This window comes from Staurois parvus, unplaced genomic scaffold, assembly GCF_062004578.1.
Source record: "Staurois parvus isolate SC_StPar_1 unplaced genomic scaffold, SC_StPar_1.0 ptg002163l, whole genome shotgun sequence".
Taxonomy (NCBI): domain Eukaryota; kingdom Metazoa; phylum Chordata; class Amphibia; order Anura; family Ranidae; genus Staurois; species Staurois parvus.
In genome coordinates this window covers 25-72113 of record NW_028319959.1, presented here as the reverse complement: position 1 = coordinate 72113, position 72089 = coordinate 25, and the positions used below count along the sequence as shown (strand labels likewise).

Here is a 72089-nt window from a genome sequence, read left to right as displayed (position 1 = left end):
TCCTCTATATAGATCTATCACTAGAGGGGTCACCGGCGGGAGGAAGGAGGTCCTGATTCCTCTATATAGATCTATCACTAGAGGGGTCACCGGCAGGAGGAAGGAGGTCCTGATTCCTCTATATAGATCTATCACTAGAGGGGTCACCGGCAGGAGGAAGGAGGTCCTGATTCCTCTATATAGATCTTTAGTTGGACCTCATTTAGAATACTGTCCAGTTCTGGAGATCTCACTTATAATGGATAGAATGAGTCCAGAGATGGACAACAAAACATGTGGAAGGTCTGAAGGATAAAACTCATCAGAGGAGACCGGAGGACTTCACATGTCCAGTCTGGAGGGAAGAAGGGAAAGCGGAGACATGACTGAAACCTTTAAATTCATGAAGGGGGTGAATAGGGTTCAGGAGGGATGGATTTTCATTATGAAGATCAGATGAAGACCCCGGGGACAGGACCTCCAACTAGAGGAGGAAAGTTCAAAACGAATCTCAGAAAGTATTATTGTACTGAAAGAGTAGTTGATGGTTGGAATAAACTCCCAGCAGAGGTAGTGAGCCAGTCAGCAGTAAGTGGATATATACATGCCGGGGACCAACATAGATCCATACTCAGAAACAGCGAGATGGTGGATGATGTGTCTGCCACAAGTCTGCCACCAATCTGCCGGCACTCTGCCACCATTCTTCCACCATTCTTCCACCACTCTGCCACCATTCTGCCATCACTCTGCCACCACTCTGCAACCATTCTGCCACCACTCTTCCCTCACTCTGCCCCCAATCTGCCACCATTCTTCCACCACTCTGCCACCACTCTGCCACCACTCTTCCACCACTCTGCCACCACTCTGCCACCACTCTGCAACCATTCTGCCACCACTCTTCCCTCACTCTGCCCCCAATCTGCCACCACTCTTCCACCATTCTTCCACCACTCTGCCACAAATCTGCCACCACTCTGCCATCATTGTCCACTCTCCGTTTATCACACCCCACATCCATCTGTTACATCTGGATAGTGAATGTCTCCATTCATTACGTTGCCTCGGTGTCTTACCTTTAATATCGGACTCAGTGCTACTTCCCGGAACTTTCTTCTGTTTTCTCTTTTTCTTCTTTCTTCTTCCCACTTTTGTTCCGTCTCTTTGATCTCTCTTCTGCTCACTCCTCTCCCCTCCTGTGGTCTCACTCCTCTCCCCTCGTCTGGTCTCACTCCTCTCCCCTCGTCTGGTCTCACTCCTCTCCCCTCGTCTGGTCTCACTCCTCTCCCCTCGTCTGGTCTCACTCCTCTCCCCTCGTCTGGTCTCACTCCTCTCCCCTCCTGTGGTCTCACTCCTCTCCCCTCCTGTGGTCTCACTCCTCTTCCCTCGTCTGGTCTCACTCCTCTTCCCTCGTCTGGTCTCACTCCTCTCCCCTCCTGTGGTCTCACTCCTCTCCCCTCGTCTGGTCTCACTCCTGTCCCCTCTTCTAGTCTCACTCCTCTCCCCACGTCTTGTCTCACTCCTCTCCCCTCCTCTGGTCTTAGTCCTCTTCCCTCGTCTGGTCTCACTCCTCTTCCGTCATCTGGTCTCTGTCCTCTGTCCTCTCCCCTGGTCTGGTCTCAGTCCTCTTCCCTAGAAGGACCATCCATATATAATCTGGTCTGGTCTAGTCTCACTCCTCTTCCCTCCTCTAGTCTCACTCCTCTTCCCTCGTCTAGTCTCAGTCTTCTTCCCTCGTCTAGTCTCAGTCTTCTTCCCTCCTCTGGTCTCAGTCCTCTTCCCTCGTCTGGTCTCACTCCTCCACCCTCCTCTGGTCTCAGTCCTCTACCCTCCTCTGGTCTCAGTTCTCTTCCCTCGTCTGGTCTCACTCCTCTACCCTCCTCTGGTCTCAGTCCTCTCCCCTCGTCTGGTCTCAGTCCTCTCCCCTCGTCTGGTCTCACTCCTCTCCTCTCTCTGTCTCTTTTCTATCTCTCAAGGCTCTCTTTCTTCACTTCTATCTCTCCTCCCCTCTTTCCTGTCTCTGCTCAGTTCTCAGTCCTCTCCCCCCTGGTCTCTCCCCCCTGGTCTCTCCCCTCTGGTCTCTCCCCCCTGGTCTCTGCCTCTCTCTGTCTCTTTCCTTGCTCCACTCTCTATCCTCCCCCCCAGGTCTCTCGCTCTTCTCCCCTCTCTCAGGATATTAAACAAACAAGCATGGAGTGGAGTGGAGGGGGGGGGGGGGAGCAGTGAGTGCAGAGACTGCCACATACACACACCTAACCAAACACTGCGCACACCTACCCCCCACACATGTGTCCCCGCTCATTCATTGGAGGAGGGGGACACAGACTGACTTCATTCATTCCAGAAAGGGTCAAATCCTGCCGCCTGAAAAACTTTCCCAAAGTCTACGTGATCGCCGTCACCTATAGAGGGGATATCCTTGTATCCATATACACTGTATGGTGACCCGTCCATACACCCGTATATACTCTCTGGCAGCTACACAGGGAAAGTCCTGATATCTGTATATATTCTTTGTCACCTATAAAAGGAAAGTCCATAAAAATTCTCCTTCATATATACTGTGACCATCCATAATCCATCGTACGTAGAAGGACCATCCATAATCCATCGTACGTAGAAGGACCATCCATAATCCATCGTACGTAGAAGGACCATCCATAATCCATCGTACGTAGAAGGACCATCCTTAATCCATCGTACATAGAAGGACCATCCATAATCCATCGTACATAGAAGGACCATCCATAATCCATCGTACATAGAAGGACCATCCATAATCCATCGTACATAGAAGGACCATCCATAATCCAGCGTACATAGAAGGACCATCCGTAATCCATCGTACATAGAAGGACCATCCATAATCCAGCGTACATAGAAGGACCATCCGTAATCCATCATACATAGAAGGACCATCCATAATCCACCGTACATAGAAGGACCATCCATAATCCACCGTACATAGAAGGACCATCCATAATCCATCGTACATAGAAGGACCATCCATAATCCACCGTACATAGAAGGACCATCCATAATCCATCGTACGTAGAAGGACCATCCATAATCCATCGTACGTAGAAGGACCATCCATAATCCATCGTACGTAGAAGGACCATCCATAATCCACCGTACATAGAAGGACCATCCATAATCCATCGTACATAGAAGGACCATCCATAATCCATCGTACGTAGAAGGACAATCCATAATCCATCGTACATAGAAGGACCATCCATAATCCAGCGTACATAGAAGGACCATCCGTAATCCATCATACATAGAAGGACCATCCATAATCCACCGTACATAGAAGGACCATCCATAATCCACCGTACATAGAAAGACCATCCATGATCCATCGTACATAGAAGGACCATCCATAATCCATCATACATAGAAAGACCATCCATAATCCATCGTACGTAGAAGGACCATCCATAATCCATCGTACGTAGAAGGACCATCCATAATCCATCGTACGTAGAAGGACCATCCTTAATCCATCGTACATAGAAGGACCATCCATAATCCATCGTACATAGAAGGACCATCCATAATCCATCGTACATAGAAGGACCATCCATAATCCATCGTACATAGAAGGACCATCCATAATCCAGCGTACATAGAAGGACCATCCGTAATCCATCGTACATAGAAGGACCATCCATAATCCAGCGTACATAGAAGGACCATCCGTAATCCATCATACATAGAAGGACCATCCATAATCCACCGTACATAGAAGGACCATCCATAATCCACCGTACATAGAAGGACCATCCATAATCCATCGTACATAGAAGGACCATCCATAATCCACCGTACATAGAAGGACCATCCATAATCCATCGTACGTAGAAGGACCATCCATAATCCATCGTACGTAGAAGGACCATCCATAATCCATCGTACGTAGAAGGACCATCCATAATCCACCGTACATAGAAGGACCATCCATAATCCATCGTACATAGAAGGACCATCCATAATCCATCGTACGTAGAAGGACAATCCATAATCCATCGTACATAGAAGGACCATCCATAATCCAGCGTACATAGAAGGACCATCCGTAATCCATCATACATAGAAGGACCATCCATAATCCACCGTACATAGAAGGACCATCCATAATCCACCGTACATAGAAAGACCATCCATGATCCATCGTACATAGAAGGACCATCCATAATCCATCATACATAGAAAGACCATCCATAATCCATCGTACGTAGAAGGACCATCCATAATCCATCGTACGTAGAAGGACCATCCATAATCCATCGTACGTAGAAGGACCATCCGTAATCCATCGTACGTAGAAGGACCATCCGTAATCCATCGTACGTAGAAGGACCATCCGTAATCCATCGTACGTAGAAGGACCATCCGTAATCCATCGTACGTAGAAGGACCATCCGTAATCCATCGTACGTAGAAGGACCATCCGTAATCCATCGTACGTAGAAGGACCATCCGTAATCCATCGTACGTAGAAGGACCATCCGTAATCCATCGTACATAGAAGGACCATCCGTAATCCATCGTACATAGAAGGACCATCCGTAATCCATCGTACATAGAAGGACCATCCGTAATCCATCGTACATAGAAGGACCATCCGTAATCCATCGTACATAGAAGGACCATCCATAATCCATCGTACATAGAAGGACCATCCATAATCCATCGTACATAGAAGGACCATCCATAATCCATCGTACATAGAAAGACCATCCATGATCCAACGTACATAGAAGGACCATCCATGATCCATCGTACATAGAAGGACCATCCATAATCCATCATACATAGAAGGACCATCCATAATCCATCATACATAGAAGGACCATCCATATATAATCCATCGTACATAGAAGGACCATCCATAATCCATCATACATAGAAGGACCATCCATAATCCATCGTACATAAAAGGACCATCCATAATCCATCATACATAGAAGGACCATCCATATATAATCCATCGTACATAGAAGGACCATCCATAATCCATCGTACATAAAAGGACCATCCATAATCCATCGTACACAGAGGAACCATCCATATATAATCCATCGTACATAGAAGGACCATCCATATATAATCCATCGTACATAAAAGAACCATCCATATATAATCCATCGTACATAGAAGAACCATCCATATATAATCCATCGTACATAGAAGGACCATCCATATATAATCCATCATACATAGAAGGACCATCCATATATAATCCATCGTACACAGAGGGACCATCCATATATAATCCATCGTACCTAGAAGGACCATCCATATATAATCCATCGTACATAGAAGGACCATCCATATATAATCCATCGTACATAGAAGGACCATCCATATATAATCCATCGTACATAGAAGAACCATCCATATATAATCCATCGTACATAGAAGGACCATCCATATATAATCCATCATACATAGAAGGACCATCCATATATAATCCATCATACATAGAAGGACCATCCAGTTGGAGGTGGAACGGGGTATTTGGTGTCAGGGTCCAGGGTAGGTTAGGAGAGGGTGAGTTGGAGGTGGAACGGGGTGTTTGGTGTCAGGGTCCAGGGTAGGTTAGGAGAGGGTGAGTTGGAGGTGAAGGGAGTGTTTGGTGTCAGGGTCCAGGGTAGGTTAGGAGAGGGTGAGTTGGAGGTGAAGGGGGTGTTTGGTGTCAGGGTCCAGGGTAGGTTAGGAGAGGGTGAGTTGGAGGTGAAGGGGGTGTTTGGTGTCAGGGTCCAGGGTAGGTTAGGAGAGGGTGAGTTGGAGGTGAAGGGGGTGTTTGGTGTCAGGGTCCAGGGTAGGTTAGGAGAGGGTGAGTTGGAGGTGAAGGGGGTGTTTGGTGTCAGGGTCCAGGGTAGGTTAGGAGAGGGTGAGTTGGAGGTGAAGGGGGTGTTTGGAGTCAGGGTCCAGGGTAGGTTAGGAGAGGGTGAGTTGGAGGTGAAGGCGGTGTTTGGTGTCAGGGTCCAGGGTAGGTTAGGAGAGGGTGAGTTGGAGGTGAAGGGGGTGTTTGGTGTCAGGGTCCAGGGTAGGTTAGGAGAGGGTGAGTTGGAGATAAAGGGGATGTTTGGTGTCAGGGTCCAGGATAGGTAAGGAGGGGGTGAGTTGAAGGTGAAGGGGGTGTTTGGTGTAAGGGTCCAGGGTAGGTTCGGAGGGGGTGAGTAGGAGGTGAAGGGGGTGTTTGGTGTCGAGGTCCAGGATAGGTAAGGAGGGGGTGAGTAGGAGGTGAAGGGGGTGTTTGGTGTCAGGGTCCAGGGTAGGTTAGGAGGGGGTGAGTAGGAGATGAAGGGGGTGTTTGGTGTCAGGGTCCAGGAAAGATAAGGAGGGGGTGAGTTGGAGGTAAAGGGGGTGTTTGGTGTCAGGGCCCAGGGTAGGTTAGGAGGGGGTAAGTTGGAGGTGAAGGGGGTGCTTGGTGTCAGGGTCCAGGGTAGGTTAGGAGGGGGGGAGTTGGAGGTGAAGGGGGTGCTTGGTGTCAGGGTCCAGGGTAGGTTAGGAGAGGGTGAGTTGGAGATAAAGGGGATGTTTGGTGTCAGGGTCCAGGATAGGTAAGGAGGGGGTGAGTTGAAGGTGAAGGGGGTGTTTGGTGTAAGGGTCCAGGGTAGGTTCGGAGGGTTGAGTAGTAGGTGAAGGGGTTGTTTGGTGTCAGGGTCCAAAGACGGTTAGGAGGGGGTAATTTGGAGGTGAAGGGGGTGTTTGGTGAAAGGGTCCAGGGTAGGTTCGGACGGGTGAGTAGGAGGAGAAGGGGTTGTTTGGTGTCAGGGTCCAAAGACGGTTAGAAGGGGGTAAACGTACATAGAAGGACCATCCATGATCCATCGTACATAGAAGGACCATCCATAATCCATCGTACATAAAAGGACCATCCATAATCCATCGTACACAGAGGGACCATCCATATATAATCCATCGTACATAGAAGGACCATCCATATATAATCCATCGTACATAGAAGGACCATCCATATATAATCCATCATACATAGAAGGACCATCCATAATCCATCGTACATAAAAGGACCATCCATAATCCATCGTACACAGAGGGACCATCCATATATAATCCATCGTACACAGAGGGACCATCCATATATAATCCATCGTACCTAGAAGGACCATCCATATATAATCCATCGTACATAGAAGGACCATCCATATATAATCCATCGTACATAGAAGGACCATCCATATATAATCCATCGTACATAGAAGGACCATCCATATATAATCCATCGTACATAGAAGGACCATCCATATATAATCCATCGTACATAGAAGGACCATCCATATATAATCCATCGTACATAAAAGAACCATCCATATATAATCCATCATACATAGAAGGACCATCCATATATAATCCATCATACATAGAAGGACCATCCATATATAATCCATCATACATAGAAGGACCATCCATAATCCATCGTACATAAAAGGACCATCCATAATCCATCGTACACAGAGGGACCATCCATAATCCATCGTACATAGAAGGACCATCCATAATCCATCGTACATAGAAGGACCATCCATAATCCATCGTACATAGAAGGACCATCCATAATCCATCGTACACAGAGGGACCATCCATATATAATCCATCGTACACAGAGGGACCATCCATATATAATCCATCGTACCTAGAAGGACCATCCATATATAATCCATCGTACATAGAAGGACCATCCATATATAATCCATCGTACATAGAAGGACCATCCATATATAATCCATCGTACATAGAAGGACCATCCATATATAATCCATCGTACATAGAAGGACCATCCATATATAATCCATCGTACATAGAAGGACCATCCATATATAATCCATCGTACATAGAAGGACCATCCATATATAATCCATCGTACATAGAAGGACCATCCATATATAATCCATCATACATAGAAGGACCATCCATATATAATCCATCGTACATAGCAGGACCATCCAGTTGGAGGTGGAACGGGGTATTTGGTGTCAGGGTCCAGGGTAGGTTAGGAGAGGGTGAGTTGGAGGTGGAACGGGGTGTTTGGTGTCAGGGTCCAGGGTAGGTTAGGAGAGGGTGAGTTGGAGGTGAAGGGAGTGTTTGGTGTCAGGGTCCAGGGTAGGTTAGGTAGGTTAGGAGAGGGTGAGTTGGAGGTGAAGGGGGTGTTTGGTGTCAGGGTCCAGGGTAGGTTAGGAGAGGGTGAGTTGGAGGTGAAGGGGGTATTTGGTGTCAGGGTCCAGGGTAGGTTAGGAGAGGGTGAGTTGGAGGTGAAGGCGGTGTTTGGTGTCAGGGTCCAGGGTAGGTTAGGAGAGGGTGAGTTGGAGGTGAAGGGGGTGTTTGGTGTCAGGGTCCAGGGTAGGTTAGCAGAGGGTGAGTTGGAGGTGGAACGGGGTGTTTGGTGTCAGGGTCCAGGGTAGGTTAGGAGAGGGTGAGTTGGAGGTGAAGGGGGTGTTTGGTGTCAGGGTCCAGGGTAGGTTAGGAGAGGGTGAGTTGGAGGTGAAGGGGGTATTTGGTGTCAGGGTCCAGGGTAGGTTAGGAGAGGGTGAGTTGGAGGTGAAGGCGGTGTTTGGTGTCAGGGTCCAGGGTAGGTTAGGAGAGGGTGAGTTGGAGGTGAAGGGGGTGTTTGGTGTCAGGGTCCAGGGTAGGTTAGGAGAGGGTGAGTTGGAGATAAAGGGGATGTTTGGTGTCAGGGTCCAGGATAGGTAAGGAGGGGGTGAGTTGAAGGTGAAGGGGGTGTTTGGTGTAAGGGTCCAGGGTAGGTTCGGAGGGGGTGAGTAGGAGGTGAAGGGGGTGTTTGGTGTCGAGGTCCAGGATAGGTAAGGAGGGGGTGAGTAGGAGGTGAAGGGGGTGTTTGGTGTCAGGGTCCAGGGTAGGTTAGGAGGGGGTGAGTAGGAGATGAAGGGGGTGTTTGGTGTCAGGGTCCAGGAAAGATAAGGAGGGGGTGAGTTGGAGGTAAAGGGGGTGTTTGGTGTCAGGGTCCAGGGTAGGTTAGGAGGGGGTAAGTTGGAGGTGAAGGGGGTGCTTGGTGTCAGGGTCCAGGGTAGGTTAGGAGGGGGTGAGTAGGAGATGAAGGGGGTGTTTGGTGTCAGGGTCCAGGGTAGGTTAGGAGGGGGTGAGTAGGAGGTGAAGGGGGTGTTTGGTGTCAGGGTCCAGGGTAGGTTAGGAGGGGGTGAGTAGGAGATGAAGGGGGTGTTTGGTGTCAGGGTCCAGGAAAGATAAGGAGGGGGTGAGTTGGAGGTAAAGGGGGTGTTTGGTGTCAGGGTCCAGGGTAGGTTAGGAGGGGGTAAGTTGGAGGTGAAGGGGGTGCTTGGTGTCAGGGTCCAGGGTAGGTTAGGAGGGGGGGAGTTGGAGGTGAAGGGGGTGCTTGGTGTCAGGGTCCAGGGTAGGTTAGGAGAGGGTGAGTTGGAGATAAAGGGGATGTTTGGTGTCAGGGTCCAGGATAGGTAAGGAGGGGGTGAGTTGAAGGTGAAGGGGGTGTTTGGTGTAAGGGTCCAGGGTAGGTTCGGAGGGTTGAGTAGTAGGTGAAGGGGTTGTTTGGTGTCAGGGTCCAAAGACGGTTAGGAGGGGGTAATTTGGAGGTGAAGGGGGTGTTTGGTGAAAGGGTCCAGGGTAGGTTCGGACGGGTGAGTAGGAGGAGAAGGGGTTGTTTGGTGTCAGGGTCCAAAGACGGTTAGAAGGGGGTAAATTGGAGGTGAAGGGGGTGTTTGGTGAAAGGGTCCAGGGTAGGTTTGGAGGGGTGAGTAGGAGGTGAAGGGGTTGTTTGGTGTCAGGGTCCAAAGATGGTTAGGAGGGGGTGAGTTGGAGGTGAAGGGGGTGTTTGGTGTCACTATCCAGGGTAGGTTAGGTGGAGAGTATGTTGGACATTTCGGGGGTGTTTGCTGACCCCAGTTCTTTGTTATGGACAGTAGCAGAGATCTGGTTTCCACCACAGACCCCATTGATCGCCATCTGTTGGTCTATCTATGGCTCTTGAAGAGTGTAAACAATTTTCACCTTTCCGTAATATGGATTTCTACATCTGGAGATTGATGTTCACCAGAAATCTGGAATCACCCAGAAAGGGACTAATGTGGAACCATCAGAACATGCATCTCCCACCTTGTTTTCAGGACTTCACCTGGCTAGATTATCATGTACCAGAGAAATACAACCCTTGCCGCATCGGCGGGGGAACGTTCACAACTATACGTGGAATTGGATGGACATCAAGTAAAAAGGGAAATTTCCTGCTTTTCTTTTTTTTTAATCCCCAAATAATGATCAGTAACTTTTATTTACCAAAAAAGAAGAACTGTATAGTAAATATCTGTGCAGTGATAATGTCCTACAATGTCCTTCCCATGTAGAGGTGAGTTGGGGTCAGGTGGACATATCCGGTATTGTACTTCCCCTGTAGAGGTGAGTTGGGGTCAGGTGGAGATGTCCTACAATGTCCTTCCCATGTAGAGGTGAGTTGGGGTCAGGTGGACATATCCGGTACTGTACTTCCCATGTAGAGGTGAGTTGGGGTCAGGTGGAGATGTCCTACAATGTACTTCCCCTGTAGAGGTGAGTTGGGGTCGGGTAGAGATGTCCTACAATGTACTTCCCCTGTAGAGGTGAGTTGGGGTCGGGTGGAGATGTCCTACAATGTACTTCCCCTGTAGAGGTGAGTTGGGGTCGGGTGGAGATGTCCTACAATGTACTTCCCTGTAGAGGTGAGTTGGGGTCGGGTGGAGATGTCCTACAATGTACTTCCCCTGTAGAGGTGAGTTGGGGTCGGGTGGAGATGTCCTACAATGTACTTCCCCTGTAGAGGTGAGTTGGGGTCGGGTGGAGATGTCCTACAATGTACTTCCCATGTAGAGGTGAGTTGGGGTCAGGTGGAGATGTCCTACAATGTACTTCCCCTGTAGAGGTGAGTTGGGGTCGGGTGGAGATGTCCTACAATGTACTTCCCGTGTAGAGGTGAGTTGGGGTCGGGTAGAGATGTCCTACAATGTCCTTCCCATGTAGAGGTGAGTTGGGGTCGGGTGGAGATGTCCTACAATGTACTTCCCGTGTAGAGGTGAGTTGGGGTCGGGTAGAGATGTCCTACAATGTCCTTCCCATGTAGAGGTGAGTTGGGGTCGGGTGGAGATGTCCTACAATGTACTTCCCCTGTAGAGGTGAGTTGGGGTCGGGTGGAGATGTCCTACAATGTACTTCCCCTGTAGAGGTGAGTTGGGGTCGGGTGGAGATGTCCTACAATGTACTTCCCCTGTAGAGGTGAGTTGGGGTCGGGTGGAGATGTCCTACAATGTCCTTCCCATGTAGAGGTGAGTTGGGGTCGGGTGGAGATGTCCTACAATGTACTTCCCCTGTAGAGGTGAGTTGGGGTCGGGTGGAGATGTCCTACAATGTCCTTCCCATGTAGAGGTGAGTTGGGGTCGGGTGGAGATGTCCTACAATGTACTTCCCCTGTAGAGGTGAGTTGGGGTCGGGTGGAGATGTCCTACAATGTACTTCCCCTGTAGAGGTGAGTTGGGGTCGGGTGGAGATGTCCTACAATGTACTTCCCGTGAGCTGATCTGTAATTTGAGGAACCCGACATTGAGGATCTGGACCTTCTCTGCTGGAACAGAAAGTGCCAGGTCCAGCTGCCGACTACCAGTGTGGCCACCAATCACAGTCATACCCAAGGCCGGAGTCACACTTGAATCTCATCAGATTTATTCTACATGGAGCCACGGATGGCTGCTTAGTATGTAAGAGGACTGGTCACCTGAAATATGTTCATCAAGATTCCCCCAGATGACGTGTCCTGCACATGACATCACTGGCAAGAAAAGCTTCTTCTTCTGTGATCTTTTGGCTTTTCCCCAAAAAAAAATTCCTAGTTATAACCAGGCCTCATCCATGATTGGTCTGTATCTATGACCTGGCCTCACCTATGATTGGTCTGTATCTATGACCTGGCCTCACCTGTGATTGGTCTGTATCTATGACCTGGCCTCACCTATGATTGGTCTGTATCTATGACCTGGCCTCACCTATGATTGGTCTGTATCTATGACCTGGCCTCACCTATGATTGGTCTGTATCTATGACCTGGCCTCATCCATGATTGGTCTGTATCTATGACCTGGCCTCACCTATGATTGGTCTGTATCTATGACCTGGCCTCATCCATGATTGGTCTGTATCTATGACCTGGCCTCACCTATGATTGGTCTGTATCTATGACCTGGCCTCATCCATGATTGGTCTGTATCTATGACCTGGCCTCATCCATGATTGGTCTGTATCTATGACCTGGCCTCATCCATGATTGGTCTGTATCTATGACCTGGCCTCATCCATGATTGGTCTGTATCTATGACCTGGCCTCATCCATGATTGGTCTGTATCTATGATCTGGCCTCACCTATGATTGGTCTGTATCTATGACCTGGCCTCATCCATGATTGGTCTGTATCTATGACCTGGCCTCACCTATGATTGGTCTGTATCTATGACCTGGCCTCACCTATGATTGATCTGTATCTATGACCTGGCCTCACCTATGATTGGTCTGTATCTATGACCTGGCCTCATCCATGATTGGTCTGTATCTATGACCTGGCCTCACCTATGATTGGTCTGTATCTATGACCTGGCCTCATCCATGATTGGTCTGTATCTATGACCTGGCCTCATCCATGATTGGTCTGTATCTATGACCTGGCCTCACCTATGATTGGTCTGTATCTATGACCTGGCCTCACCTATGATTGGTCTGTATCTTTTTTTTACACAAAATTGTCACTTAAAGGATTTACTGCTCACACATGCCATGGATATATGTGGAATGACTCCCCAAAATACATTCTGCTACTTCTCCTGAGTATGGGGGTACCACATGTGTGACGTGTTGGCAGTCTAGCCAAGTACAGGACCCCAAAATCCAATAAGCACCTTCAGGCTTTTAAAGGGTTTTATTTCCTCATTACACTTCCTGACCTATCACAGTTTCTGAGGCCCTGAAATGCCAGGATAGTACCCCCCCCCAAATGACCCCTTTCTGGAAAGTAGACACCCCAAGGAATTTGATAAGACACATGGGGAGTATTTTGTAGATCTCATTTGTTGCCACAAGTTTCTGGAAAATGAAGAAAAAAAACAAAAACATTTTTTCTATTTTTTTTTATATTTCAAAACCTTGTGAGAAAAAATGAGATCTGCAAAATACTCCCCATGCCTCTTATTAAATTCCTTGGGGTGTCTACTTTCCAGAAAGGGGTCATTTGGGGGGGGGGGGGGTGCTACCCTGGCATGTCAGGGCCTCCAAAACTGTGATAGGTAGTGAGGAAGTGGAATGAGGAAGTTACGCACCTTCAGGCTTTCAAAGTGGTCATTGGATTTCAGGCCCCTGTATGTGGCTAGGCTCCCAAAAAGTCTCACACATGTGGTACCCCCACACTCAGGAGAAGTAGCAGAATGTATTTTGGGGTGTAATTCCACATAAACCCAAAAGAAAATTTTTTATGTCATTTTCCAGAAACTTTTGGAAAAATATAAATCTTCCATGGACTCAATATGCCTCTCAGCAGATAGCTTGGGGTGTATACTTTACGAAAAGGGGTCATTTGGGGTGTTTGTACTGTCCTGGTATTTGGGGGTGTTTGTACTGTCCTAATATTTGGGGGTGTTTGTCCTGTCCTGGTATTTGGGGGTGTTTGTACTGTCCTGGTATTTGGGGGTGTTTGTACTGTCCTGGTATTTGGGGGTGTTTGTACCGTCCTGGTATTTGAGGGTGTTTGTTCTGTCCTGGTATTTGGGGGTGTTTGTACTGTCCTGGTATTTGGGGGATTTGTACTGTCCTGGTATTTGGGGGTGTTTGTACTGTCCTGGTATTTGGGGGTGTTTGTACTGTCCTGGTATTTGGGGGTGTTTGTTCTGTCCTGGTATTTGAGGGTGTTTGTTCTGTCCTGGTATTTGGGGGTGTTTGTACTGTCCTGGTATTTGGGGGTGTTTGTTCTGTCCTGGTATTTGGGGGTGTTTGTACCGTCCTGGTATTTGAGGGTGTTTGTTCTGTCCTGGTATTTGGGGGGGGTGTTTGTACTGTCCTGGTATTTGGGGGGTTTGTACTGTCCTGGTATTTGGGGTGTTTGTACTATCCTGGTATTTGGGGGGGGGGTGTACTGTCCTGGTATTTTGAGGTGTTTGTACTGTCCTGGTATTTGGGGGTGTTTGTACCGTCCTGGTATTTGGGGGTGTTTGTACTGTCCTGGTATTTGGGGGTGTTTGTACCGTCCTGGTATTTGGGGGTGTTTGTACTATCCTGGTATTTGGGGGTGTTTGTACTGTCCTGGTATTTGGGGGGGTGTACTGTCCTGGTATTTGGGGGTGTTTGTACTGTCCTAATATTTGGGGGTGTTTGTTCTGTCCTGGTATTTGGGGGTGTTTGTACTGTCCTGGTATTTGGGGGTGTTTGTTCTGTCCTGGTATTTGGGGGTGTTTGTACCGTCCTGGTATTTGAGGGTGTTTGTTCTGTCCTGGTATTTGGGGGTGTTTGTCCTGTCCTGGTATTTGGGGGTGTTTGTACTGTCCTGGTATTTTGAGGTGTTTGTACTGTCCTGGTATTTGGGGGTGTACTGTCCTGGTATTTGGGGGTGTTTGTACTACCCTGGTATTTGGGGGTGTTTGTACTGTCCTGGTATTTGGGGGTGTTTGTACTGTCCTGGTATTTGGGGGTGTTTGTACTGTCCTGGTATTTGGGGGTGTTTGTACTATCCTGGTATTTGGGGGTGTTTGTACTGTCCTGGTATTTGGAGGTGTTTGTACTATCCTGGTATTTGGGGGTGTCTGTACTGTCCTGGTATTTGGGGGTGTTTGTACTATCCTGGTTTGGAGGTGTTTGTACTGTCCTGGTATTTGGGGGTGTCTGTACCGTCCTGGTATTTGGGGGTGTTTGTACCGTCCTGGTATTTGGGGGTGTTTGTACCGTCCTGGTATTTGGGGGTGTTTGTACTATCCTGGTATTTGGGGTGTTTGTACTGTCCTGATATTTGGGGGGGTGTACTGTCCTGGTATTTGGGGGGTTGTACTGTCCTGGTATTTGGGGGTGTTTGCACCGTCCTGGTATTTGGGGGTGTTTGCACCGTCCTGGTATTTGGGGGTGTTTGTACCGTCCTGGTATTTGGGGGTGTTTGTACTGTCCTGGTATTTGGGGTGTTTGTACTGTCCTGATATTTGGGGGGGTGTACTGTCCTGGTATTTGGGGGGGTTTACTGTCCTGGTATTTGGGGGGTTGTACTATCCTGGTATTTGGGGGGTTGTACTGTCCTGGTATTTGGGGGTGTTTGTACCGTCCTGGTATTTGGGGGTGTTTGTACTGTCCTGGTATTTGGGGGTGATTGAATTATCCTGGTATTTGGGGGGGTTTGTACCGTGCTGGTATTTGGGGGTGTTTGTACTGTCCTGGTATTTGGAGGTGTTTGTACTGTCCTGGTATTTGGGGGTGTTTGTACTGTCCTGGTATTTGGGGGTGTTTGTACTATCCTGGTATTTGGGGTGTTTGTACTGTCCTGATATTTGGGGGGGTTTACTGTCCTGGTATTTGGGGGGGGTTTGTACTGTCCTGGTATTTGGGGGGTTGTACTATCCTGGTATTTGGGGGGTTGTACTGTCCTGGTATTTGGGGGTGTTTGTACCGTCCTGGTATTTGGGGGTGTTTGCACCGTCCTGGTATTTGGGGGTGTTTGTACCGTCCTGGTATTTGGGGGTGTTTGTACCGTCCTGGTATTTGGGGGTGTTTGTACTGTCCTGGTATTTGGGGGTGTCTGTACTGTCCTAGTATTTGGGGGTGATTGAATTATCCTGGTATTTGGGGGGGTTTGTACCGTCCTGGTATTTGGGGTTTTTTGTACCGTCCTGGTATTTGGGGGTGTTTGTACCGTCCTGGTATTTGGGGGTGTTTGTACCGTCCTGGTATTTGGGGTTTTTTGTACCGTCCTGGTATTTGGGGGTGTTTGTACCGTCCTGGTATTTGGGGGTGTCCTGTCCTGGTATTTTAGCACCTCAAGAAATGTGATGGGCAGTCAGAAGTACAAGCTGTACATTCCATGATCTCTCCCATAGTTTATCAGCCTCCTCCAGCTGTATTTTAGACTTTATGTGGGTGGCTGGGGTGATAAAACCATGGCTCAGCCACCTGTTTCTACCACTCCCCTTGTGCCTGTGTGGGTGCTGATTTAACAAAGGCAAGTAGACTGTGCACTTTGCAGGTGCAGTTGCACTCATTTTCCTCAGAGCTCAGTGAAGGTGGTGAAGCTTCACTTTGTAAAGTCTACCCAATCAGGTGCAACAAAATTTGAAAAACTGCATTTTGCTTGCAGGTGATTGGATGACACAAATCAGCAGATTTACTGCTTTCCCTTAGTTTTGGGGAGGATTGCAGGGTAAGCAGTCTCTGTGTCTTTGGTGGATCAGCAGCAACGTTGTAACTCACTGGCTGGAATGAATTGAGATAACATGAAAGCTCCTCTGACAAGGCTGATCAGAGAAGACAGGCGTTCAGGGGCTTGTACTACGCTGAAGGACGACACACATCAGGGCTGGACACAGAGCAGGCTGGACACAGATCAGGGCTGGACACAGAGCAGGCTGGACACGGATCAGGGCTGGACACACAGCGGGCTGGACACAGAGCGGGCTGGACACGGAGCAGGGCTGGACACAGATCAGGCTGGACACGGATCAGGGCTGGACACACAGCGGGCTGGACACGGAGCAGGGCTGGACACAGATCAGGGCTGGACACAGAGCAGGCTGGACACGGATCAGGGCTGGACACGGATCAGGGCTGGACACATGGGCTGGACATGGATCAGGGCTGGATACGGATCAGGGCTGGACACACAGCAGGCTGGACACAGAGCGGGCTGGACACGGATCAGGGCTGGACACGGAGCAGGGCTGGACACAGAGCAGGCTGGACACAGATCAGGGCTGGACACAGATCAGGACTGGACACATGGGCTGGACATGGATCAGGGCTGGACACGGATCAGGGCTGGACACAGAGCGGGCTGGACACGGATCAGGGCTGGACACGGAGCAGGCTGGACACAGATCAGGGCTGGACACAGAGCAGGCTGGACACAGATCAGGCTGGACACATGGGCTGGACACGGATCAGGGCTGGACACGGATCAGGGCTGGACACGGAGCAGGCTTGACACAGATCAGGGCTGGACACATGGGCTGGACACGGATCAGGGCTGGACACACAGCAGGCTGGACACAGATCAGGGCTGGACACATGGGCTGGACACGGATCAGGGCTGGACACACAGCAGGCTGGACACAGATCAGGGCTGGACACATGGGCTGGACACGGATCAGGGCTGGACACACATCAGGGCTGGACACACAGCAGGCTGGACACAGAGCGGGCTGGACACGGATCAGGGCTGGACACGGATCAGGGCTGGACACGGAGCAGGCTGGACACGGAGCAGGCTGGACACGGATCAGGGCTGGACACGGATCAGGGCTGGACACACAGCAGGCTGGACACGGATCAGGGCTGGACACGGATCAGGGCTGGACACGGATCAGGGCTGGACACGGAGCAGGCTGGACACGGAGCAGGCTGGACACGGATCAGGGCTGGACACGGATCAGGGCTGGACACACAGCAGGCTGGACACGGATCAGGGCTGGACACGGATCAGGGCTGGACACGGATCAGGGCTGGACACGGAGCAGGCTGGACACGGAGCAGGCTGGACACGGATCAGGGCTGGACACGGATCAGGGCTGGAAATCTAGCAGACAGTCTTGTTTTAATCTGACAACGGTCTAATAGTTACACTGAATGACATCGCTTCCTCACTCATCAATGTCAAGGGATACATGCCCCTTTAAAACTCTCAAAGTGTGAAGAACCCCTTCCCCCCCCCAGTACAGACTCCTCAGTAGAAGAACCCCCCTTCCCCCCAGTACAGCCCTTTCAGTAGTAGAGCCCCCCTGTCCCCCCAGTACAGACCCCTCAGTAGTAGAACCCCCCCCCCCCAGTATAGACCCCTCAATAGTAGAATCCCCCTCCCCTCCTTCACCCTAGTACAGACCCCTCAGTAGTAGTAGAACTCCCTTCCCCCCAGCACAGATCCCTCAGTAGTAGAACCCCCCTTCCCCCCCCCCCAGTGCTGATCCCTCAGTATATCACCCAAACTGTACTCTCTGCTCCTTGCAAGACCTCCTACTCTCTAGCTCCCTTGTCTCCTCCTCCCATGCTCATCTCCAGAACTTCTCTAGAGCCTCCCCCATCCTCTGGAACTCTCTACCCCAATTTATCAGACTATCACCTACTCTGCTCACTTTTAGGCGATCTCTGAAAACCGATCTCTTCAGGGAAGCCTATCCTGCCCTCAGCTAACAATGGGATCTTCTATTCCTCCTACCAGTCCATCCCCCACAGTTATTACCTTTTGTACCACTAGCCCCTCCCTCCTAGATTGTAAGCTCCCAGGATCAGCCCCTCCCTCCTAGATTGTAAGCTCCCAAGATCAGCCCCTCCCTCTTAGACTGTAAGCTCCCAGGATCAGCCCCTCCCTCTTAGATTGTAAACTCCCAGGATCAGCCCCTCCCTCTTAGATTGTAAGCTCCCAGGATCAGCCCCTCCCTCTTAGATTGTAAATTCCCGGGATCAGCCCCTCCCTCTTAGATTGTAAACTCCCGGGATCAGCCCCCCCCTCTTAGATTGTAAGCTCCCGGGATCAGCCCCCCCCCTCTTAGATTGTAAGCTCCCAGGATCAGCCCCTCCCTCTTAGATTGTAAACTCCCAGGATCAGCCCCTCCCTCTTAGATTGTAAGCTCCCAGGATCAGCCCCTCCCTCTTAGATTGTAAATTCCCGGGATCAGCCCCTCCCTCTTAGATTGTAAGCTCCCGGGATCAGCCCCTCCCTCTTAGATTGTAAACTCCCGGGATCAGCCCCCCCCTCTTAGATTGTAAGCTCCCGGGATCAGCCCCTCCCTCTTAGATTGTAAGCTCCCAGGATCAGCCCCTCCCTCTTAGACTGTAAGCTCCCAGGATCAGCCCCTCCCTCTTAGACTGTAAGCTCCCAGGATCAGCCCCTCCCTCTTAGACTGTAAGCTCCCAGGATCAGCCCCTCCCTCTTAGACTGTAAGCTCCCAGGATCAGCCCCTCCCTCTTAGACTGTAAGCTCCCAGGATCAGCCCCTCCCTCTTAGATTGTAAACTCCCAGGATCAGCCCCTCCCTCTTAGACTGTAAGCTCCCAGGATCAGCCCCTCCCTCTTAGACTGTAAGCTCCCAGGATCAGCCCCTCCCTCTTAGATTGAAAACTCCCAGGATCAGCCCCTCCCTCTTAGACTGTAAGCTCCCAGGATCAGGACCTCCTTTCCCTCCTGTATTGATCTGTATTGTCTCCCTGTATATTGTACAGCGCTGAGGACACTGTTGGTGCCATAAATCCTGTATAATAATAATGTAGCAGGCTCCTTGTACAAGAGGATTCAGAAGGAATCACATGTTCAGCAGTCAGTCCTTCCTCTCTCTCCCCTATTTGTAAAACCTGGGCATTCTGCCAAGTTCATGACTCATCCACTACACAGCAAAGAATGCAGGGAAGGGGAGGAAGCAGGAAGTGAAGGGGAGAGACACGAGGCTGGAGAAAAGACAGGGACATGTGGAGCCCGTCCAAGCAGAGGAGGAGGCACTACAGCACTCAGTGCGGATAGAGGGACCCTGCTGTGTGTTCAGAGTCTGGTGAGCTGTTCCCCTGGAGAGAGTAAGACACACCATTTACACTTTGCATATAGACTGGGACATCCGCACCCCACTGCTGGGATCTCACCCATCCGGGGCCCTGTGCAAGCCACAGATCCCTCTGCCTGCTTTGCCCCTCACCACCAGTGTAATTGAGACTGTCTGCCCCGGGGACTGACACATACTGGGAGATTGCATCCTGCGACTGCTCCTGGTCTGGGGGTGCTTTGTGTTGCGTTTAGACACTGAGGTTGGATCCTCAGCCCAGAAACCTAGTGAAATCTGATGTAACCCACACCAGCTGAAACTCCAAAGAAGCCTTCAGCTGCTATTTACTTCATTGTAAGGACTAAACGTGCACCAACTAGAGCTCCACCGTTACCAGGACTGAAGTGGGGGAATCTGGCTTAGTAGCTTTATTAGAGGTACCTCTTTATTGCATTCTGTTCTGACTCTGAGGTGATTTTTGGCTAACGCCCCTCAGAAGCAGAATCATACCCCGGTGTGGGTAATACATTTCATTGATAGAGTGTAAGTAAGTTTGTTTGATATCAGTTGTATTCGACTTAAAGTGCGACTCTGCCATCCGGAGACTCCTGGCTGTGAGGCCCTCTAGTGGCCGACCACATGTACTGCATTGCATAAAAGAAGAAAAGTAAGTTTGGAAGTTGAAAGGGGAACCCCCCCCCTCTGCACTGCATTTCATTCTCCATAAAATTGTTCTTGTTTCATGTCACCGTGTGTCAGCAGATTTCTTGGCGGGGTATTTGCTCTTCATTACCAGTTGTGCCAGAGGGATTGGGTTTGCTTAGGGTTGGATCTATTGAGCGCAGGACCCATAATATACTCCAGCTTGTCCCGAGGGGCAGTGCTACAATAATAATAGTTTGTAGATTCTGTAACTCACACAAAGCAATCAATAGACACTTACTGGGATTTTTTTAACCAAAAACATGGAGCCGAAGACTTCTTGGCCTAAATTTATGACAAAATTTTAGTTTTTTTGGATATTTGTTATGACTGAAATGAGAAAATATTGTTTTGTTTTTTTTTTTTAATTTTTCTTCAAAAATTTTTTTGTTTATAGCACCAAAAATAAAAAGCGCGCAGGTGATCAAATACCACCAAAAGAAAGCTCTAGTGGGAAAAAAAGGACGTAAATTTGGTTTGGGTGCAGCATTGCATGACCGCGCAATTGTCAGTGGAATTAGTGCAGCGCCGAGTAGCAAAAAGAGGCGTGGTCATTAAAGGGGTAAATCCCCTGGAGGGCAAGTGGTTAATATGTCCCCTTTACTCCTCCTCTTCATATTACTTTCCTGCGTTCCCAAAATCTCACTTCTTTACCCCTCTGCTCCACCCCAAAACTTGTACATCCCCTCCCATCTTACTTTCCTCACCCTCCTTCTCCTAACCTCTGGGGGTATCTCCCCAAACCCTGGTCCTCCACTATCTCACCCCCACACCAGGCACCCTCCTTCTCCTAACCTCTGGGGGTATCTCCCCAAACCCTGGTCCTCTACTATCTCACCCCCACACCAGGCACCCTCCTTCTCCTAACCTCTGGGGGTATCTCCCCAAACCCTGGTCCCCCACTATCTCACCCCCACACCAGGCACCCTCCTCCTTCTCCTAACCTCTGGGGATATCTCCCCAAACCCTTCTCCTCCACTATCTCACCCCCACACCAGGCACCCTCCTCCTTCTCCTAACCTCTGGGGATATCTCCCCAAACCCTGGTCCTCCACTATCTCACCCCCACACCAGGCACCCTCCTTCTCCTAACCTCTGGGAGTATCTCCCCAAACCCTGGTCCCCCACTATCTCACCCCCACACCAGGCACCCTCCTCCTTCTCCTAACCTCTGGGGATATCTCCCCAAACCCTTCTCCTCCACTATCTCACCCCCACACCAGGCACCCTCCTCCTTCTCCTAACCTCTGGGGGTATCTCCCCAAACCCTGGTCCTCCAGGATCTCACCCCCACACCAGGCACCCTCCTTCTCCTAACCTCTGGGGATATCTCCCCAAACCCTTCTCCTCCACTATCTCACCCCCGCACCAGGCACCCTCCTCCTTCTCCTAACCTCTGGGGATATCTCCCCAAACCCTGGTCCTCCACTATCTCACCCCCACACCAGGCATCCTCCTTCTCCTAACCTCTGGGGGTATCTCCCCAAACCCTGGTCCTCCACTATCTCACCCCCACACCAGGCACCCTCCTTCTTCTCCTAACCTCTGGGGATATCTCCCCAAACCCTGGTCCTCCACTATCTCACCCCCACACCAGGCACCCTCCTTCTTCTCCTAACCTCTGGGGATATCTTCCCAAACCCTGGTCCTCCACTATCTCACCCCCACACCAGTCATCCTCCTTCTCCTAACCTCTGGGGATATCTCCCCAAACCCTGGTCCTCCAGTATCTCACCCCCACACCAGGCACCCTCTTTCTTTTCCTAACCTCTGGGGATATCTCCCCAACCCTGGCCCTCCACTATCTCACCCCCACACCAGGCACCCTCCTTCTCCTAACCTCTGGGAGTATCTCCCCAAACCCTGGTCCTCCACTATCTCACCCCCACACCAGGCACCCTCCTTCTCCTAACCTCTGGGAGTATCTCCCCAAACCCTGGTCCTCCACTATCTCACCCCCACACCAGGCACCCTCCTTCTCCTAACCTCTGGGAGTATCTCCCCAAACCCTGGTCCTCCACTATCTCACCCCCACACCAGGCACCCTCCTTCTCCTAACCTCTGGGAGTATCTCCCCAAACCCTGGTCTCCCACTATCTCACCCCCACACCAGGCACCCTCCTCCTTCTCCTAACCTCTGGGGATATCTCCCCAAACCCTTCTCCTCCACTATCTCACCCCCACACCAGGCACCCTCCTCCTTCTCCTAACCTCTGGGGGTATCTCCCCAAACCCTGGTCCTCCACTATCTCACCCCCACACCAGGCACCCTCCTTCTCCTAACCTCTGGGGATATCTCCCCAAACCCTTCTCCTCCACTATCTCACCCCCGCACCAGGCACCCTCCTTCTCCTAACCTCTGGGAGTATCTCCCCAAACCCTGGTCCTCCACTATCTCACCCCCACACCAGGCACCCTCCTTCTCCTAACCTCTGGAGTATCTCCCCAAACCCTGGTCCTCCACTATCTCACCCCCACACCAGGCACCCTCCTTCTCCTAACCTCTGGGAGTATCTCCCCAAACCCTTGTCCTCCACTATCTCACCCCCACACCAGGCACCCTCCTCCTTCTCCTAACCTCTGGGGATATCTCCCCAAACCCTTCTCCTCCACTATCTCACCCCCACACCAGGCACCCTCCTCCTTCTCCTAACCTCTGGGGGTATCTCCCCAAACCCTGGTCCTCCACTATCTCACCCCCACACCAGGCACCCTCCTTCTCCTAACCTCTGGGGATATCTCCCCAAACCCTTCTCCTCCACTATCTCACCCCCGCACTAGGCACCCTCCTCCTTCTCCTAACCTCTGGGGATATCTCCCCAAACCCTGGTCCTCCAGGATCTCACCCCCTCACCAGGCACCCTCCTCCTTCTCCTAACCTCTGGGGATATCTCCCCAAACCCTGGTCCTCCACTATCTCACCCCCACACCAGGCATCCTCCTTCTCCTAACCTCTGGGGGTATCTCCCCAAACCCTGGCCCTCCACTATCTCACCCCCACACCAGGCACCCTCCTTCTTCTCCTAACCTCTGGGGATATCTCCCCAAACCCTGGTCCTCCACTATCTCACCCCCACACCAGGCATCCTCCTTCTTCTTCTAACCTCTGGGGATATCTCCCTAAACCCTGGTCCTCCACTATCTCACCCACACACCAGGAACCCTCCTTCTTCTAACCTCTGGGGATATCTCCCCAAACCCTGGTCCTCCACTATCTCATCCCCACACCAGGCATCCTCCTTCTTCTCCTAACCTCTGGGGATATCTCCCCAAACCCTGGTCCTCCACTATCTCACCCCCGCACCAGGCACCCTCCTTCTCCTAACCTCTGGGGATATCTCCCCAAACCCTGGTCCTCCAGTATCTCACCCCCACACCAGGCACCCTCCTTCTTTTCCTAACCTCTGGGGATATCTCCCCAACCCTGGCCCTCCACTATCTCACCCCCACACCAGGCATCCTCCTCCTTCTCCTAACCTCTGGGGGTATCTCCCCAAACCCTGGCCCTCCACTATCTCACCCCCACACCAGGCACCCTCCTTCTTTTCCTAACCTCTGGGGATATCTCCCCAAACCCTGGTCCTCCACTATCTCACCCCCACACCAGGCATCCTCCTTCTTCTCCTAACCTCTGGGGATATCTCCCTAAACCCTGGTCCTCCAGGATCTCACCCCCGCACCAGGCACCCTCCTTCTCCTAACCTCTGGGGATATTTCCCCAAACCCTGGTCCTCCAGTATCTCACCCCCACACCAGGCACCCTCCTTCTTTTCCTAACCTCTGGGGATATCTCCCCAATCCTGGCCCTCCACTATCTCACCCCCACAGCAGGCATCCTCCTTCTTCTTCTAACCTCTGGGGATATCTCCCCAAACCCTGGACCTCCACTATCTCACCCACACACCAGGCACCCTTCTTCTCCTAACCTCTGGGGATATCTCCCCAACCCTGGCCCTCCACTATCTCACCCCCACAGCAGGCATCCTCCTTCTTCTTCTAACCTCTGGGGATATCTCCCCAAACCCTGGACCTCCACTATCTCACCCACACACCAGGCACCCTTCTTCTCCTAACCTCTGGGGATATCTCCCCAAACCCTGGCCCTCCACTATCTCACCCACACACCAGGCACCCTCCTCCTTCTCCTAACCTCTGGGGATATCTCCCCAAACCCTGGTCCTCCACTATCTCACCCACACACCAGGCACCCTTCTTCTCCTAACCTCTGGGGATATCTCCCCAACCCTGGCCCTCCACTATCTCACCCCCACAGCAGGCATCCTCCTTCTTCTTCTAACCTCTGGGGATATCTCCCCAAACCCTGGACCTCCACTATCTCACCCACACACCAGGCACCCTTCTTCTCCTAACCTCTGGGGATATCTCCCCAAACCCTGGCCCTCCACTATCTCACCCCCACACCAGGCACCCTCCTCCTTCTCCTAACCTCTGGGGATATCTCCCCAAACCCTGGTCCTCCAGTATCTCACCCCCACACCAGGCACCCTCCTCCTTTTCCTAACCTCTGGGGATATCTCCCAAACCCTGGCCCTCCACTATCTCACCCCCGCACCAGGCACCCTCCTCCTTCCGGGAATAGCTGCAATCCCCTCAATTTAATATCAATCCCCGTGCTCCCTTTTTCATGTGCGCTCTGGAATGCCCGCTGTCTGTAATAAGCTCACCTCTGACCTTTTTGTCTCCCGCTCCCTTAACCTACCAGCAATTACAGAACCCTGGCAGCAGATTCTGCTTCTCCCTCAGCACTTTCCTATGGAGGCCTCCCCTGGACCCCTCACCCAGACCCAGTGGTCAGAAAGGTGGTGGCGTTGGTTTGCTTCTATCCCCACTGAGCACCTTTCAAGTCCTCCATAACCCTCCATCTCTATCCTTCTCTTCTTTCCAGACTCACTGCATCTGGCTGTTTTCTCCCATTTCTCTGAGGATTGCAGTGATCTATCGGCCTCCTGGACCCGTGTCCCGCTTTCTGGATGATTTCTCTGCCTGGCTACCCAACTTTCTCTCCTCTGAACTACCCGCTATCATTCTCAGAGATTTTACCATCCCCATTAATGTCAACAACCCGGCTACATCCCAACTCTTCAACCTAACCTCATCTTTTGGATTAGCACAATGTATACAGTCCACCATGGTCCTCCACTCACTCTGATGGACGCCGTCCTCCACTCACTCTGATGGACACCGTCCTCCACTCACTCTGATGGACACCATCCTCCACTCACTCTGATGGACGCCGTCCTCCACTCACTCTGATGGACGTGGTCCTCCACTCACTCTGATGCCGTCCTCCACTCACTCTGATGGACGCCGTCCTCCATTCACTCTGATGGACGCCGTCCTCCACTCACTCTGATGGACGCCGTCCTCCACTCACTCTGATGCCGTCCTCCACTCACTCTGATGGACGCCGTCCTCCACTCACTCTGATGGACACCGTCCTCCACTCACTCTGATGGACACCGTCCTCCATTCACTCTGATGGACATCGTCCTCCACTCACTCTGACGCCGTCCTCCACTCACTCTGATGGACGTGGTCCTCCACTCACTCTGATGGACGCCGTCCTCCACTCACTCTGATGGACGCCGTCCTCCACTCACTCTGATGGACACCGTCCTCCACTCACTCTGACGCCGTCCTCCACTCACTCTGATGGACGCCGTCCTCCACTCACTCTGATGGACGCCGTCCTCCACTCACTCTGATGGACGCCGTCCTCCACTCACTCTGATGGACGCCGTCCTCCACTCACTCTGATGGACGTGGTCCTCCACTCACTCTGATGCCGTCCTCCACTCACTCTGATGGACGCCGTCCTCCACTCACTCTGATGGACACCGTCCTCCACTCACTCTGATGGACACCGTCCTCCACTCACTCTGATCGACACCGTCCTCTACTCACTCTGACGCCGTCCTCCACTCACTCTGATGGACGTGGTCCTCCACTCACTCTGATGGACGCCGTCCTCCACTCACTCTGATGGACGCCATCCTCCACTCACTCTGATGGACACCGTCCTCCACTCACTCTGACGCCGTCCTCCACTCACTCTGATGGACGCCGTCCTCCACTCACTCTGATGGACGCCGTCCTCCACTCACTCTGATGGACACCGTCCTCCACTCACTCTGATGGACGCCGTCCTCCACTCACTCTGATGGACACCATTCTCCACTCACTCTGATGGACGCTGTCCTCCACTCACTCTGATGGACACCGTCCTCCACTCACTCTGACGCCGTCCTCCACTCACTCTGATGGACGCCGTCCTCCACTCACTCTGATGGACGCCGTCCTCCACTCACTCTGATGGACACCGTCCTCCACTCACTCTGATGGACGCCGTCCTCCACTCACTCTGATGGACACCATTCTCCACTCACTCTGATGGACGCTGTCCTCCACTCACTCTGATGGACACCGTCCTCCACTCACTCTGATGGACACCATTCTCCACTCACTCTGATGGACACCGTCCTCCACTCACTCTGACGCCGTCCTCCACTCACTCTGACGCCGTCCTCCACTCACTCTGATGGACGCCGTCCTCCACTCACTCTGATGGGAATACATTAGACCTTGTTTTCTCCCATCTTTGCACTCCCTACAACCTCACAAACACCCCCTTTCCTCTCTCTGATCACAATCTCATCACCTTCACAGTGTCCTCGTCTTCGAACACCTATCCCTCCAAGCAGCCAACAATTACCTGCAGAAACCTTCACAACTTGAACCCGGCTCCTTTCCACTCTGCAACTGACCTCGTCTATGACAGAATCTCTCCCCTGTCCTGCCCTGACCTGGCCACTGCTGTCTACAACAGTTCACTTTCATCCACACTGGACTCACTTACTCCTCTAACAACACGAAGCATCAGGCCCCGACCATTACATCCATGGCAGACTGACCACACCGGACATCATAAATTACATAGTCGTGTGCTGGAGCAATTGTGCCAAACAAGCCTACTTTGTCACTGTTATTAATACCTTGTCATCCAGTCCTCATCGTCTCTTCTCTACTTTTACCTCTCTACTTTCTCCACCTCCACCCAGTACCTTCACCTTCACCCAGCATCTCACTCACCTCCACCCAGTACCTTCACCTTCACCCAGCATCTCACTCACCTCCACCTCCACCCAGCACCTCACTCACCTCCACCCAGCACCTCACTCACCTCCACCTCCACCCAGCACCTCACTCACCTCCACCCAGCACCTCACTCACCTCCACCTCCACCCAGCACCTCACTCACCTCCACCTCCACCCAGCACCTCACTCACTGCAAATAATTTCAGAAACAAGTTTGATGCAATCCGTAGGGGCATCTCCACTGCACAGACATCCATCCCACTCAGCATTCCTCATACTAAACCTCCCTCAACACTTTCCTCTTCTGACCTTCTACCACCGAAGAGGTCACTAAGGTTCTCTCAGAAGCCGGTCTCACTACCTGCCCCCTGGATCCTGTCCCCTCACAACTACTATGGTCACCCTCTTCCTCCATCCTATGCTCCCTCACTCACATCTTCAATCTCTCCCTCTCTACTGGTGCCTTCCCCTCCCCTCTAAAGCATGCGCACATCACTCCCATACTTAACAAGCCCTCCCTGGACCCCACCAACCTGAACAACTGAAGACCCATCTCCCTGCTGCCATTTACCTCTAAACTCCTAGAACGCTTAGTCTACAGTCGCCTGAGCTCCTCCCACTTCACCGACAACAACCTTCTTCACCCTTCACAGTCTGGCTTTAACTCACTACACTCCACTGAGACCGCCCTACTAAACCTCACTAATGATCTACTAACTGCTAAAACCAATGGCCACTACTCCGTACTCCTCCCAACCAATGGTCACTACTCCGTACTCCTCCCAACCAATGGCCACTACTCCGTACTCCTCCCAACCAATGGTCACTACTCCGTACTCATCCCAACCAATAGCCACTACTCCGTACTCATCCCAACCAATGGCCGCTACTCCGTACTCCTCCCAACCAATGGTCACTACTCCGTACTCCTCCCAACCAATGGCCACTACTCCGTACTCCTCCCAACCAATGGTCACTACTCCGTACTCATCCCAACCAATGGCCGCTACTCCGTACTCCTCCCAACCAATGGTCACTACTCCGTACTCCTCCCAACCAATGGTCACTACTCCGTACTCATCCCAACCAATGGCCACCACTCCGTACTCCTCCCAACCAATGGCCACTACTCCGTACTCATCCCAACCAATGGGCGCTACTCCATACTAATCCCAACCAATGGCCACTACTCCGTACTCATCCCAACCAATGACCACTACTCTGTACTCATCCCAACCAATGGGCGCTACTCCATACTAATCCCAACCAATGGCCACTACTCCGTACTCATCCCAACCAATGACCACTACTCCGTACTCCTCCCAACCAATGGCCACTACTCCGTACTCCTTCCAACCAACGGCCACTACTCCGTACTCCTCCCGACCAACGGCCGCTACTCCGTACTCCTCCCGACCAACGGCCGCTACTCCGTACTCCTCCCGACCAACAGCCGCTACTCCGTACTCCTCCCGACCAACGGCCGCTACTCCGTACTCCTCCCGACCAACGGCCGCTACTCCGTACTCCTCCCGACCAACGGCCGCTACTCCGTACTCCTCCCGACCAACGGCCGCTACTCCGTACTAATCCCGACCAACGGCCGCTACTCCGTACTCCTCCCAACCAACGGCCGCTACTCCGTACTCCTCCCAACCAACGGCCGCTACTCCGTACTCCTCCCAACCAACAGCCACTACTCCTTACTCATCCCAACCAATGGCCGCTACTACGTACTCCTCCCAACCAATGGCCACTACTCCGTACTCATCCCAACCAATGGCCACTACTCCGTACTCCTCCCAACCAATGGCCACTACTCCGTACTCATCCCAACCAATGGCCGCTACTCCGTACTCATCCCAACCAATGGCCGCTACTCCGTACTCCTCCCAACCAATGGCCACTACTCCGTACTCATCCCAACCAATGGCCACTACTCCGTACTCATCCCAACCAATGGCCGCTACTCTGTACTCATCCCAACCAATGGCCACTACTCCGTACTCATCCCAACCGATGGCCACTACTCCGTACTCTTACTACTTGACCTCTCTGCGGCTTTTGATATGGTTGACCACCCCCTCCTCCTCAAAAAACTCCACTCTCTTGGCCTTAGAGACTCTCCTCTCTCCTGGTTCTCCTCCTACCTATCGCAGCGCTCCTTCAGCATTAACTATAACTCTGCCTCCTCCTCTTCACTCCCTCTTTATATAGGGGTCCTTCAAGGTTCTGTCCTTGGACCCCTTCTCTTCTCCATCTACACCTCCTCCCTTGGTCACTTGAAAAACTCCCATGGCTTTAAGTACCATCTCTATGCTGATGAAACACAAATCTATCTTTCTACCCCTCACCTCACCCCTTCAGTCTCCTCCTAACCTCACCAGTTCAGTCTCCTCCTCACCTCACCCCTTCAGTCTCCTACTCACCTCGCCCCTTCAGTCTCCTCCTCACCTCGCCCCTTCAGTCTCCTCCACACCTCGCCCCTTCAGTCTCCTCCACACCTCGCCCCTTCAGTCTCCTCCTCACCTCACCCCTTCAGTCTCCTCCTAACCTCACCAGTTCAGTCTCCTACTCACCTCGCCCCTTCAGTCTCCTACTCACCTCGCCCCTTCAGTCTCCTCCTCACCTCGCCCCTTCAGTCTCCTCCACACCTCGCCCCTTCAGTCTCCTACTCACCTCACCCCTTCAGTCTCCTCCACACCTCACCCCTTCAGTCTCCTCCTCACCTCACCCCTTCAGTCTCCTCACCTTGCCCCTTCAGTCTCCTACTCACCTCGCCCCTTCAGTCTCCTACTCACCTCGCCCCTTCAGTCTCCTACTCACCTCGCCCCTTCAGTCTCCTCCTCACCTCGCCCCTTCAGTCTCCTCCACACCTCGCCCCTTCAGTCTCCTACTCACCTCACCCCTTCAGTCTCCTCCTCACCTCGCCCCTTCAGTCTCCTACTCACCTCGCCCCTTCAGTCTCCTACTCACCTTGCCCCTTCAGTCTCCTCCACACCTCGCCCCTTCAGTCTCATCCACACCTCGCCCCTTCAGTCTCCTCACCTCACCCCTTCAGTCTCCTCCACACCTCACCCCTTCAGTCTCCTCACCTCACCCCTTCAGTCTCCTCACCTCACCCCTTCAGTCTCCTCCTCACCTCACCCCTTCAGTCTCCTCCTCACCTCACCCCTTCAGTCTCCTCACCTCGCCCCTTCAGTCTCCTCCACACCTCACCCCTTCAGTCTCCTCCTCACCTCACCCCTTCAGTCTCCTCCACACCTCACCCCTTCAGTCTCCTCCACACCTCACCCCTTCAGTCTCCTCACCTCACCCCTTCAGTCTCCTCCTCACCCCTTCAGTCTCCTCCTCACCTCACCCCTTCAGTCTCCTCCTCACCTCACCCCTTCAGTCTCCTCCACACCCCTTCAGTCTCCTCCACACCTCACCCCTTCAGTCTCCTCCTCACCTCACCCCTCCAGTCTCCTCCTCACCTCACCCCTCCAGTCTCCTCCTCACCTCGCCCCTTCAGTCTCCTCCTCACCTCACCCCTTCAGTCTCCTCCTCACCTCACCCCTTCAGTCTCCTCCTAACCTCACCAGTTCAGTCTCCTCCATACCTCACCCCTTCAGTCTCCTCCTAACCTCACCAGTTCAGTCTCCTCCTCACCTCGCCCCTTCAGTCTCCTACTCACCTCGCCCCTTCAGTCTCCTACTCACCTCGCCCCTTCAGTCTCCTCCTCACCTCGCCCCTTCAGTCTCCTCCTCACCTCACCCCTTCAGTCTCCTCCTCACCTCACCCCTTCAGTCTCCTCCTAACCTCACCAGTTCAGTCTCCTCCTCACCTCGCCCCTTCAGTCTCCTACTCACCTCGCCCCTTCAGTCTCCTACTCACCTTGCCCCTTCAGTCTCCTACTCACCTCGCCCCTTCAGTCTCCTCCTCACCTCGCCCCTTCAGTCTCCTCCACACCTCGCCCCTTCAGTCTCCTACTCACCTCGCCCCTTCAGTCTCCTACTCACCTCGCCCCTTCAGTCTCCTACTCACCTCGCCCCTTCAGTCTCCTCCACACCTCGCCCCTTCAGTCTCCTACTCACCTCACCCCTTCAGTCTCCTCCTCGCCTCGCCCCTTCAGTCTCCTACTCACCTCGCCCCTTCAGTCTCCTCCACACCTCGCCCCTTCAGTCTCCTTCACACCTCGCCCCTTCAGTCTCCTCACCTCACCCCTTCAGTCTCCTCCTCACCTCACCCCTTCAGTCTCCTCCTCACCTCACCCCTTCAGTCTCCTCACCTCGCCCCTTCAGTCTCCTCCACACCTCACCCCTTCAGTCTCCTCCTCACCTCACCCCTTCAGTCTCCTCCACACCTCACCCCTTCAGTCTCCTCCACACCTCACCCCTTCAGTCTCCTCACCTCACCCCTTCAGTCTCCTCCTCACCCCTTCAGTCTCCTCCTCACCTCACCCCTTCAGTCTCCTCACCTCACCCCTTCAGTCTCCTCCTCACCTCTCCCCTTCAGTCTCCTCCTCACCTCTCCCCTTCAGTCTCCTCCTCACCTCACCCCTTCAGTCTCCTCACCCCTTCAGTCTCCTCCTCACCTCACCCCTTCAGTCTCCTCCTCACCTCACCCCTTCAGTCTCCTCCACACCCCTTCAGTCTCCTCCACACCTCACCCCTTCAGTCTCCTCCTCACCTCACCCCTCCAGTCTCCTCCTCACCTCACCCCTCCAGTCTCCTCCTCACCTCGCCCCTTCAGTCTCCTCCTCACCTCACCCCTTCAGTCTCCTCCTCACCTCACCCCTTCAGTCTCCTCCTCACCTCACCCCTTCAGTCTCCTCCCACATTACTAACCTACTAAGTGACATACCGGCATGGATGTCACTCCACTTCCTCAAACTCAATATTTCCAAAACTGAGCTCTTAGTATTCCCCCCAGCCCGTGCCCCCTCCCCCGACTTCTCCATCAAGATCAATAATACAACCATCAGTCCCTCCCCTCATGGCAGGGTACTCAGTGTCATCCTAGACTCCCATCTGTCCTTTCAGTCCCAAATCCAATCACTGTCCAAATCATGTAGACTTCACCTCCGCAACACCTCCAACCTCCGCAACATCTCCAACCTCCGCAACATCTCCAACCTCCGCAACACCTCCAACCTCCGCAACACCTCCAACCTCCGCAACATCTCCAACCTCCGCAACATCTCCAACCTCCGCAACATCTCCAACCTCCGCAACACCTCCAACCTCCGCAACATCTCCAACCTCCGCAACACCTCCAACCTCCGCAACACCTCCAACCTCCGCAACATCTCCAACCTCCGCAACACCTCCAACCTCCGCAACATCTCCAACCTCCGCAACATCTCCAACCTCCGCAACACCTCCAACCTCCGCAACATCTCCAACCTCCGCAACATCTCCAACCTCCGCAACACCTCCAACCTCCGCAACACCTCCAACCTCCGCAACATCTCCAACCTCCGCAACACCTCCAACCTCCGCAACATCACCAACCTCCGCAACATCTCCAACCTCCGCAACATCTCCAACCTCCGCAACACCTCCAACCTCCGCAACACCTCCAACCTCCGCAACATCTCCAAGATACGGCCGTCCCTAACCCCGGAAAACACTAAGCAACTCATTCCCTCCCTGGTTATCTCTCACCTTGACTATTGTACTTCCCTCCTCATTGGCCGACCTCATCGCAGTCTATCATGAATGCTGCTGCCAGACTCATCCACCTTACTAACCGTTTTGTATCTGCTACTCCTCTCTGCCAATCCCTCCATTGGCCTCCACTCAGTGTCCTCCACCCCTCTCTGCCAATCCCTCCACTGGCCTCCACTCAGTGTCCTCCACCCCTCTCTGCCAATCCCTCCACTGGCCTCCACTCAGTGTCCTCCACCCCTCTCTGCCAATGCCTCCACTCAGTGTCCTCCACCCCTCTCTGCCAATCCCTCCACTGGCCTCCACTCAGTGTCCTCCACCCCTCTCTGCCAATCCCTCCACTGGCCTCCATTCAGTGTCCTCCACCCCTCTCTGCCAATCCCTCCACTGGCCTCCACTCAGTGTCCCCCACCCCTCTCTGCCAATCCCTCCACTGGCCTCCACTCAGTGTCCTCCACCCCTCTCTGCCAATCCCTCCACTGGCCTCCACTCAGTGTCCTCCACTCCTCTCTGCCAATCCCTCCACTGGCCTCCACTCAGTGTCCTCCACCCCTCTCTGCCAATCCCTCCACTGGCCTCCACTCAGTGTCCTCCACTCCTCTCTGCCAATCCCTCCACTGGCCTCCACTCAGTGTCCTCCACCCCTCTCTGCCAATCCCTCCACTGGCCTCCACTCAGTGTCCTCCACCCCCCTCTGCCAATCCCTCCACTGGCCTCCACTCAGTGTCCTCCACTCCTCTCTGCCAATCCCTCCACTGGCTCCCAGTTGCCCAATGGATAAAATTCAAAACATTAACAATAACATATAAAGCCATTTATAACTCCGCCCCAAATTACATCACCGATCTTGTCTCTAAGTATCACCCAAACCGTCCTCTCCGCTCCTCCCACCACCTCCTAATCTCTATCTCCCATGTTCATCTCCAGGACTTCTCCAGAGCCTCCCCCATCCTCTGGAACTCTCTACCCCAATATATCAGACTATCGCCTACTCTGCTCACTTTTAGGCGATCCTTGAAAACCGATCTCTTCAGGGAAGCCTCTCCTGCCCTCAGCTAACAATGGGATCTTCTACTCCTCCCACCAGTCCATCCCCCACAGTTATTACCTTTTGTACCACTAGCCCCTCCCTCCTAGATTGTAAACTCCCAGGATCAGCCCCTCCCTCCTAGATTGTAAGCTCCCAGGATCAGCCCCTCCCTCTTAGACTGTAAACTCCCAGGATCAGCCCCTCCCTCTTAGACTATAAACTCCCAGGATCAGCCCCTCCCTCTTAGACTGTAAACTCCCAGGATCAGCCCCTCCCTCTTAGATTGTAAACTCCCAGGATCAGCCCCTCCCTCTTAGATTGTAAACTCCCGGGATCAGCCCCTCCCTCTTAGATTGTAAACTCCCGGGATCAGCCCCTCCCTCTTAGACTGTAAACTCCCAGGATCAGCCCCTCCCTCTTAGACTGTAAGCTCCCGGGATCAGCCCCTCCCTCTTAGACTGTAAGCTCCCGGTATCAGCCCCTCCCTCTTAGATTGTAAACTCCCGGGATCAGCCCCTCCCTCTTAGACTGTAAGCTCCCGGGATCAGCCCCTCCCTCCTAGACTGTAAGCTCCCAGGATCAGCCCCTCCCTCTTAGATTGTAAGCTTCCAGGATCAGCCCCTCCCTCTTAGACTGTAAACTCCCAGGATCAGCCCCTCCCTCTTAGATTGTAAACTCCCAGGATCAGCCCCTCCCTCTTAGATTGTCAGCTCCCAGGATCAGCCCCTCCCTCTTAGACTGTAAGCTCCCGGGATCAGCCCCTCCCTCTTAGATTGTAAGCTCCCTGGATCAGCCCCTCCCTCTTAGATTGTAAACTCCCGGGATCAGCCCCTCCCTCTTAGATTGTAAACTCCCAGGATCAGGCCCCTCCCTCTTAGATTGTAAACTCCCAGGATCAGCCCCTCCCTCTTAGATTGTAAACTCCCGGGATCAGCCCCTCCCCCTTAGATTGTAAGCTCCCGGGATCAGCCCCTCCCTCTTAGATTGTAAACTCCCAGGATCAGCCCCTCCCCCTTAGATTGTAAGCTCCCTGGATCAGCCCCTCCCTCTTAGATTGTAAACTCCCAGGATCAGCCCCTCCCTCTTAGATTGTAAACTCCCAGGATCAGCCCCTCCCTCTTAGATTGTAAACTCCCGGGATCAGCCCCTCCTCTTAGATTGTAAACTCCCGGGATCAGCCCCTCCCTCTTAGATTGTAAACTCCCGGGATCAGCCCCTCCCTCTTAGATTGTCAGCTCCCGGGATCAGGCCCCTCCCTCTTAGATTGTAAACTCCCGGGATCAGGCCCCTCCCTCTTAGATTGTCAGCTCCTGGGATCAGGCCCCTCCCTCTTAGATTGTAAACTCCCGGGATCAGCCCCTCCCTCTTAGATTGTAAGCTCCTGGGATCAGCCCCTCCTATATTGATCTGTATTGTCTCCCTGTATATTGTACAGAGCTGAGCACACTGTTGGCGCCATAAATCCTGTATAATAATGATTGGTCTTTATCTATGACCGGGCCCCTATGATTGGCCAGCCTCCATGCCCTGCAGCCCCGGGGCCCCTGTTGGGTGAAGTTCATCCTCTGCACTGTGAAGAGTCAGGAGACGCTATGGAGAACAGCTGCACTCTGCTGCCATCTGCTGGTCAGAACAGCACAGCACAGCCGGACATCACTGGTCTGAAACTGCTGGTGGCCTGGCTGTCCCTGGATAGAACCCGGCCCCAGGAGAAACGATATGACGTCACCATTTCTGGTCTGTATACAGCCTGACGTAGAGGTACGGACGATGTGACGTCACCATTTCCGGTCTGTATACAGCCTGACGTAGAGGTACGGACGATGTGACGTCACCATTTCCGGTCTGTATACAGCCTGGCGTAGAGGTACGGACGATGTGACGTCACCATTTCCGGTCTGTATACAGCCTGGCGTAGAGGTACGGACGATGTGACGTCACCATTTCCGGTCTGTATACAGCCTGACGTAGAGGTACGGACGATGTGACGTCACCATTTCCGGTCTCTATAAAGCCTGACGTAGAGGTACGGACGATGTGACGTCACCATTTCCGGTCTGTATACAGCCTGACGTAGAGGTACGGACGATGTGACGTCACCATTTCCGATCTGTATAAAGCCTGACGTAGAGGTACGGACGATGTGACATCACCATTTCCGGTCTGTATACAGCCTGACGTAGAGGTACGGACGATGTGACGTCACCATTTCCGGTCTGTATAAAGCCTGACGTAGAGGTACGGACGATGTGACGTCACCATTTCCGGTCTGTATACAGCCTGACGTAGAGGTACGGACGTTGTGACGTCACCATTTCCGGTCTGTATAAAGCCTGACGTAGAGATACGGACGATGTGACGTCACCATTTCCGGTCTGTATACAGCCTGGCGTAGAGGTACGGACGATGTGACGTCACCATTTCCGGTCTGTATAAAGCCTGGCGTAGAGGTACGGACGTTGTGACGTCACCATTTCCGGTCTGTATACAGCCTGACGTAGAGGTACGGACGATGTGACGTCACCATTTCCGATCTGTATACAGCCTGACGTAGAGGTACGGACGATGTGACGTCACCATTTCCGGTCTGTATAAAGCCTGGCGTAGAGGTACGGACGTTGTGACGTCACCATTTCCGGTCTGTATAAAGCCTGACGTAGAGGTACGGACGATGTGACGTCACCATTTCCGGTCTGTATACAGCCTGGCGTAGAGGTACGGACGATGTGACGTCACCATTTCCGGTCTGTATACAGCCTGGCGTAGAGGTACGGACGATGTGACGTCACCATTTCCGGTCTGTATACAGCCTGACGTAGAGGTACGGACGATGTGACGTCACCATTTCCGGTCTGTATACAGCCTGGCGTAGAGGTACGGACGATGTGACGTCACCATTTCCGGTCTGTATAAAGCCTGACGTAGAGATACGGACGATGTGACGTCACCATTTCCGGTCTGTATAAAGCCTGACGTAGAGGTACGGACGTTGTGACGTCACCATTTCCGGTCTGTATAAAGCCTGACGTAGAGGTACGGACGATGTGACGTCACCATTTCCGGTCTGTATACAGCCTGACGTAGAGGTACAGACGATGTGACGTCACCATTTCCGGTCTGTATACAGCCTGGCGTAGAGGTACGGACGATGTGACGTCACCATTTCCGGTCTGTATAAAGCCTGACGTAGAGGTACGGACGTTGTGACGTCACCATTTCCGGTCTGTATACAGCCTGACGTAGAGTTACGGACGATGTGACGTCACCATTTCCGGTCTGTATAAAGCCTGACGTAGAGGTACGGACGATGTGACGTCACCATTTCCGGTCTGTATAAAGCCTGACGTAGAGGTACGGACGTTGTGACGTCACCATTTCCGGTCTGTATACAGCCTGACGTAGAGGTACGGACGATGTGACGTCACCATTTCCGGTCTGTATACAGCCTGACGTAGAGGTACGGACGATGTGACGTCACCATTTCCGGTCTGTATACAGCCTGACGTAGAGGTACGGACGTTGTGACGTCACCATTTCCGGTCTGTATACAGCCTGACGTAGAGGTACAGACGATGTGACGTCACCATTTCCGGTCTGTATAAAGCCTGACGTAGAGGTACGGACGTTATGACGTCACCATTTCCAGTCTGTATACAGCCTGGCGTAGAGGTACGGACGTTGTGACGTCACCATTTCCGGTCTGTATACAGCCTGACGTAGAGGTACGGACGTTATGACGTCACCATTTCCGGTCTGTATAAAGCCTGACGTAGAGGTACGGACGATGTGACGTCACCATTTCCAGTCTGTATACAGCCTGACGTAGAGGTACGGACGTTATGACGTCACCATTTCCAGTCTGTATACAGCCTGACGTAGAGGTACGGACGATGTGACGTCACCATTTCCGGTCTGTATACAGCCTGGCGTAGAGGTACAGACGATGTGACGTCACCATTTCCGGTCTGTATACAGCCTGACGTAGAGGTACGGACGATATGACGTCACCATTTGACGTCACCGGGGACACAGAGAGGGGAATCTCCCTGCCGGGGACACAGAGAGGGGACTCTCCCTACCGGGGACACAGAGTGGGGGAATCTCCCTACCGGGGACACACAGAGGGGGAATCTCCCTACCGGGGACACACAGAGGTGGAATCTCCCTACCGGGGGCACAGAGGGGGGGAATCTCCCTACCGGGGACACACAGAGGGGGAATCTCTCTAACGGGGACACACAGAGGGGGAATCTCCCTACCGGGGACACAGAGGGGGGGAATCTCCCTACCGGGGACACACAGAGGGGGAATCTCCCTACCGGGGACACACAGAGGGGGAATCTCCCTACCGGGGACACACAGAGGGGGAATCTCTCTACCGGGGACACACAGAGGGGGAATCTCCCTACCGGGGACACAGAGGGGGGGGAATCTCTCTAACGGGGACACACAGAGGGGGAATCTCCCTACCGGGGACACAGAGGGGGGGAATCTCCCTACCGGGGACACAGAGGGGGGGAATCTCCCTACCGGGGACACAGAGAGGGGGACTCTCCCTACCGGGGACACAGAGGGGGGGACTCTCCCTACCGGGGACACACAGAGGGGGACTCTCCCTACCGGGGACACAGAGAGGGGAATCTCCCTACTGGGGACACAGAGAGGGGAATCTCCCTACCGGGGACACAGAGGGGGAATCTCTCTACCGGGGACACAGAGAGGGGGGGAATCTCCCTACCGGGGACACAGAGAGGGGAATCTCCCTACTGGGGACACAGAGAGGGGAATCTCCCTACCGGGGACACAGAGGGGGAATCTCTCTACCGGGGACACAGAGAGGGGGGGAATCTCCCTACCGGGGACACAGAGGGGAATCTCCCTACCGGGGACACAGAGAGTGATGGGTATAGGTGATGAGAGGCTCTGTAAGGGAGGGGTTATAGATAGGGGAGGGGTCTGGTTTAGTAAGGGGAGGGGTTATAGATAGGGGAGGGGTCTGATGTAATAGAGGGGAGGCGTTATAGATCCGGGAGGGGTATTTGGGAGGCGTGTCTCGGTGAAATTGGTGTGACGTCATATGAAAGTATCCTCTCTTCAGGTCAATAAACTTCTTTACACTCATCCCCAATCTCCGCCCACATACTTTTCTGACCCCTCCCCCTTCCTCATGATAACACCTCCCTGACTCCTCCCTCCATCCTGAGGAGAATATACAGACCCAGCTTCCCGCGCACAGTGGGATCGGTCAGCTATTGGCTGCCACTGCTCTGACGTAAGAGGAAGCCGGAAGTGGTGGTGACACGGGGAGGTGAGAGGAGGAGGAAAGGGCGGGAATGGAGCTCCTCGTAGGGTTATCGGAGCCCCGCCCCTCCCGGTACGCACCGGGAACCTCCTCATTACTGATACAGTGCAGACACACCCCTCCCCCCCATCATCTCATCACCCCTCCCATCCCCCCCATCATCTCATCACCCCTCCCATCCCCCCCATCATCACCCCCCCCATCATCTCATCCCCCCTCCCATCATCTCATCCCCCCTCCCATCCCCCCCCCCCATCATCTCATCACCCCTCCCATCCCCCCCAATCATCACTCCTCCCATCCCCCCTCATCCACCCCCCCCATCATCTCATCCCCCCTCCCATCATCTCATCACCCCTCATCCATCCCCCATCACCCCTCCCATCCCCCCTCATCCATCCCCCCCAATCATCACCCCACAATCCTCTCATCACCCCTCCCATCATCTCATCACCCCCCCCATCCCCCTCCCATCATCTCATCACCCCCCCCATCATCTCATCACCCCCCCCATCCCCCTCCCATCATCTCATCCATCCCCCTCCCATCATCTCATCACCCCCCCCCATCCCCCTCCCATCATCTCATCCATCCCCCTCCCATCATCTCATCACCCCCCCCATACCCCTCCCATCATCTCATCACCCCTCCCATCCCCCCCAATCATCACCTCCTCTCCCATCCCCCCTCATCCATCCCCCCCAATCATCACCCCACAATCCTCCCATCCCCCCTCCCATCATCTCATCACCCCTCCCATGCCCCTCCCATCATCTCATCACCCCTCCCATGCCCCTCCCATCATCTCATCACCCCTCCCATCCCTCCTCCCATCATCTCATCCCCCTCATCCATCCCCCCTCCCATCATCTCATCACCCCTCCCATGCCCCTCCCATCATCTCATCACCCCTCCCATCATCTCATCACCCCTCCCATCCCTCCTCCCATCATCTCATCCCCCCTCATCCATCCCCCCTCCCATCATCTCATCACCCCTCCCATCCCCCCTCCCATCATCTCATCACCCCTCCCATCCCCCCTCCCATCATCTCATCACCCCTCCCATCCCTCCTCCCATCATCTCATCCCCCCTCATCCACCCCCCCCCATCATCTCATCCCCCCTCATCCATCCCCCCTCCCATCATCTCATCACCCCTCCCATCCCCCCTCCCATCATCTCATCACCCCTCCCATCTCCCTCCCCATCATCTCATCACCCCTCCCACCCCCCCTCCCATCATCTCATCCCCCCTCCCATCCATCACCCCTCATCACTTCATCCCCCCCCATCCCCCGTGCTCCTGCAGGGCTGCGGACAATCACGTGTATATATATATGTATATATGTGATTTTGTATTTCCTGGGGGGGGGGTCGAGTCCCGCCTTCCCTGCGCTGCCATTGGTGGCTACAGGTGTTGCTCACCGGGTCCCAGCCAGAGATTCCCCTCCGGCACCCAGCCATCGCTGAGGAGGACATGCTGCTTTGTATGGCTGTGTATAGCAGTGATCCCCCCAGATGTGATCCCCCCCAGATGTGATCCCCCCCCAGATGTGATCCCCCCCAGATGTGATCCCCCCAGATGTGATCCCCCCCAGATGTGATCCCCCCAGATGTGATCCCCCCCCAGATGTGATCCCCCCAGATGTGATCCCCCCCAGATGTGATCCCCCCAGATGTGATCCCCCCCCAGATGTGATCCCCCCAGATGTGATCCCCCTCCCTCCCCAGTGCCATTAGTCCAATGTCGGGGCTTTGTATCCCTGTATTGGTGTCACTGGGGATGTCAGTGACACCAAGTCAGTCCCCCCCCCCCCCCCCCGGTGTCAGAATGTCCTCCGCAGTCCCGCTATAAGTCGCTGATCATCAACATTACTAATATAATCCCCGAATCTCTCCCGCCATAACTGTCCCATAAACCAGGAGCGGGATGGGACGGGGAAGACACGGAGCGGGATGTGACGGGGAAGACACGGAGCGGGATGGGACGGGGGAGACACGGAGCGGGATGGGACGGGGGAGACACGGAGCGGGATGTGACGGGGGAGACACGTATCGGGATGGGACGGGGGAGACACGGAGCGGGATGGGACGGGGGAGACACGGAGCGGGATGGGACGGGGGAGACACGGAGCGGGATGTGACGGGGGAGACACGGAGCGGGATGGGACGGGGGAGACACGTATCGGGATGGGACGGGGGAGACACGGAGCGGGATGTGACGGGGGAGACACGGAGCGGGATGGGACGGGGGAGACACGGAGCGGGATGGGACGGGGGAGACACGGAGCGGGATGTGACGGGGGAGACACGTATCGGGATGTGACGGGGGAGACACGGAGCGGGATGGGACGGGGGAGACACGGAGCGGGATGGGACGGGGGAGACACGTATCGAGATGTGACGGGGGAGACACGGAGCGGGATGGGACGGGGGAGACACGGAGCGGGATGGGACGGGGGAGACACGGAGCGGGATGGGACGGGGGAGACACGGAGCGGGATGTGACGGGGGAGACACGTATCGGGATGGGACGGGGGAGACACGGAGCGGGATGGGACGGGGGAGACACGGAGCGGGATGGGACGGGGGAGACACGGAGCGGGATGGGACGGGGGAGACACGGAGCGGGATGGGACGGGGGAGACACGTATCGGGATGGGACGGGGGAGACACGTATCGGGATGGGACGGGGGAGACACGGAGCGGGATGGGACGGGGGAGACACGGAGCGGGATGGGACGGGGGAGACACGTATCGGGATGTGACGGGGGAGACACGGAGCGGGATGGGACGGGGGAGACACGGAGCGGGATGGGACGGGGGAGACACGTATCGAGATGTGACGGGGGAGACACGGAGCGGGATGGGACGGGGGAGACACGGAGCGGGATGGGACGGGGGAGACACGGAGCGGGATGTGACGGGGGAGACACGGAGCGGGATGGGACGGAGGAGACACGGAGCGGGATGTGACGGGGGAGACACGGAGCGGGATGTGACGGGGAGACACGGAGCGGGATGGGACGGGGGAGACACGGAGCGGGATGGGACGGGGGAGACACGTATCGGGATGTGACGGGGGAGACACGGAGCGGGATGGGACGGGGGAGACACGGAGCGGGATGTGACGGGGGAGACACGGAGTGGGATGCGACGGGTGAGACACGGAGCGGGATGCGACGGGGGAGACACGGAGCGGGGGAGACACGGAGCGGGATGCGACGGGGGAGACACGGAATGGGATGCGACGGGTGAGACACGGAGCGGGATGCGACGGGGGAGACACGGAGCGGGATGCGACGGGGAGACACGGAGCGGGATGCGACGGGGGAGACACGGAGCGGGATGGGGCGGGGGAGACACGGGGCGGGGGAGACACGGGGCGGGGGAGACACGGAGCGGGATGCGACGGGGGAGACACGGAGTGGGATGGGAGGGGGAAGACACAGAGCGGGATGGGACGGGGGAGACACGGAGCGGGATGGGACGGGGGAGACACGGAGCGGGACGTGACGGGGGAGACACGGAGCGGGACGTGACGGGGGAGACACGGAGCGGGATGGGACGGGGGAGACACGGAGCGGGATGGGACGGGGGAGACACGGAGCGGGAGACATTTGGCTGAAGTTTATGAAGAAATTAGATTTTTTTTACGGGACGTTTTATAGCAAAAAGTCCAAATTGTTTTTTTTTTCCTCACAATTGTCGGTCTTTTTTTGTTTATAATGCAAAAATAAAAACCACGCAGGGGATCAAATACCACCGAAAGAATGCTCTATACATGGTGAAAAAAGGATGTAAATGTCATCTGGGTGCGGCGTTGCATGACCGTGCAATTGTCAGTTACAGTAACACAAAAAATGGCCTGGTCAGGGAGGGGGGAATCCTCTGGGGGGGAGGGGATCCTCTGGAGGGGGAGGGGTTAAAGGAAAGGTCAAATGGTGCAATTAAGATACAATGAAGGAAATGTGTATTTGCTCCCCGGCTGATGGTGAATGTCCCCCCCCTCACACAGAAATGATCGGTCTAACAATGGAATGTTCGCCCCTCACACAGAAATGATCGGTCTAACAATGGAATGTTCGCCCCTCACACAGAAACGATCGGTCTAACAATGGAATGTTCGCCCCTCACACAGAAATGATCGGTCTAACAATGGAATGTTTGCCCCTCACACAGAAACGATCGGTCTAACAATGGAATGTTCGCCCCTCACACAGAAACGATCGGTCTAACAATGGAATGTTCGCCCCTCACACAGAAACGATCGGTCTAACAATGGAATGTTCGCCCCTCACACAGAAACGATCGGTCTAACAATGGAATGTTCGCCCCTCACACAGAAATGATCGGTCTAACAATGGAATGTTCGCCCCTCACACAAACGATCGGTCTAACAATGGAATGTTCGCCCCTCACACAGAAACGATCGGTCTAACAATGGAATGTTCGCCCCTCACACAGAAACGATCGGTCTAACAATGGAATGTTCGTCCCTCACACAGAAACGATCGGTCTAACAATGGAATGTTCGCCCCTCACACAGAAACGATCGGTCTAACAATGGAATGTTCGCCCCTCACACAGGAACGATCGGTCTAACAATGGAATGTTCGCCCCTCACACAGAAATGATCGGTCTAACAATGGAATGTTCGCCCCTCACACAGAAATGATCGGTCTAACAATGGAATGTTCGGTGTAACACTGAGAGACAGAATACAACAACAAATTCAGCAGAAATGCGTCTAACAAATGATGACGGATCTGCATGTTCATGAGGGAAAGAAGGATTGGATCCCCTTCACAGAACATGACTTAGTACTTGGTGGCCAATCCCTTGTTGGCAATCACAGAGGTCAGACGTTTCCTGGAGTTGGCCCCCAGGTTCGCACACATCTCAGGAGGGATTTTGGCCCACTCCTCTTGGCAGATCCTCTCCAAGTCATTAAGGTTTGGTGGCTGACGTTTGGCAACTCGAACTTTCAGCTCCTCCACAGATTTTCCATCGGATGAAGATGTGGAGACTGGCTAGGCCACTCCAGGACCTTAATGTGCTTCTTCTTGAGCCGCTCCTTTGTTGCCTTGGCCGTGTGTTTTGGGTCATTGTCATGTTGGAACACCCATCCACCACCCATTTTCAATGCCCTGGCTGAGGGAAGAAGGTTCTCACCCAAGATTTGAGGGTACATTGCCCTGTCCATCGTCCCTTTGATGCGGTGCAGTTGTCCTGTCCCATTAGCAGAAAAACACCCCCAAAGCAGAATGTTTCCACCACCATGTTTCACAGTTGGGATGGTGTTCTTGGGGTCATAGGCAGCATTCCTCCTCCAAACACGGCGAGTTGAGTTGATGCCAAAGAGCTGGATTTTGGTCTCCTCTGACCACAACACTTCCCACCAGTCCTCCTCGGCATCATTCAGATGTTCAGTGGCAGACTTCAGACGGGCTGGACATGGGCTTTCTTGAGCAGAGGGACCGTGCGGCACTGCAGGATTTCAGTCCTTGTCGGCGTAGTGTGTTACCAATTGTTTTCTTGGTGACTGTGGTCCCAGCTGCCTGGAGATCATTGACAAGATCCTCACGTGTAGTTCTGGGATGATTCCTCACTGTTCTCATGATCATTGACACCCCACGAGGTGAGATCTTGCATGGTGCACCAGACCTAGGGAGACTGACACTTGTTTTGTGTTTCTTCCATTTGTGAATGATTGCACCAACTGTTGTCACCTTCTCACCAAGCTGCTTGGCCATAGTTTGGTAGCCCAGTCCAGCCTTGTGTAGGTCTACCATCTTGTCCCTGACATCCTTGGACAGCTCTTTGGTCTTTGCCATGGTGGAGAGTTTGGAATCTGATGGTTTGATGGCTCCTGTGGACAGGTGTCTTTTATACAGGTAACACAATGAGATTAGCAGCACTCCCTTTAAGAGACTGCTTCTAATCTCAGCTTGTTACCTGTATGAGAGACACCTGGGAGCCAGAAATCCTGCTGAATGATAGGGGATCAAATCCTTGTTTCCTTCACTGTATTTACAGAAAGGGATGTAACAAAGAGAACAATAAAGGAGGTGAGAATGGAGGAGACTTGCCACATCCTGGATTGTTTGAGTCCAATTGTCCGAGAAGAGACGTTGTCACGTTGGGTGTTCCTTGGTTGGTGGTAAACAAGAGCCAGGTCCTGTCCTCCCCTTTTCTGTGATATCAAAGGGGTGTCACCCGAGAGCAACTAACCAATCATCCAGGTTAGGGGAGGGGTGTTGGGAGGTCACCAAATTTATGACCACTCCAGTTTCATGCTAATATTAATAACTTCCATTATGTACAGGTGGGATTCTAGCAACGGGCAGATTATTATTCAGAATTATATTCCGAACCCAGGGATACCAAACACAGCATACCGTTGTCACCCAGGAAGGAGGAAACGGCTTTCTCCCCTTTCCTATGTGCTAACATGTATGACCTTGATTTGTTCAGTATGGTATTCCCCATTCAAATATATACCTCATATTAATGTACCCAGTTTCTGTTGGATTCAATGAATTGTATGCGGAATTGTTACATGTGGAATCAATGTTTTATGGAACGCTCTGCATTCCTAGAGCTTAGAGAGAGTTGCTTTACAATAGGGCAGAGGAAAGTGTTTTCCATGGTTCCTGGAAACAGACATCCTGCCAAGACTAATTAGCTGTTTACAGCTCTGGCCGGGTCTGGGCGCTGCGTCTGTTGTGTTCCAGTGGAGACAAGAGGCTCGCTTGAAGTTTAAGTTACAGCTACAAATTCCACAGTTTTCAGGAGGAGGAGGGAGGGGAGGAAGGTCACAAAATGGCTGAGACCTTACCAGGATGACTGTCACCTACAGCTTCCATGTCCCTATTGCACACAGTCCTTGCAGACAGAAATGGCTCTCAGTGCTCCCTCTGTATTCTGTCAGTATCGGTGGTGGGCGTCTCATATGTCTCCCTCTGTGATTTCAGGTGTGAAGATGAGTATCAGACCGTCCAGTGGGGGGCGCTCTCTCTCCCCCAGGGTCCTGATATTGGATATTAATCCTCCTGGTTGGGCGATGGTGAGGGCGGAGCTATGTGAGGCTCTTATGAACACTCTGAGTCTGGCTGCAGCTACATCAGGGAGAGGAGAACTGCTGAGTGTCTACAGCGTCCGAGAGAAACACCGCTGCCTTCTCCCCCTACTGGTAATACTGGGGGGTCTGTACCCCGCACTGGTAATACTGGGGGTCTGTACCCCGTACTGGTAATACTGGGGGTCTGTACCCCGCACTGGTGTCTGCTCCCCCTACTGGTAGTACTGGGGGTCTGTACCCTGCACTGGTAATACTGGGGGGTCTATACCCCGCACTGGTGTCTGCTCCCCCTACTGGTAATACTGGGGGGTCTGTACCCCACACTGGTAATACTGGGGGGTCTGTACCCCACACTGGTAATACTGGGGGGTTTGTACCCCGCACTGGTGTCTGCTCCCCCTACTGGTAATACTGGGGGGTCTGTACCCCGCACTGGTAATACTGGGGGGTCTGTACCCCACACTGGTAATACTGGGGGTCTGTACCCCACACTGGTAATACTGGGGGGTCTGTACCCCGCACTGGTGTCTGCTCCCCCTACTGGTAATACAGGTAACCGAAATATGTGAGACAGGTCCAGGTGAGGTGTATAGGGGTGAGGGAGGTCCAGGTGAGGTGTATAGGGGTGAGGGAGGTCCAGGTGAGGTGTATAGGGGTGAGGGAGGTTCAGGTGAGGTGTATAGGGGTGAGGGAGGTCCAGGTGAGGTGTATAGGGGTGAGGGAGGTCCAGGTGAGGTGTATAGAGGTGAGGGAGGTCCAGGTGAGGTGTATAGGGGTGAGGGAGGTCCAGGTGAGGTGTATAGGGGTGAGGGAGGTCCAGGTGAGGTGTATAGGTATGAGGGAGGTCCAGGTGAAGTGTATAGAGGTGAGGGAGGTCCAGGTGAGGTGTATAGGGGTGAGGGAGGTCCAGGTGAGGTGTATAGAGGTGAGGGAGGTCCAGGTGAGGTGTATAGGGGTGAGGGAGGTCCAGGTGAGGTGTATAGGGGTGAGGGAGGTCCAGGTGAGGTGTATAGAGGTGAGGGAGGTCCAGGTGAGGTGTATAGGGGTGAGGGAGGTCCAGGTGAGGTGTATAGGGGTGAGGGAGGTCCAGGTGAGGTGTATAGGGGTGAGGGAGGTCCAGGTGAGGTGTATAGGTATGAGGGAGGTCCAGGTGAGGTGTATAGAGGTAAGGGAGGTCCAGGTGAGGTGTATAGGGGTGAGGGAGGTCCAGGTGAGGTGTATAGGGGTGAGGGAGGTCCAGGTGAGGTGTATAGGGGTGAGGGAGGTCCAGGTGAGGTGTATAGGGGTGAGGGAGGTCCAGGTGAGGTGTATAGGGGTGAGGGAGGTCCAGGTGAGGTGTATAGAGGTGAGGGAGGTCCAGGTGAGGTGTATAGGGGTGAGGGAGGTCCAGGTGAGGTGTATAGGGGTGAGGGAGGTCCAGGTGAGGTGTATAGGGGTGAGGGAGGTCCAGGTGAGGTGTATAGGTATGAGGGAGGTCCAGGTGAGGTGTATAGAGGTAAGGGAGGTCCAGGTGAGGTGTATAGGGGTGAGGGAGGTCCAGGTGAGGTGTATAGGGGTGAGGGAGGTCCAGGTGAGGTGTATAGGGGTGAGGGAGGTCCAGGTGAGGTGTATAGGGGTGAGGGAGGTCCAGGTGAGGTGTATAGGGGTGAGGGAGGTCCAGGTGAGGTGAGCTGTACTCCTTGATCTGTGTCTGTTTTTTCCTGGTCTTGTCTCCTCCCTCCCAATGCTGGGAGAAGGTTGAAGGCAAAGAAACCAAAGTACGGGCCGTGATCTGTGACTTTTCCATCAGGTTAGGTTGCAGATTTGGACCCCCTTTTGTTTCTCTCCTGTTGAAGCTCCCAGGGCAGCCCCCCCCCTCTTCTGCCCCCCCCCCTCTGTTCCCCCCCCCTCAGTCCCCTCCCCCATATGGTATACCTGTGTATGAAATGGTTTGAGGGTCTCATGTCTCTACATCCTTCTCTGGCTGTTTACTTTTGTTTTGTAGCCCCTGAGAAGTAATTTCATTCGCCTTCACAGCTGTCTGTCAGAGCTGTACTCCATCTGTGGGGAGGGGTCCCAGGCACTGCGGACCCCATCGCTGTCTCTGGCCGTCCTGGACGCTCTACAGCAGAACAGACAGCTGGCCCAGCACAGCACCTATGGAGCCGGAACACTCAACTCCTTTGTAGAGGTAACAACCCTCCAATCATTATCTGTACTGACTGACCCACTGCAGGGGGACACAGGCAAGGCGTATGACCCGCCCACTTCAGGGGGACACAGGCAAGGCGTATGACCCACCCACTGCAGGGGGACACAGGCAGGGCGTATGACCCACCCACTGCAGGGGGACACAGGCAAGGCGTATGACCCACCCACTGCAGGGGGACACAGGCAAGGCGTATGCCCCACCCACTGCAGGGGGACACAGACCCACCCACTGCAGGGGGACACAGGCAAGGCGTATGACCCACCCACTGCAGGGGGACACAGGTAGAGTTCTCCCACTGCAGGGTGACACAGACCCACCCACTGTAGGGGGACACAGACCCACCCACTGTAGGGGGACACAGACCCACCCACTGTAGGGGGACACAGACCCACCCACTGTAGGGGGACACAGACCCACCCACTGCAGGGGGACACAGACCCACCCACTGCAGGGGGACACAGACCCACCCACTGCAGGGGACACAGACCCACCCACTGCAGGGGACACAGACCCACCCACTGCAGGGGGACACAGACCCACCCATTGTAGGGGGATACAGGCAAGGCGTAAGACCCACCCACTGTAGGGGGACACAGACCCACCCACTGTAGGGGGACACAGACCCACCCACTGCAGGGGGACACAGACCCACCCATTGTAGGGGGATACAGGCAAGGCGTAAGACCCACCCACTGTAGGGGGACACAGACCCACCCACTGTAGGGGGACACAGACCCACCCACTGTAGGGGGACACAGACTTACCCATTGTAGGGGGATACAGGCAAGGCGTAAGACCCACCCTCTGTAGGGGGACACAGACCCACCCACTGTAGGGGGACACAGACCCACCCACTGTAGGGGGACACAGACCCACCCACTGTAGGGGGACACAGACCCACCTACTGCAGGGTGACACTAACCCATTGGGTGCCATTGGTGTGAACCTAGCAGTACCTATATATAGGGTATATTTTCATCTACAGGTCTTAGTGTTGTCCACCCGACAAGGACAGGAATTGGCCTCTGAGCTGGATGAAGGGCTGAAGGAATCTGATCTTAGTACATTGCGTAGACTGCTGGTCGTCCAATTGTCATGTGATGTGGAGGACGGCGGGAGCAACGAGGACTCTCCTGATCCCACCAGAGATCTGAACCACCGTATGAATGCCCCTTCACTATTCATTGCCATTGTCCATGTCCTTCTGTCCCTTCACTCCATCTTCTACATACATGACATGGCATTCCTGGTTATGTTCTCCTTCTGCTCCATATCACTCGGGTTCCTACACGCCTGACTTTTCATTCCAGGACATGTCTTCTCCATATCATTGAGACGTCTATATACAGTGGGGATGGAAAGTTTGGGCACCCCAGCTAAAAATTTGTATTAATGTGCATAAAGAAGCCAAGGAAAGATGGAAAAATCTCCAAAAGGCATCAAATTACAGATTAGACATTCTTATAATATGTCAACAAAAGTTAGATTTTATTTCCATCATTTACACTTTCAAAGTAACAGAAAACAAAAAAATGGCGTCTGCAAAAGTTTGGGCCCCCTGCAGAATTTATAGCATGCACTGCCCCCTTTGCCAAGCTGAGACCTGCCAGTGTCATGGATTGTTCTCAATCATCGTCTGGGAAGACCAGGTGATGTCAATCTCAAAGGTTTTAAATGCCCCGACTCATCTGACCTTGCCCCAACAATCAGCACCATGGCTTCTTCTAAGCAGTTGTCTAGAAAACTGAAACTGAAAATAGTTGACGTTCACAAAGCTGGAGAAGGCTATAAGAAGATAGCAAAGCGTTTTCAGATGTCAATATCCTCTGTTCGGAATGTCATTAAGAAATGGCAGTCATCAGGAACAGTGGAAGTTAAAGCAAGATCTGGAAGACCAAGAAAAATATCAGACAGAACAGCTCGCAGGATTGTGAGAAAAACAATTCAAAACCCACATTTGACGGCACGATCCCTCCAGAAAGATCTGGCAGACACTGGAGTTGTGGTCACTATTCCACTATAAAGAGATACTTGTACAAATATGGTCTTCATGGGAAGAGTCATCAGAAGAAAACCTCTTCTACGTCCTCACCACAAAAATCATCGTTTGAACTTTGCAAATGAACATATAGACAAGCCTGATACATTTTGGAAACAAGTTCTGTGGACCGATGAGGTTAAAATTGAACTTTTTGGCCGGAATGAGGAAAGGTACGTTTGGAGAAGAAGGGGCACAGAATTGAATGAAAAGAACCTCTGTCCAACTGTGAAGCATGGGGTTGGATCAATCATGCTTTGGGGTTGTGTTGCAGCCAGTGGCACAGGGAACATCTCACCAGTAGAAGGAAAAATGGATTCAATACAATTTCAGCAAATTTTGGATGGTAACTTGATGCCATCTGTGAAAAAGCTGAAGTTAAAGAGAGGATGGCTTCTACAAATGGATAATGATCCTAAACACACCTGGAAATCCACGGGGGATTACATCAAGAGGTGTAAACTGAAGGTTTTGCCATGGCCTTCACAATCTCCTGACCTCAACATCATTGAAAATCTATGGATAGACCTTAAAAGAGCCGTGCGTGACAGACAGCCCAGAAATCTCAAAGAACTGGAAGACTTTTGTAAGGAAGAATGGGCAAAGATACCTCAAACAAGAACTGAAAGACTCTTGGCTGGCTACAAAAAGTGTTTACAAGCTGTGATACTTGCCAAAGGGGGCAGTACAAGATATTAACTCTGCAGGGGGCCCAAACTTTTGCAGACGCCATTTTTTTGTTTTCTGTTATTTTGAAAGTGTAAATGATGGAAATAAAATCTAACTTTTGTTGACATATTATAAGAATGTCTAATCTGTAATTTGATGCCTTTTGGAGATTTTTCCATCTTTCCTTGGCTTCTTTATGCACATTAATACACATTTTTAGCTGGGGGGCCAAACTTTCCATCCCCACTGTACATGACATTGTGTCCTGAGTCGTTTTTGGAAATGTTCTCTCATTCTCCTCCAGATCACTGACATTTCTACATTGTCTTCCAGGTCATTTCAATGGTGTTCTCCGTGCGCATCATATCAGTCTGGCTTCCACTTGCATGACATTGTATTTTGTCCTTCAGGGTTCCTCATATGATATTTAGGTCCCAGTCTAGGACACTGCGTTCCGGGTATTTGCTGGTGATGATCTCAGTCCACTCTGTCCCTCAGGATTCCTCATATGATATTTGTTCCACATCCAGGAGAAGGGCTCTGAGTATTTGCTGATGATGTTCTCCATTCTATGGCCCTATGACATTGTATTTTGTCCTTCAGGGTTCCTCATATAATATTTAGGTCCCAGTCCAGGACACTGGGTTCCGGGTATTTTCTGGTGATGATCTCAGTCCACCCTATGTCCCTCATGATATTTTATATGATATTAGTTTCAGGTCCTGGACACTGCATTCCGGGTATTTGCTGGTGATGATCTCAGTCCACTCTGTCCCTCAGGGTTCCTCATATGATATTTAGGTCCAGGATACTGGGTTCCGGGTATTTGCTGGTGATGATCTCAGTCCACCCTATGTCCCTCAGGATTCCTCATGATATTTAGGTCCAGGACACTGGGTTCTAGGTATTTGCTGGTGATGATCTCAGTCCACCCTATGTCCCTCAGGGTTCCTCATATGATATTTAGGTCCAGGATACTGGGTTCCGGGTATTTTCGGGTGATGATCTCAGTCCATTCTATGTCCCTCAGGGTTTCTCATATGATATTTGGGCCCAGGACACTGGGTTCTAGGTATTTGCTGGTGATGATCTCAGTCCACCCTATGTCCCTCAGGATTCCTCATATGATATTTAGGTCCAGGACACTGGGTTCTAGGTATTTGCTGGTGATGATCTCAGTCCACCCTATGTCCCTCAGGGTTCCTCATATGATATTTAGGTCCAGGATACTGGGTTCCGGGTATTTTCGGGTGATGATCTCAGTCCATTCTATGTCCCTCAGGGTTTCTCATATGATATTTGGGCCCAGGTCCAGGGCTTTAAGTTCCAAGTATTTACGGGTGTTGATCTCAGTCCATTTTATTTCCCTCAGGGTTCCTCATATGATATTTAGTTCCAGGACACTGGGTTCTGGGTATGTGCTGGTGATGATCTCAGTCCACTCTATGGCCCTCAGGGTTCCTTATATGATATTTACTGTAGGTCTAGGTCCAGGACACTGCATTCCGGGTATTCCGGGTTCCTCATATGATATTTGTTCCACATCCAGGACACGGGCTCTGAGTATTTGCTGATGTTCTCCATTCTATGGCCCTCAGGGTTCCTCATATGATATTTAGGTCCAGAACACTCAGTTCTGGGTATTTTCTGGTGATAATCTCAGTCCAGTCTATGTCCCTCAGAGTTCCTCATATGATATTTAGGTTCAGGTCCAGGACACTGGGTTCCAGGTATTTGCTGGTGATAATCTCAGTCCAATCAATGTCCCTCAAGGTTCCTGATATGATATTTAGTTCCAGGTTAAGGAAACTGACTTCCGGGTATTTGCTGGTGATAATCTCAGTCCACTCTATGTCCTTCATGGGTTCCTCATGATATTTAGGTCCAGGACCCTGGGCTCCGGGTATTTGCTGGTGATAATCTCAGTCCAGTCTATGTCCCTCAGAGTTCCTCATATGATATTTAGGTTCAGGTCCAGGACACTGGGTTCCAGGTATTTGCTGGTGATAATCTCAGTCCAATCAATGTCCCTCAAGGTTCCTGATATGGTATTTAGTTCCAGGTTAAGGAAACTGGCTTCCGGGTATTTTCTGGTGATAATCTCAGTCCACTCTATGTCCTTCATGGGTTCCTCATGATATTTAGGTCCAGGACCCTGGGCTCCGGGTATTTGCTGGTGATAATCTCAGTCCAGTCTATGTCCCTCAGAGTTCCTCATATGATATTTAGGTTCAGGTCCAGGACACTGGGTTCCAGGTATTTGCTGGTGATAATCTCAGTCCAATCAATGTCCCTCAAGGTTCCTGATATGATATTTAGTTCCAGGTTAAGGAAACTGGCTTCCGGGTATTTGCTGGTGATAATCTCAGTCCACTCTATGTCCTTCATGGGTTCCTCATGATATTTAGGTCCAGGACCCTGGGCTCCGGGTATTTGCTGGTGATAATCTCAGTCCACTCTATGTCCTTCATGGGTTCCTCATGATATTTAGGTCCAGGACCCTGGGCTCCGGGTATTTGCTGGTGATAATCTCAGTCCACTCTATGTCCATCATGGGTTCCTCATGATATTTAGGTCCAGAACCCTGGGCTCCGGGTATTTGCTAGTGATGATCTCACTCCATTCTATGTCCCTCAGGGTTCCTCATATGATATTTAGGTCCAGGACATTGGGTTCCGGGTATTTGCTGGTGATAATGTCAGTCCATTCTATGTCCCTCAGGGTTCCTCATATGATATTTAGGTCCAGGACATTGGGTTCCGGGTATTTGCTGGTGATAATGTCAGTCCATTCTATGTCCCTCAGGGTTCCTCATATGATATTTAGGTCCAGGACATTGGGTTCCGGGTATTTGCTGGTGATGTTTAAATGTTTTGTTCCTCTAGGATTTCACATCTATGACATTGAACTCCGAGTCAGTGCCGGGGATATTCTCAGTCTGGAGAGTTTCTTCAAAGCCTGGTTATTTGAATCCAATTGTGAGAGGGAAGAGGTCCGCCTGATCTTTCCTAAGGGAGATAGTAAGTGTGAGTGTAGAATATTCTATCATTATATATTGGGGGGGGGGTCATCCATACGGGGGAGGGGGGATGGTGTTATACTGAATGTAAAGGTTTTGCTGAGTGTGAATGTTCAATATTCTAGCATTATATGGGGGGTCATTCACACTCGGGGGGGAACCTTACCTTGCAATTATTCATCTTGAACTGACCCCATAACATGAATCTTGATTCCTCTCCTACAGTACAGATCATCTGTGATGTGCACCAAACTCTGCTGTCCCCCAGTCTCCTGCTCAGTGGTCTCCCCCATGATGGTGAACAGGAACAGACACCTGGAGTCCCCCAGACAATCCGAATTCTCCGGTACAGTAGGAGCCATTATGTCTGATACCAGGTTGCCTGACCTTCCTCTGGACATAGGAGGTGACTGTAATCATCTCTCCTTCTAGAGCTCTGTCCTCACAGGGAGTTTGTGGCTCCATGTTGTATGGACTTCCATCAATTCTCAACCCCACTGCATGCTGGGAACTGGACTGGGATCAACTGGAATCCAACCAGGAGAATTTCCAGGCCTTGTGCCACTGTCTACAGGTGGGCATGATGGATGGTGGTATGAGTTGGGTAGTCCCAGTAGGGTGGCTCCCTCCCATAGGTGGTCCCAGTAAGATGACACCCTCCTGTAGGTGGTCCCAGTAGGATTGTGCTTTCCTGTAGGCAGCCCCAGTAGGATGGCACCCTCCTGTAGGTGGTCCTGGCAGGATGATGCTCTCCTGTAGCTGATCCCAGTAAGATGGTGCCCTCTGGTAGGTGGTCCCAGTAGGATGGCTCCCTTCTGTAGGTGGTCTCAGTATCAGTACTCTCATGTAGGTGGTCCCAGTATGAGAGTGCCCTCCTGTAGGTGGGCCAAGTATCAACACCCTCATATAGATGGGGTCCCATTATGATATCATCCTCTTTTAGTGGGTCTCAGTAGGATGGCGCCTTCCCGTAGGTGGTCCCATTATGATAGCACCCTCTTGTAGTGGGTCTCAGTAGGATGGCGCCTTCCTGTAGGTGGTCCCAGTATGATAGCACCCTCTTGTAATGGGTTCCAGTAGGATGGCATCCTCCTGTAGGTGGTCCCAGTATGATAGCACCCTCTTGTAGTGGGTCTCAGTAGGATGGCATCCTCCTGTAGGTGGTCCCAGTATGATAGCACCCTCTTGTAGTGGGTCTCAGTAGGATGGCGCTTCCTGTAGGTGGTCCCAGTATGATAGCACCCTCTTGTAATGGGTTCCAGTAGGATGGCATCCTCCTGTAGGTGGTCCCATTATGATAGCACCCTCTTGTAGTGGGTCTCAGTAGGATGGCGCCTTCCCGTAGGTTGTCCCATTATGATAGCACCCTCTTGTAGTGGGTCTCAGTAGGATGGCATCCTCCTGTAGGTGGTCCCATTATGATAGCACCCTCTTGTAGTGGGTCTCAGTAGGATGGCGCCTTCCTGTAGGTGGTCCCAGTATGATAGCACCCTCTTGTAGTGGGTCTCAGTAGGATGGCGCCTTCCTGTAGGTGGTCCCAGTATGATAGCACCCTCTTGTAGTGGGTCTCAGTAGGATGGCATCCTCCTGTAGGTGGTCCCAGTATGATAGCACCCTCTTGTAATGGGTTCCAGTAGGATGGCATCCTCCTGTAGGTGGTTCGATTAGAATCTTCCCAGCTCAGCACTGTTGGCGGTGCTCTGATGGACTTGACGTTGATGTTTTGAAGAATTCCGGATGGAATATTTCCGTCGGGCTGGAGTCCCATTTGGGTTGGTCTGGGTAGGTGAGAGGACCCCAAACCTCACTGCCATAAAGAAGGATTGGGGTGATGACACTTGGAGATTTTAGGCCGGACAAAAAGGCAGAAGTGAGCCCCCCCACCATGGGTGGTGAACTACTTCAGCAGCTTGCAAGTCTTGCCATTTTTGCCCCCCTCCATTCTGCTGAAGCCCAAGGAGGTCACCCCTTGTGGCAAACCTTTGTTGTGGCCCCTCTGTATGAGTCCCTCTATATCTCTATCCTCCCCTCCTCTTCCCCTCCCCATCTTTTTTTCACTATTTTTTCAAATTCTCTGTCTTTTAGAGCCGAGCGCTGTCCCTCCTGGGGTGCAGTAGTCAGCGATCTGTGGCGTGGGCCCCTTCGGTCTTGTCGCATTTTATTGTGTCTGCTTCAGACTCGATGGCTTTACTACTTCGTCCGGTGGCTGTCAGGGAACTCGTCCTTCTGATGAAACCACCAACACTTCCTGGAGCTGTAACTGATGGCGCCCTTCACCGAGTCCAGGTATGGAGGGGGGTCCACGGGGCATTCTACTACATTCATACCAGATGAGCATTGGATACAAATACTGATACATCAGGGTAGGGCCGTACACACATGGATACACTGGGGGAGGGCCGTACACACACATGGATACATCGGGGGAGGGCCGTACACACATGGATACACTGGGGGAGGGCCGTACACACATGGATACACTGGGGGAGGGCCGTACACACATGGATACACTGGGGGAGGGCCGTACACACACATGGATACACTGGGGGAGGGCCGTACACACATGGATACACTGGGGGAGGGCCGTACACACACATGGATACACGGGGGGAGGGCCGTACACACACATGGATACACTGGGGGAGGGCCGTACACACACATGGATACACTGGGGGAGGGCCGTACACACATGGATACACTGGGGGAGGGCCGTACACACATGGATACACTGGGGGAGGGCCGTACACACATGGATACACTGGGGGAGGGCCGTACACACACATGGATACATCGGGGGAGGGCCGTACACACACACATGGATACACTGGGGGAGGGCCGTACACACACATGGATACATCGGGGGAGGGCCGTACACACACATGGATACACTGGGGGAGGGCCGTACACACACATGGATACATCGGGGGAGGGCCGTACACACATGGATACACCGGGGGAGGGCCGTACACACATGGATACACCGGGGGAGGGCCGTACACACATGGATACACCGGGGGAGGGCCGTACACACATGGATACACTGGGGGAGGGCCGTACACACATGGATACACTGGGGGAGGGCCGTACACACATGGATACATCGGGGGAGGGCCGTACACACACATGGATACACCGGGGGAGGGCCGTACACACACATGGATACACCGGGGGAGGGCCGTACACACACTTGGATACACCGGGGGAGGGCCGTACACACACATGGATACATCGGGGGAGGGCCGTACACACACACGGATACACGGGGGGAGGGCCGTACAAACACACGGATACACCGGGGGAGGGCCGTACACACACATGGATACACGGGGGAGGGCCGTACACACATGGATACACTGGGGGAGGGCTGTACACACACATGGATACACTGGGGGAGGGCTGTACACACATGGATACACTGGGGGAGGGCCGTACACACACGGATACACGGGGGGAGGGCCGTACAAACACACGGATACACCGGGGGAGGGCCGTACACACACATGGATACACGGGGGAGGGCCGTACACACATGGATACACTGGGGGAGGGCTGTACACACACATGGATACACTGGGGGAGGGCCGTACACACACATGGATACACCGGGGGAGGGACGTACACACACATGGATACACTGGGGGAGGGCCGTACACACACATGGATACACCGGGGGAGGGCCGTACACACACATGGATACACTGGGGGAGGGACGTACACACACATGGATACACCGGGGGAGGGACGTACACACACATGGATACTCCGGGGGAGGGACGTACACACATGGATACTCCGGGGGAGGGACGTACACACATGGATACACCGGGGGAGGGACGTACACACATGGATACTCCGGGGGAGGGCTGTACACACATGGATACACTGGGGGAGGGCCGTACACACATGGATACACCGGGGGAGGGACGTACACACATGGATACACCGGGGGGAGGGACGTACACACACATGGATACACCGGGGGGAGGGCCGTACACACACATGGATACACTGGGGGAGGGCCGTACACACACATGGATACACTGGGGGAGGGCCGTACACACACATGGATACACTGGGGGAGGGACGTACACACACATGGATACACCGGGGGAGGGACGTACACACACATGGATACTCCGGGGGAGGGACGTACACACATGGATACTCCGGGGGAGGGACGTACACACATGGATACACCGGGGGAGGGACGTACACACATGGATACTCCGGGGGAGGGCTGTACACACATGGATACACTGGGGGAGGGACGTACACACACATGGATACTCCGGGGGAGGGACGTACACACATGGATACTCCGGGGGAGGGACGTACACACACATGGATACACCGGGGGAGGGCTGTACACACATGGATACATCGGGGGAGGGCTGTACACACATGGATACATCGGGGGAGGGACGTACACACACATGGATACACCGGGGGAGGGCTGTACACACATGGATACACCGGGGGAGGGCCGTACACACATGGATACACCGGGGGAGGGCTGTATATTGGGCGGCACACCTGTATAAATAATATAGTATAGTAATCAGTCTTCCAGCTCCGTAGTTGACCCATCTTTCCTGCTCCTGCCCTTAGGAAGCTCTTGGTGGGCTGGAAGTGGATTCAGTGTATAATCCTCTACAGATGAGCAGCAATCTCTACAAACATCTGCAGGTGACACTCTCCCGGCCGACTCCTCCCACACGTCCCATCACACCAATGTTCCGAGGTGGGCGGGGACAGAGCCGCCAGGTGAGACAGGTACGGGAAATGTCAACATCCCGGCTGACCCTTTCACCGTCTTCCATGTGCAGCTTCTTCTCTCATCTTCAGAGTTTTACTTTCTCCCCCATTGAGGAACAAAGAAACTTCGATACATTCTGGTTATACCGCCAGGTACAGGAGGGGGGGGACAACACAATAATAGACCAGACCCAGTATAACCCCTCCTACTACCCAGCATGCCTCTGTTTTATGGCGGTATTCTAGGAGGCTAGTTATCTTGTTCTCGGGGGATGGCCGTCTTGTTCTCGGGGGATGGCCGTCTTGTTCTCGGGGGATGGCCGTCTTGTTCTCGGGGGATGGCCGTCTTGTTCTCTGGGGATGGGCGTCTTGTTCTCGGGGGATGGGCGTCTTGTTCTCGGGGGATGGGCGTCTTGTTCTCGGGGGATGGGCGTCTTGTTCTCGGGGGATGGCCGTCTTGTTCTCGGGGGATGGCCGTCTTGTTCTCGGGGGATGGCCGTCTTGTTCTCGGGGGATGGGCGTCTTGTTCTCGGGGGATGGCCGTCTTGTTCTCGGGGGATGGCCGTCTTGTTCTCGGGGGATGGCCGTCGTGTTCTCGGGGGATGGCCGTCGTGTTCTCGGGGGATGGCCGTCGTGTTCTCGGGGGATGGCCGTCGTGTTCTCGGGGGATGGGCGTCTTGTTCTCGGGGGATGGGCGTCTTGTTCTCGGGGGATGGGCGGCTTGTTCTCGGGGGATGGGCGGCTTGTTCTCGGGGGATGGGCGGCTTGTTCTGGGGGGATGGGCGTCTTGTTCTGGGGGGATGGGCGTCTTGTTCTGGGGGGATGGGCGTCTTGTTCTCGGGGGATGGGCGTCTTGTTCTCGGGGGGATGGGCGTCTTGTTCTGGGGGGATGGGCGTCTTGTTCTGGGGGGATGGACGTCTTGTTCTCGGGGGATGGGCGTCTTGTTCTCGGGGGATGGGCGTCTTGTTCTCGGGGGATGGGCGTCTTGTTCTCGGGGGATGGCCGTCGTGTTCTCGGGGGATGGGCGTCTTGTTCTCGGGGGATGGCCGTCGTGTTCTCGGGGGATGGCCGTCGTGTTCTCGGGGGATGGGCGTCGTGTTCTCGGGGGATGGGCGTCGTGTTCTCGGGGGATGGGCGTCGTGTTCTCGGGGGATGGCCGTCTTGTTCTCGGGGGATGGGCGTCGTGTTCTCGGGGGATGGGCGTCGTGTTCTCGGGGGATGGCCGTCTTGTTCTCGGGGGATGGCCGTCTTGTTCTCGGGGGATGGCCGTCTTGTTCTCGGGGGATGGGCGTCGTGTTCTCGGGGGATGGCCGTCGTGTTCTCGGGGGATGGCCGTCTTGTTCTCGGGGGATGGCCGTCTTGTTCTCGGGGGATGGGCGTCTTGTTCTCGGGGGATGGCCGTCTTTTTCTCGGGGGATGGGCGTCTTGTTCTCGGGGGATGGGCGTCGTGTTCTCGGGGGATGGGCGTCGTGTTCTCGGGGGATGGGCGTCGTGTTCTCGGGGGATGGGCGTCAGGTTGAAATAAAAAGGCAAATATCCATCTGGTTCCACCGATAAGTTGGGTGTTTCTGGGCTGCTCACCTCCCAGGTGGACATTCTGATTGTATCTGAATTCCTTTGTCAATGGATGAGAATGAAAAGAGGAGATTTTTGTACTTATCGGAAAATCCATTTCTTGGAGTGTTGAAGGTCCCGACCCTCCGGGTGTTCTCTTCATATCCATACCCCGCTTCCTGGATGACTCCTCCTCCTGGATCCATACCCCGCTTCCTGGATGACTCCTCCTCCTGGATCCATACCCCGCTTCCTGGATGACTTCTCCTGGATCCATACCCCGCTTCCTGGATGACCTCTCCTCCTGGATCCATACCCCGCTTCCTGGATGACTTCTCCTCCTGGATCCATACCCCGCTTCCTGGATGACCTCTCCTCCTGGATCCATACCCCGCTTCCTGGATGACCTCTCCTCCTGGATCCATACCCCGCTTCCTGGATGACTTCTCCTCCTGGATCCATACCCCGCTTCCTGGATGACTTCTCCTCCTGGATCCATACCCCGCTTCCTGGATGACTCCTCCTCCTGGATCCATACCCCGCTTCCTGGATGACTCCTCCTCCTGGATCCATACCCCGCTTCCTGGATGACTTCTCCTCCTGGATCCATACCCCGCTTCCTGGGTGACCTCTCCTCCTGGATCCATACCCCGCTTCCTGGATGACCTCTCCTCCTGGATCCATACCCCGCTTCCTGGATGACTTCTCCTCCTGGATCCATACCCCGCTTCCTGGATGACTTCTTCTCCTGGATCCATACCCCGCTTCCTGGATGACTCCTCCTCCTGGATCCATACCCCGCTTCCTGGATGACTCCTCCTCCTGGATCCATACCCCGCTTCCTGGATGACTTCTCCTCCTGGATCCATACCCCGCTTCCTGGATGACTTCTCCTCCTGGATCCATACCCCGCTTCCTGGATGACTTCTCCTCCTGGATCCATACCCCGCTTCCTGGATGACCTCTCCTCCTGGATCCATACCCCGCTTCCTGGATGACTTCTCCTCCTGGATCCATACCCCGCTTCCTGGATGACTTCTCCTCCTGGATCCATACCCCCCTCCTGGATGACTTCTCCTGGATCCATACCCCCCTTCCTGGATGACTTCCCCTCCTGGATCCATACCCCGCTTCCTGGATGACTTCTCCTCCTGGATCCATACCCCGCTTCCTGGATGACTTCTCCTCCTGGATCCATACCCGGCTTCCTGGATGACTCCTCCTCCTGGATCCATACCCCGCTTCCTGGATGACTTCTCCTCCTGGATCCATACCCCGCTTCCTGGATGACCTCTCCTCCTGGATCCATACCCCGCTTCCTGGATGACCTCTCCTCCTGGATCCATACCCCGCTTCCTGGATGACCTCTCCTCCTGGATCCATACCCCGCTTCCTGGATGACCTCTCCTCCTGGATCCATACCCCGCTTCCTGGATGACCTCTCCTCCTGGATCCATATCCCGCTTCCTGGATGACTTCTCCTCCTGGATCCATATCCCGCTTCCTGGATGACTTCTCCTCCTGGATCCATACCCCGCTTCCTGGATGACCTCTCCTCCTGGATCCATACCCCGCTTCCTGGATGACCTCTCCTCCTGGATCCATATCCCGCTTCCTGGATGACCTCTCCTGGATCCATACCCCGCTTCCTGGATGACTTCTCCTCCTGGATACCCTTCTTCCTCTCCTCTGAGCTACCCACCATCATCCTTGGGGATTTCAACATCCCTGTCAACCTCGACAACCCGGACACATCCCATCTCCTCCACTTAACCTCCTCCTTTGCACTTGCACAGTGCATACAATCCACCACCCACTCCAACGGGAACATCCTGGACCTTGTCTTCTCCAACCGCTGCGCTCCCCACATCCTCACTAACACCCCCTTCCCTCTCTCTGACCACAACCTGATCACCTTCTCTATCTCCTCGTCCTCCAACGCCTACCCCTCCAAATGTCACACTACTACCAGCCGTAACCTCCACAACCTCAACCCTGCCCCCCTCCACTCTGCAGCTGATCAACTCCATGACAGCATCCTCCCCCTGTCCTGCCCCGACTTGGCTATGACCGCCTACAACAACGCGCTGTCAGCAGCCCTTGACTCACTAGCGCCTTTAACCACACGCAACATCAGACCCCGACCACTCCAGCCCTGGCAGACTGATCACACCAAAACCCTCAAACGACGCAGTCGTGCCCTGGAGCGACTATGGCGCAAAACCAAATCCCAACAAGCCTTCACCCGCTACAGATCTGCCTTCCGCACCTACACCTCCTCCCTCCACGCAGCCAAACAAGCCTACTTCCTGACCCTCATCAAGGCCCTCTCCTCCAATCCTCACCGACTCTTCTCCACCTTCAACTCTCTACTCTCTCCACCCCCACCTCCACCCAGCACCTCGCTCACCGCCCTTGACATTGCCAATCACTCCAAAAACAAGATTGACGCAATTCGCAAGGACATCGCCGCAACTCACACGCCCTCTCAACCCGTCCCCTCTCACACAGCTACCCCCTCATCCCCCCTCCCCCTCGACATTACCCGCAGGGACTTCGTCGCTGCTCAAACTTCCTCCAACCCCCTTCCCCCTCACTCAGCTACCCCCTCTACACCCCTCTCCCACGGCCCCACCACTGCTCTGACCTCCTCTCCCACCCCACCCTACATTCCTCATACTGAAGTCCCCCCAACACTCCGCACCTTTGACCTTACTACCATCGAAGAAGTCTCCAAGATCCTCTCTGATGCCCGCTTCACCACCTGCCCCCTCGACCCTATCCCCTCACAACTCCTACGACCTTCCTCCTCCTCCATCCTACGCTCCCTCACCCATATCTTCAATCTCTCCCTCTCCTCCGGCACTTTCCCCTCCCCTCTGAAACATGCACACATCACCCCCATACTGGAGGAGGCCCTCCCTGGACCCCAATGACCCGAACAACCTCAGACCCATCTCCCTGCTCCCATTTACATCCAAACTCCTCGAGCGCCTCGTCTACAATCACCTGAACCCCTCCCACCTCAACGACAACAACCTCCTCGATCCCCTACAGTCCGGCTTCCGTCCCCTACACTCCACCAAAACCGCCCAACACTCCACCGAAACCTCCCTACACTCCACCGAACCCGCCCTACACTCCACCGAAACTGCCCTACACTCCACCGAACCCGCCCTACACTCCACCGAAACCGCCCTACACTCCACCGAACCCGCCCTACACTCCACCGAAACCTCCCTACACTCCACCGAAACCGCCTTACTCAAACTCTCCAACGACCTGCTAACCGCCAAAGCTAATGGCCACTATTCAGTGCTCCTACTCCTTGACCTCTCTGCGGCCTTCCACACAGTCCACCACCCCCTCCTCCTCAAAAAACTACACTCCCTCGGCCTCAGAGACTCCGCCCTCTCCTAGCTCTCATCCTACCTGTCACAGCGCTCTTTCAGTGTTACCTATAACGCTACCACCTCCCCCTCACTCCCCCTCTCTGTTGGGGTCCCTCAAGGCTCTGTCCTCGGGCCCCTTCTCTTCTCCATCTACACCTCCTCCCTTGGCCAACTCATACACTCTCACGGCTTCAACTACCACCTCTATGCCGACTACACGCAAATCTATCTCTCTACCCCCCACCTCACCCCCTCGGTCTCCGCCCCCCACCTCACCCCCTCAGTCTCCGCCTGAATCACACACCTGCTGAGCGACATATCAGACTGGATGTCACTCCACTTCCTTAAACTGAACCTCTCCAAAACCGAGTTTCTTGTCTTTCCCCCCAGCCCGGACACCACCCCCCCCCACTGACTTCTCCATCACATCCAACAACGCCACCATCAAACCCGCCCCGCAGGCCAGAGTACTTGGTGTCATTCTGGACTCCAACCTCTACTTCCAGCCTCAAGTCCAATCACTAACAAACTCGTGCAGACTCCACCTCTGCAACATGCAGACTCCACCCCCGCAACATGCAGACTCCGCCTCCGCAACATGCAGACTCCGCCTCCGCAACATGCAGACTCCGCCTCCGCAACATGCAGACCCCGCCTCCGCAACATGCAGACCCCGCCTCCGCAACATGCAGACCCCGCCTCCGCAACATGCAGACTCCGCCTCCTCAACATGCAGACTCCACCTCCGCAACATCGCCAAAATCCGCATGTTCCTAACTCCAGAAACCACTAAACAGCTCATCCACTCCCTCATCATATCACGACTCGACTACTGCAACTCCCTCCTCACTGGCCTGCCTCGCCACAGGCTATCCCCGCTTCAGTCCATCCTGAATACGGCTGCCAGACTCATTCACCTTTCCAACCGCTCCATCTCCGCCACCCCCCTCTGCCAATCCCTCCACTGGCCTCCACTCAGTGTCCTCCACCCCCCACTGCCAATCCCTCCACTGACCTCCACTCATTGTCCTCCACCCCTCTCTGCCAATCCCTCCACTGGCCTCCACCCCCCTCTACCAATCCCTCCACTGGCCTCCACCCCCCTCTACCAATCCCTCCACTGGCCTCCACCCCCCTCTGCCAATCCCTCCACTGGCCTCCACTCAGTGTCCTCCACCCCCTCTGCCAATCCCTCCACTGTCCTCCATTCAGTGTCCTCCACCCCCCACTGCCAATCCCTCCACTGACCTCCACTCTTTGTCCTCCACCCCCCTCTACCAATCCCTCCACTGGCCTCCACCCCCCTCTGCCAATCCCTCCACTGGCCTCCACCCCCCTCTACCAATCTCTCCACTGGCCTCCACCCCCCTCTGCCAATCTCTCCACTGACCTCCACTCAGTGTCCTCCACCCCTCTCTGCCAATCCCTCCACTGGCTTCCACTCAGTGTCCTCCACCTCTCTCTGCCAATCCCTCCACTGGCCTCCACTCAGTGTCCTGCACCTCTCTCTGCCAATCCCTCCACTGGCCTCCACTCAGTGTCCTCCACCTCTCTCTGCCAATCCCTCCACTGGCCTCCATTCAGTGTCCTCCACCCCTCTCTGCCAATCCCTCCACTGGCCTCCATTCAGTGTCCTCCACCCCTCTCTGCCAATCCCTCCACTGGTCTCCATTCAGTGTCCTCCACCCCCCTCTGCCAATCCCTCCACTGGCCTCCACTCAGTGTCCTCCACCCCCCTCTGCCAATCCCTCCACTGGCTTCCGATTACACAACGGATCAAATTCACAATCCTAACACTGACGTACAAAGCCGTCCACCATACTGCCCCGAACTACATCACTGACCTAATATCCAAGTACCACCCAACACGCACACTCCGCTCCTCACAAGACCTCCTTCTCTCTAGTTCCCTGGTCTCCTCCTCCCATGCCCGCCTCCAGGACTTCTCCAGGGTGTCACCCATCCTCTGGAACTCCCTGCCCCAACCCATCAGACTATCACCTACTCTCCTCTCCTTTAGGCGCACTCTGAAAGCCCATCTCTTCAGCGAAGCCTACCCCACCCCCTGCTAACTTGCCGACCTCCTCCACTCTTCCTACCACTCCATCCCCCACAGCTATCTCCTCCTGTGCCACTATCCCCTCCCTCCTAGATTGTAAGCTCCCAGGATCAGGGCCCTCGATCCCCTCATGTATCACATTGTATTGGTATTGTTCTGTCACATGTTCTGTCCCCCTCTGTAATGTACAGCGCTGAGCCAACTATCGGCGCTTTATAAATACTGTATAATAATAATAGTCCTGCTCTGCCACCAACCTCAGGCATGCTGGGAAGAGGAGGTGATGCTGGGCCTAGCCAGTGCCCAGTCCTCTTGTATACGGCAGTATAACCCCTCTGATCTGAATTCCTGCGTACCTCCAAGAAAAGGATTGTATGGTATGTAGAAGGTCATATCATGGTGGCCTCGTCCACCTCAGAATATTGTCTCTGTATAAAGAAGTGTATATTTGTAGTGCTGAATGATAACTCTGTACCCACCTATGGATCTTGTTTACCCCCCCCCCCCCAGTCCCCCCCTCATCCCCCCAATATGTAGCATATTCCAGCCCCCATCTCCAGTCTGTCAAGCCTTATCTGTGCACACATCCACTTCTCATGGTATAGACCATGGCCATGGAGGAATGTATGGAAGATCTGACCACTGGAGCACCATACTAGCACAGGGTTTGTTATATAGGAACACACGTGGTCATTGTGGTTGGTGCACAAAACAGACCCCACCCCCAGTATGAACCTGGTCTGTCACCAACAATTCCCTACAGAACCCCAATTCAGATAATCATCTCATCCTTCCACATCATTCAGACTTGGGGTGTTTGTAGAACATGCCATGTATGTTTATGGACAACAGCTTCCTTACCACCTCTTCAAATCTGTGGCTCACCACCTCATCCAACCTATAGCTCACCACCTCATCCAGCCTGTGGCTCACCACCTCATCCAGCCTGTGGCTCACCACCTCATCCAGCCTGTGGCTCACCACCACATCCAGCCTGTGGCTCACCACCTCATCCAGCCTATAGCTCACCACCACATCCAGCCTGTGGCTCACCACCTCATCCAACCTATGGCTCACCACCACATCCAGCCTGTGGCTCACCACCTCATCCAACCTGTGGCTCACCACCTCATCCAACCTATAGCTCACCACCGCACCCAGCCTGTGGCTTACCACCTCATCCAACCTATAGCTCACCACCACATCCAGCCTGTGGCTCACCACCTCATCCAACCTATAGCTCACCACCACATCCAGCCTGTGGCTCACCACCTCATCCAACCTATAGCTCACCACCTCATCCAGCCTGTGGCTTACCACCTCATCCAACCTATGGCTCACCACCACATCCAGCCTGTGGCTCACCACCTCATCCAACCTATGGCTCACCCCCACATCCAGCCTGTGGCTCACCACCTCATCCAACCTGTGGCTCACCACCTCATCCAGCCTGTGGCTCACCACCTCATCCAGCCTGTGACTCACCACCTCATCCAGCCTGTGGCTCACCACCTCATCCAGCCTGTGGCTCACCACCACATCCAACCTGTGGCTCACCACCACATCCAGCCTGTGGCTCACCACCTCATCCAGCCTGTGGCTCACCACCACATCCAGCCTGTGGCTCACCACCTCATCCAGCTTGTGGCTCACCACCTCATCCAGCTTGTGGCTCACCACCTCATCCAGCCTGTGGCTCACCACCTCATCCAGCCTGTGGCTCACCACCTCATCCAGCCTATAGCTCACCACCGCACCCAGCCTGTGGCTTACCACCTCATCCAGCCTGTGGCTCACCACCACATCCAGCCTATAGCTCACCACCACATCCAGCCTGTGACTTACCACCTCATTCAGCCTATAGCTCACCACCACATCCAGCCTGTGGCTCACCACCTCATCCAGCCTGTGGCTCACCACCTCATCCCACCTGTGGTTCACCCCCGCATGCAGTCTATGGCTCACCCCCACATCCAGCCTAGGTTTACCATCTCATCCAGCCTGTGGTTGACCATCTCATCCAGCCTGTGGTTGACCATCTCATCCAGCCTGTGGTTGACCATCTCATCCAGCCTGTGGTTGACCATCTCATCCAGCCTGTGGTTGACCATCTCATCCAGCCTGTGGTTTACCATCTCATCCAGCCTGAGGTTGACCATCACAGTTGCCTATGGCTTCTATCTTGGGTTACTGAACCGTGAACAGACTGCCCATTGCCTCTTACATCATCCCAATAACACATCCCCCCTCCATTCATGGTATTAATATCACTGGTCTGTGTATGATTTCTGTGAGTAATGATACAATGCAATCAGCCACGCCCCTTTTTCTGACATGTTGCAGTTGTATCATACTTTATACTGCCATCCAGGACCAAAGCTAATGAATTCTGTATGTGGATTGTTTATTCTCAGGGGTCTTCTAGTGGTGGAAAAGCAAGAGCCACGATCGCCCCGTTACCTTTGGTGTCCCCGCTTCCTCGTAAACGGGGGCCACACAGAGAGGACAACTCGCCCTCCAAGCTCAGATTTCTGCACGATGATGAGGAATAATTCTTCAGATACGACTTCACGCTTCAACGGCCGTGGATATCCCGAAGACTCCGCTCATAATGGTGGTCCAACGGCTGTGCTAGTAATCCAGAGCATGTTCTGCATGTGTTATCATCAAGGGTCCGGGGCCCGGCCCACTTTGGGTCCAGTATTCAGTAATGATGAATTGGGGGAGGCCAGTCCTCCTTAGACGTTCTAGCATTCGCTAACAATGAGTTGAGGGGGGGGTTGGTCTAGAGCACAAGTTCTAGCATTCAGTAACAATGAGTTGGGGGGGGGGGGGGTTGGTCTAGAGCACAAGTTCTAGCATTTAGTAACAATGAGTTGGGGGGGGGGGGGTTGGTCTAGAGCACAAGTTCTAGCATTTAGTAACAATGAGTTGAGGGGGGGGGGGGTTGTTCTAGAGCACAAGTTCTATCATTCAGTAACAATGAGTTGGGGGGGGGGGGGGTTGGTCTAGAGCACAAGTTCTAGCATTCAGTAACAATGAGTTGAGGGGGGGGGGTGTTCTAGAGCACAAGTTCTAGCATTTAGTAACAATGAGTTGAGGGGGGGGGGGTTGTTCTAGAGCACAAGTTCTATCATTCAGTAACAATGAGTTGGGGGGGGGGGGTGGTCTAGAGCACAAGTTCTAGCATTCAGTAACAATGAGTTGAGGGGGGGGGGTTGTTCTAGAGCACAAGTTCTATCATTCAGTAACAATGAGTTGGGGGGGGGGGGTTGGTCTAGAGCACAAGTTCTATCATTCAGTAACAATGAGTTGAGGGGGGGGGTTGGTCTAGAGCACAAGTTCTATCATTCAGTAACAATGAGTTGGGGGGGGGTTGGTCTAGAGCACAAGTTCTATCATTCAGTAACAATGAGTTGGGGGGGGTTGGTCTAGAGCACAAGTTCTATCATTCAGTAACAATGAGTTGGGGGGGGTTGGTCTAGAGCACAAGTTCTATCATTCAGTAACAATGAGTTGGGGGGGGGGGGTTGGTCTAGAGCACAAGTTCTATCATTCAGTAACAATGAGTTGAGGGGGGGGGGTTGGTCTAGAGCACAAGTTCTATCATTCAGTAACAATGAGTTGGGGGGGTTGGTCTAGAGCACAAGTTCTAGCATTCGCTAACAATGAGTTGAGGGGGGGGTTGGTCTAGAGCACAAGTTCTAGCATTCAGTAACAATGAGTTGGGGGGGGGGGGTTGGTCTAGAGCACAAGTTCTAGCATTTAGTAACAATGAGTTGAGGGGGGGGGGTTGTTCTAGAGCACAAGTTCTATCATTCAGTAACAATGAGTTGGGGGGGGGGTTGGTCTAGAGCACAAGTTCTAGCATTCAGTAACAATGAGTTGGGGGGGGGGGGGGGGGTTTGTCTAGAGCACAAGTTCTATCATTCAGTAACAATGAGTTGGGGGGGGGGGGGGGTTTGTCTAGAGCACAAGTTCTATCATTCGGTAACAATGAGTTGAGGGGGGGGGGGGGGGTTTGTCTAGAGCACAAGTTCTATCATTCGGTAACAATGAGTTGGGGGGGGGGGGGGTTGGTCTAGAGCACAAGTTCTAGCATTCAGTAACAATGAGTTGGGGGGGGGGGGTTGGTCTAGAGCACAAGTTCTATCATTCAGTAACAATGAGTTGGGGGGGGGGGGGTTGGTCTAGAGCACAAGTTCTAGCATTCAGTAACAATGAGTTGAGGGGGGGGGGGTTGTTCTAGAGCACAAGTTCTATCATTCAGTAACAATGAGTTGGGGGGGGGGGGTTGGTCTAGAGCACAAGTTCTATCATTCAGTAACAATGAGTTGAGGGGGGGTTGGTCTAGAGCACAAGTTCTATCATTCAGTAACAATGAGTTGGGGGGGTTGGTCTAGAGCACAAGTTCTATCATTCAGTAACAATGAGTTGGGGGGGGGGGGGGGGTTGGTCTAGAGCACAAGTTCTATCATTCAGTAACAATGAGTTGAGGGGGGGGGGGGGGTTTGTCTAGAGCACAAGTTCTATCATTCGGTAACAATGAGTTGAGGGGGGGGGGGGGGTTTGTCTAGAGCACAAGTTCTAGCATTCAGTAACAATGAGTTGAGGGGGGGGGGGGGGTTGGTCTAGAGCACAAGTTCTATCATTCAGTAACAATGAGTTGGGGGGGGTTGGTCTAGAGCACAAGTTCTAGCATTCGCTAACAATGAGTTGAGGGGGGGGTTGGTCTAGAGCACAAGTTCTATCATTCAGTAACAATGAGTTGAGGGGGGGGGGGGGTTTGTCTAGAGCACAAGTTCTATCATTCAGTAACAATGAGTTGGGGGGGGGGGGGGTTTGTCTAGAGCACAAGTTCTATCATTCGGTAACAATGAGTTGAGGGGGGGGGGGGGGGTTTGTCTAGAGCACAAGTTCTATCATTCGGTAACAATGAGTTGGGGGGGGGGGGTTTGTCTAGAGCACAAGTTCTAGCATTCGGTAACATTTTGTTGGGAAGGTCAGTCCTCCACCCAAGATGTAGAATTTAGGTAACTGGGGGGGGTTAGTACAGCTCACAAGTTGTAGCATTTGGTAATGATGAGTTGGGAGGAGTTCAGACCACCTCACAGGTTCGCTAATGTTGAGTTTGGGGGGTCAGTCCTGCTCACAAGTTCTAGCGCTCGGTAACGATTGGTTTGGGGGGGTCAGTCCTACTCACAAGTTCTAGCGCCTCGGTAACGATTGGTTTGGGGGGGTCAGTCCTGCTCACAAGTTCTAGCGCTCGGTAACGATTGGTTTTGGGGGGGTCAGTCCTGCTCACAAGTTCTAGCGCTCGGTAACGATTGGTTTGGGGGGGTCAGTCCTGCTCACAAGTTCTAGCGCTCGGTAACGATTGGTTTGGGGGGGTCAGTCCTGCTCACAAGTTCTAGCGCTCGGTAACGATTGGTTTGGGGGGGTCAGTCCTGCTCACAAGTTCTAGCGCTCGGTAACGATTGGTTTGGGGGGGTCAGTCCTGCTCACAAGTTCTAGCGCTCGGTAACGATTGGTTTGGGGGGGTCAGTCCTGCTCACAAGTTCTAGCGCTCGGTAACGATTGGTTTGGGGGGGTCAGTCCTGCTCACAAGTTCTTGCACTCGGTAACGATTGGTTTGGGGGGGGTCAGTCCTGCTCACAAGTTCTAGCGCTCGGTAACGATTGGTTTGGGGGGGTCAGTCCTGCTCACAAGTTCTAGCGCTCTCGTAACGATGAGCTGGGGGGTCAGTCCTGCTCACAAGTCAGCGCTCGGTACAATGAGTTTGGGGGGGGGGTCAGTCCTGCTC

General features: G+C 53.5%; 2 protein-coding genes across 11 annotated transcripts in view; one reads left to right on the top strand and one right to left on the bottom strand.

Moving 5' to 3' along the window:
• The window catches only part of LOXL3 (lysyl oxidase like 3), a 98527-nt gene extending 96512 nt beyond the window's left edge, over positions 1-2015 (bottom strand). For 4 of the 8 annotated variants that reach the window (XM_089665251.1, XM_089665255.1, XM_089665253.1 and 1 more), the window contains exon 1: positions 1059-2010. The gene's annotated coding sequence lies outside the window, so the exon portion shown is untranslated. Of the gene's footprint in view, positions 1-1058 lie in introns of all 8 variants that reach the window. The other 4 variants (XM_089665258.1, XM_089665252.1, XM_089665256.1 and 1 more) reach the window with 4 other exon arrangements.
• A 37414-nt stretch (positions 2016-39429) lies between these two features.
• On the top strand, positions 39430-69104 carry M1AP (meiosis 1 associated protein). Of its 3 annotated transcripts, none has more exons than XM_089665260.1 (10): positions 39430-39528; positions 46502-46719; positions 48593-48778; positions 49785-49959; positions 54392-54526; positions 54751-54871; positions 54958-55099; positions 56611-56811; positions 59134-59298; positions 68701-69104. In XM_089665260.1, exons 2-10 carry the CDS (start codon positions 46510-46512, stop codon positions 68836-68838), a joined length of 1473 nt encoding a protein of 490 aa, XP_089521386.1. In that variant the 5' UTR covers positions 39430-39528; positions 46502-46509; the 3' UTR covers positions 68839-69104. The 3 variants fall into 3 exon arrangements, with proteins under 3 accessions (XP_089521386.1, XP_089521387.1, XP_089521385.1); XM_089665261.1 differs by having other exon boundaries at positions 54392-54532; positions 59134-59289; XM_089665259.1 differs by having other exon boundaries at positions 54392-54532.
• Positions 69105-72089: the final 2985 nt, after the last annotated feature.

Bases quoted from the DNA above. Each gene is read 5' to 3' on its own strand.
- M1AP (XM_089665259.1), top strand. From the start codon at position 46,510: ATGAGTATCAGACCGTCCAGTGGGGGGCGCTCTCTCTCCCCCAGGGTC. The intron at 48,779-49,784 runs GTAACAACCCTC...TTTCATCTACAG, and splicing joins CACTCAACTCCTTTGTAGAG to GTCTTAGTGTTGTCCACCCG. The intron at 54,533-54,750 runs GTGAGTGTAGAA...CCTCTCCTACAG, and splicing joins TCCTAAGGGAGATAGTAAGT to TACAGATCATCTGTGATGTG.